This window comes from Nicotiana tomentosiformis, chromosome 11 (genome assembly GCF_000390325.3).
Source record: "Nicotiana tomentosiformis chromosome 11, ASM39032v3, whole genome shotgun sequence".
Lineage (NCBI taxonomy): Eukaryota > Viridiplantae > Streptophyta > Magnoliopsida > Solanales > Solanaceae > Nicotiana > Nicotiana tomentosiformis.
Window position 1 is genome coordinate 9,211,848 of NC_090822.1, and position 72,089 is coordinate 9,283,936.

Genomic DNA, 72,089 nt, shown 5'->3' on the forward strand with positions numbered 1-72,089 from the left:
TATAAAATTTCAAGACATTATCTGTTCTAAGCCGCTTAACCTGTTTTCCTATTTGCTCTTCAATCAAAACTTTCCATTGTTTGAAATTTAAAACATCACTTTTATTTTTAAGCAAATAAACCCAAACTTTCCTTGAATAATTATAAATAAAAGTTAACATATACCTGGCACCACCTTTTGATGGGGTATGTGAAGGACCCCAAAGATCTGAATGAATATAATCCAAAGTACCTTTTGTTCTATGAGTCGATGGAGATTTAAAGCTGACTTTTTTCTGCCTCCCGAATACACAATATTCACAGAACTCCATATTTCCGATACATTGGCCACATAAGAGACCTTATTTGCTGAGGATGGAAAGACCTTTTTCCACTCATATGCCCCAATCGCATATGCCACAATTTGGTAATGTCAGAATTTGATTTATATAATGTTGAAACTGCAGCAGCACCTGTAATAGTAGATCCCAATAGAGTATACAACGTACCGGATCTGCGTGCTTTCAAGATCACAAGAGCACTATGAGAAACTTTCAGAACTCCACCCTCACCTGTGTACTTGCACCCAAGAGATTCTAGAGTGCCCAAAGAGATGAGATTTTTCTTCAAGTCAGGAACATGTCTAACATCGGTGAGAGTTCTCACCACCCCATCGTGCATTTTGATTCGGACTGTACCTTTTCCAATAACTTTGCAGGCAGCATTGTTTCCCATCATGATAACCCCACCTCCAATAGATTCATATGTGGTAAATAAATCCCGATTGGGACACATATGATAAGAATAACCCGAATCTAAAATCCACTCATTGTTAGATTTGAAACTATTATTAGTTACTAAAAAAATAGTTCCCTCAGTCTCATTACCAGCTACACTTGCTTCAGCAGTGTCAGTATTTTTGTGCTCATTTTTCTTTTGTGTATGCTTTTCTTTGTTTTTTAATTTAAAGCATTCAAAAATAATGTGACATTTCTTGTGACAATGTTTGCACATGACATTTCTGTATCTAAATTTTGACCTTGATTTAGGTCTCTCACTACTTGAATCTTTCTTATTTGATCTACCTCTTATGAACAAGCCTTCCCCTTGGTTCCCACTAGTTTCTCCAGTAATATCTCTATCTATTTGTTCTTTTGATTTTAAAATAGATTTGACATCTTTATAAGAGATATTATCCTTTCCATAAAGTATAGTATCTCTTATATGTTTAAATGACTGGGGTAAGGAAACAAGCAATAGCACAGCTTGATCCTCATCTTTGATTTTAGCATTTATGTTACTTAAATTCATAAGAATAGAATCAAAAGTATCAAGATGCATAAGTATAGAGGTACCTTCAGCCATACGAAAAGTGTAGAGTTTTTGCTTTAGGTAAAGACTGTTTTCTACTGTTCTTTTCATATATAGGGTTTTCAGCTTTTTCCATATGCCCTTGGCTGAGCTTTCTGCTGCAACTTCACGTAAAATCTCATTTGAGAGATTTAAAATAATACATGTTTTGCCTATAATGGCAAACTCTTCGTCCGTCATTTTATCCGGTTTTTTCTCATTTCCTTGCAGTGCCAAATCTAAGCCATCCTTAATTAGGTTAGCTTCCATCTTTAATTTTCACATTCTGAAGTTTGCACTTCGGTCAAATTTCTCAACATAAGACTTTGTTCGAGTCATTTTGGCTATTTAAACTAACCCGGTTAGATCTGGATCTGATACTAATTTGTTAGGATTGGGAACCCGGGTTATGCGAAATTTAGTCATACAATGTTATAAAGCTAATAACAAAGACAATGCAAGTTGAAAACAACAACAATTAAAGCATATAAAGAAGACGCCAATTTAACGTGGTTCGGTCAGTGTGACTTACGTCCACAAGCGGAGAAGAGCAATTTCACTATAGTAATAAGAGTACAAAATAGCGTACAAAATTAGAGTAAATACTTTAATTAATCCCAAATACCCCCGATAGAATAACCTCACAAGATCACTCCGAAGAAAAGGGGATCACACAAGTGTTTCCCAACACTCAACTCTCTTACAAAATACTCTCAATTACTAAAAGAGGAGAAGAAATAAGAAATGAACAACTCAAATCTTGTTTTGGAGAGCATCATAAGTATTTATAGGAGAAATTGAACTAAGTCTTGCAAGTTTACAAAGGCAAGTTGCCAACTTGCAAGAGATCTCCACACTTGTTCAAACTTGGTGGCCGAGAAGTCAGTAGTTGCTTTTCATGAGCTTAACCAAGAGAAACGCAACCATGCTTGCTTTTCAAAAATTTGTTTTGAAAGTATGATTTGTCTGTCTGGTCCATGTGTTAGGACAAGTGTGTGCTTGGCAGAATCGGTGGTCTTTGACCAGCCGTAAATATATATTATTTTGTAAAAAGCTGAAATTATTTAATAAGTGATTTTGTGGTGTGGTGTGGTATGATATGGCGTAGCCTCGTGCTATGGTGTTGGGGCGTTAGAAATTATTTCTTCGATGTCTTAATATATTTGATAGATTTGGGGCATTGTGTATGCTGACATGGACTTGTTGGGGTATTTGGTAAATTTTCTGCACTGCCGTTTATGACAAGTTCTTAGTGTATATTGTGATGAGATTTATAGTGTTGTTGTTGAATAATTATTTAGACCTTATAGAGTAATTATATGGTAAAAGAATTTCCGTGCTTATTATTTCTGTGCTCGTTGTGTGTTTGTATTCTCTAACACTTGTTCCAGAGGTATTCAGAGTGGTGGGTCGAGGATCTTATTGGGTTATATTTACGTATAACTCACTCCTTACATGCATGTCTATGAAGATACTATTGGTAAAGATGAAGCTAGTAGCTGACAAGTTCGCTAGAGTTGATTCGGTTATTGAGGTAAGCCACCGCATTGTCTATGGAGGTTGCCAAAAAGGTCTTTATCATTTATTCTAATGTCTTTTGTAATTCTCTTATATGCTTCATGGTCTAGTGGGGGATTTGGGCTAGAGTTTCAATTTGATATTTCAAGATATTAATTGTTCGTAATGGTTATCAGATTATTTGAATACTCATTTAATTAATCAAATATTGCAAGTTAATGGATAAGATATGAAAGTATGGTTTGTCTGGCGGGTGGTGTTAGTTGGGTGTCAGTCACGTCTAGGGGGTAGTTTGGTACGTGACACTAAAACACATAAAATATAACAGATGGAGTATATTTGTAGCACCGCGTAAAATTTCAAAATACTTAAGCGCTATTAAGAAAGTTGATGTGTGCTAATTACATTATTTTGTGTGTAGAAGAGAACTATTAACTTGATGGATATTAATTGGATATGATAATAAGTGTACGAGGTATATTTGAAGTGATATAGGGCACAAGGAGAGCCCTTGGGACAAATCAAGTTGGAAATTATATGATAGACTAAAGTTCCAAATGAGTACGCACAAGACCTAACTTTGGACGAGCATATCTACATATATATAAGGAGTTATGTGATGTAACATCTATCAAATGAAAGATCTGCGAGTCTAGTTTCTAACGCTTCAAACTGTTTGTCATTGGATATTTCTACAAGACATTATGACCAAATTACCAAAGACAAGCAGAGGAGTGAACTGGGGATGTGAAGCATCCGGGGCTGCGTCCGAAAGAACGGCTGGCAGTGAAGTACTGCCATAGCATTCGGGTCCGTGTCCGAGCTTCAAAGAGGAGTGAACTGGGGATGCGAAGAATGGTTCTAATATCATTCTTATATCCAAATACTAGATTTCATCATTATATCCTCAAGAACACAAAAATCACCAAAGTTATCATTTTTCAAGATTGATCTGCTAGAGGTAATTCCAATGCTTCAAACTCGTTTATTATGAGTAGTTAGAAGTATTTGAAGTATTTGTTACAAGTTTTAATGGTTGAAAGATTGGATTATAAAACTCTAGTTCATGGAATGAATAGTACTTGCTAGTACTGTATTAGAGGCGCAAGGTAGTCGTACTTACTAGTACTGTATTAGAGCATGGATTGAAGGGTGGAATGTTAGAAGAGATTTCAATGGTAGAGTGAACATAAAAGAGTAAAATGCTAACTGTAATGATGTCGTAAGGGCGGAAAATAATGGCCCCTAGCAATATATGTTGCAGCTAGTAGCGAAGTGATACTTGGATACGAAAATGAACAAAGAAAGTTCCTATGAGTATAATCAATCTATCATATTATCAGAATAATTAGCATATCGGCATAATGATGAAATAAAAGTCAACGTACGATGAATGATTGAAGTGGTAAAATAGAGAATTCGAATTGTGGGATAAATAGCTCGTAAAAGTAGGTGAGCATGTAAATAGTCCGAGAAAAATTTATCTAGTGGTAGGTAAGAGTTTTAAATTTCATTTACTCCTAAGTGGGGGATCGTCTAAGTAAGCAGATATCACCTTTAAAGTGATGGTTTTAAAAAAAAAGTTATAGTTACTAAAAACAAGACGAATGAGGTATTACCAGTAACCTTTATGATCAAAAGGATACGATCAACATGAAATGCTTGTACGATAATTACATACTCATTACGAGCAATAGTTACGATGTTCTGCATCAGGGATGTTAAAAGTTATGTATGATAGTCAAGGATTTAATGGGCAACTCGAATGTATTCCTACAACTTGGAGACATGTGCGATTTGAATTAAATTCAAGTATTGGCGGAGAACAAGGAAGTACTTTGAATTGTACATGGGATTAAGTGGAATAAGAGGGTATTTTAATGTGTACACACTTAGCACGAAATGTTGTGAGGTGACGAGTACTTATACGTTGCGGTTGAGTCAAAGCATGCGGGTAAAATTTGTTTATTGTGAATAATTGCCTATTTAATTAAGATATCCCTGCTTAAAATATCATTATTTATTAGATCATTTTTCATGAGATTATTGCTAGTTTGATTATTGTTGCATATTTTGGAAGGTGAAGTCCGTATTCTGGTATTGAATTGATTGATAAGTATATATCCCCGCATTTAAATACTCTTCCGAATTTATATTATTATTTTCATGGTAAGGAGGAGTGTAAAAGCACGAAAGGTGATGTCGTGCCGTTTATATTATCCTTGCCGTGGTGAGAAAGAGTGTAAAAGCACGAAAGTTGATGTCGTGCCATTTTCATAAGAGAGTTAAAGCACGAAGGGTGATGCCGTGCCAGAAGAGAGTTAAAGCACGAAGGGTGATGCCATGCCAATCTTATTATTTATTTACAAATTTATGGGAAGAATGAGAGTAAAAGCACGACGAGTGGTGCCGTGTTACGTTCATATTATCAGTTGTTCATTTTATTGTTGATGAATTAATTGGCTGCTACGTGACACTCCACCTGCTGAAATTTCTATATCATCCCCCTTCGCATGTTCCCTCCTAAATTTATAAATTGTTAATTATTGTGTTATTGTTGCTTCATATTTGTATATGTTTGTACATGTTGTTTACGTACGTGTCTTGTCATAACCTCGTCACTACTTAATCAAGGTTAAGCTCGACACTTACGAAGTACATAGGGTCAATTGTACTCATACTACACTGTACACTTCTTGTGTAATTTTTGGGGCGACCAAATAGAACGCCCATACAATTTTTTATCTTTTAACCTGCATGCCTCGTCACAATTGTAGGGAGCTAAGCATTGCCATTTAAATTTTGCACGTAATCTTTCACAACTAGCTGCAGCTTCCACTCTTCCCATCTCTGCATAATTCCAATTGAGATTCATGTCCAATGATACCAAGTTAAGAAGAAATAGATACTTTTGTGTTTGATACAAAAGAAAATAGTAGAAATAACATTAGGTAGCCACTCTAAAGGACTGTTATTTATTATGAATTAGACCGTATATTCTGAGTTTCAATTTTTCTGTTCAATTTTGCTAGACACAAGTATCATAAATTGTCATGAATTTATGATTTTTAATTCAAATTTTCAGAACAAATAAGTACTGACTAATCCATAAATAGTAGTCATAAGAATGGTTGTTTATGTATTTTCCCCTAGGAAATGATACTCCCTTCGGTCCACTTTAATTAATTTTTTGACTGTTTTCACACATATTAAGGAATCCATCTTTTAATATTAGTTGACAATAAAATTGATCATATTACCTTAATTTATTCATTGAAAATACAACAAATACTCCTAGGCTCTTTACTCCAAGATCAACTTTTGAAAAAAGAAATTAATACCTTCTTGATATCAGAAAAAATTAAATATTATGGACCACAAAAAAAAGTCAAAAAATCAATTAAAGTCGACCGGAGAGAATACCAATTAATTGGAGAAATAAAAAATACTCCCTCCGTTTACTTTTACTTGGCAGATATACTAAAAATAGATTTTTATTTTTACTTGTCACTTTACGCATATCAAGAGAAGACAATTTTTTTCTGTTATACCCATATTATTTATTACTCATTTCAAATCATTTTCTCAAATTCCATAAAATATTCATCAATTAATACGGGTATCATGATAAATTATGCATTTCATTTATTATTTTTTAAGGGGCGTGAAAAGTCAAAATGTGCCAAGTAAAAGTGAACGGAGGGAGTAACATTTACTTACCATGTGATGAAATAAGAACGAAGCTGAAAATTACTAGGATAATTGCAAAATTGAAAATGGGAGATTTATTCATTTACTTTTGATGGGGTGGTTTTCATATGTGAAAAAAACTCAACAGCATAATATGTTCATATTTATTGGGAAGAGAATGATGAAAATAACTAATATTCTCAACCGTATCTGTTTTTCTCGACAAATTTTCTAGGGATCGCCCCACAACGATGATTAACTGACTTTAAATGCATATAATTTCTGTCTTTTTGCTTTTGTCTAATTATTAATGAGCATTAACTCACCAAAGAGGTAAATTTTAAATTTGGTCGCCTTGATTCACTTAAATGCCATTTAGTCGATAATTAGCATATGCTGACTGCTCTAAACCACATTCTTGATGGGACGGTTAGATGCCAAATTAAGAAAATATACACATAATCAGCAACATATATTTAAAAAAAGCAAGAAAAAAATACTCCATGTTTGACCAAAAAATATAAATCTTGGTTTAGCTAATTAAATTTATATAAATGAATCTTAGTTAACAATAATATCCCAAAGATGAAGTTCTCAGAAGTGCAATAAATACTACATAGATATATTTTAATAGCAACGACAACACATAACCAATATTTAAGAAGTCAAAGGAAATAATGTAGCATTAAATATTGATAAATAGCAATAAATGACACTTATGTAAATAGAATGAATGAATCACCCAAGAAAGGATGGAATCAGTGAATATTCTTTCTGACAACAATGAGTGATGGACAATTCTTTGAATATCTGAGTTATTATCGGATTCAGTGGAAAAGTGTAGATAAGAATCTTAGTGAAAAAGTTGTGTTTGTATGCTTGCAATAAGATCTAATTCTCTCCTTTAAAGTCAAAGTATATTTTACAAATGAATATCCCATGTCCCCTATCATTGTGTCTCTTTCTATTTATAGGGAACATGTTCCTAAAAACCCTAATAGTACAAGTGTAGAGAATATCCTCTAGAATATTCTCTTTTATGTCCTATCTTGAAACTAGCCGTTATAACTCTGTCAAGGGTGCTCGACCTCGACCTTGATCCTTAATGACTCCTCGGCTTCAGCTCTTGCTGACTCTTCGACCACGGACTTCACCGCTTCCTAGATTACATCGACAAGCGACAGTTGGGAACGTTCCACCAATTCTATTTTGACTTAAATATGCTAAAGATAGATTTTGACCCATACAGTTAGTCCCTGCGCTTATTAAGGTCGACTTTGTGGACTAGTTCGATGAGCGGATCGCGTTGTTGGTGGTCGAGCTAATCAAGCGGACTGCATAGGTCATGGTTGTTGCGACGAGCGGCCCTCTGTGGGCCGCACATTTCAAATGCTTCGAATTTCTCGGGCGATTTGTTGGAGTTATGATGTCCACGAGTTAGGATGACGTCATGATGTCATATGTTATAAGGCGCATATTCTCAATGCGTCGTTTTGTTTCGCGTATGACCTTTGATTAGACCTTCCACTCCGGTTCTGGTGCCAATCATGATGAGTCATTTCCGTTTCGGTGCCATGACCTTTATAAATAAAGGTCTTTGAACACGATTTTGGATTTTAAATCGTCTAACGCTTCAAATTCCCATACCTTTCTCTTGCTCTCTTCTTCTTCGAATTTCTCTTTTTTGTTTCACTGACTTACATTGTTATTCATTCCCTCTCGTTTGTTATTCTCCTTCCTTATGTTGAATCATGTCTAACTTACCTTCTGAGGCTGGAGAGGGGAGTCGCGTTGCTCCCTTGGCAGTGGTGTTCCCTTCCCATGGGGAGAGCGTTCCTACTACCGCTGAGGATGAATCCTTCCCGTCGGTGGAGGAGATAATCCCATGCAAACTGATTCCAGGTCTGCTTTAACCAAGTCACTAGAGACCACACCTGGAGCTTTTCGGTCAGTGATGACAGTGAAGGAATTAGCGGAGCTTAAGGCCAAATTCGGTCTTCCCAATCATCTCGAGTTGATCCCAGCCGAGGGAGATACGGTATAGGTTCACCGCCTGGGTATTGCGCCCTCTACGTCTACCCCTTCCAAGTCGGCTACTCTTTTCCCCTCCTTCCGCTGGTAGAAGAGTTCTATCATCACTACGGCATTTGTCCTACTCAGCTCGCGTAGTACGTCTATAAAGCTATAAAAATGCTCACTAAGTTTGCTAAGCTGGTCAGGGTCGAACTGACACTGCGACACTTAATTCATCTATTCGCTCCTAGCTTTTATAGGGGGAGATGTTGAACCTTTGCGACCGAGGGGCAAATTCTTGGTGGTGAAGATGGACGATAAGGCCAGTCGTCCATTCTAGTTTAACTTCTTTTTTGTCAGAACCGAGGACATCGTGGCTAATGTCGATGGCTTTCCTAAGGCTTGGAACTATACTCGTAAGTACTTTGGTTTCTTCCCCGTGTTCGGTCCTGAATTTTGACTTCTCGCCTTCTTCTTTTGCAGCCAAGACCTCGCCTCCTCTTTTGGACACTCATATTTCTGACTGGGTTGAGCGGCTCCTTCCTCACATCGTAGGGATTCATGAATGTCCAAGCTTTGTTCAATAAATCCGGGCCTGATCTTCCTTCGACTGGTAATTTTCTTTTTACCATCAGCATTTTGATTTCTTTGCTCATTTTACTTCGCTGATTTTCCCTTTCCTGTTTTTCCCTGAGCTTCGGCCATGGGGTCTACAAGGAAGTTGATAGCTCCCGCGCTCTCATTCCGGAAGAGGAAGGCTACTACGCCCTCAGTTTCTGCCCATGTTTCGACAACGACTGATCTTATCTTTCTCCCAACTCCTCTTGTTTTCGCGTGCGACTTTGTTTCTACTTCGGCCGTGGAAATTTTGGCTCCCCCTCTATATTCTCTTATTGACAAGGACGATGAGCCTTTTCCTAGTAATGGAGATATCCAACCTCAAAAGAGGAGGTCCGTGGATGCTGGTGAAGGAGTCACCCAGGGCCGTTGATATGTCGGAAGGGGACTTTTCACTGCGTGAGATGACGACTATTGTAGTAGGGGATGATGTCGAGCCGATATCCGAGGCTTTGAGGTCAGTGGGAGCCGATTTGGATGTGTCTCTTCCCTCTGCAGTGATGGAGACAGGAGAGACGTCTGTTGACGTTCTCGACCCTTTACGGCGAGAGAAGGTGTCGACTTCTCGAACAGTCGTGGATACCTCCTTGCCTGCTAACAAGAGAGGCAAAGGCATCGCTGAGGAGGGCAATGAGTCAGGTTCTGATGTTGATGCGGACGACTTGAGGATGATGGCAGAAGGGCTTACCCAGCTTGAGATAAAGTTAGAGGGGTCTATGAGGACTATTGCAATCCCCATGTATCGTGACTTGTTGAAGAACACCGAGGAGGTAGTCCCTTCCCTCGTCCCTCTCTGCTCTGAGATAGAGGGTAAGACCCATAATGAAATAGACGATGGTGCTTTGTCGAGGAGCATTTCTTCTCTTAGGGTGAGTGTTTGTGCTTCGACCTTCTTTTTTTTTGTTATTCAGGACGTCTTTGGTTCTGAATTCTTTCTTCTCTTTCCTTTTTATGATTGCAAACGGTGATTTCGGAGATCGAGAGCGCCCGAAGGGTGAAAAGGCGTAAAGAGATCTTTGTGAAATCGAAAGATAAGTATTTTGAGTATCGTGGCAAGTATCGAGATCTCCGCAGGCGATTTCACGAAGGCGGCGATATGTAGGCCCTTCGGGACAAGTTGAAAGAGAATGATGATAAGCTGGTGCAAGCCATCGATAAATGTAGCATCCTTGAGGGGATATTGAGGAGTAGGGAAGAGGAGGTTGAGGTCAGCATGGGTGTGGAGGCTCGTGTAGGGATCTTCAAGCTCAAGTGGCCGAGTTGTGGGGGAAATTAGAAGAGTGACGACATTAGTTGGATGCCCTCTATAGTGAGATCGCCGAGAAGCAAAAGGATCTTGATAAGGCGGAGTCCTTTCGTTTGGATGCTCGGAGAAAGACGAAGATGCTTGAGTCGGCGAATAGGACTCTCCGAGCCAAGCGGGAGAATGATCAATCGACGGCGAGAGCCAAGGAAGATCGACTCGAGGAGAGGATCAGAGAGCTAGAGAAAGATAGCTCAGTTCTTCATGATTGAGTGGCCGCTTTGGAGGTCGAGAACGCTCAATTACTTGCACAACCTTCCTGTTCCTGTATTTCAGATTTTGCCAATGTACCTCGCGAATTATATGAATAATAGACTCATGACGAGGCCAAGTTAGATGTATTTCAAGATTTGCATGTGGCGGGGTCCGTTTCTTAAGCTGCCCTTGAAGATGCTCGTGTTAAGGCTCGTGAACTCTGAGTCGCTTGTGGATATGATCCGGCTATGCTTGAGGCAATGAGGGGGACATGGACGAGGGTATAGACCGGCTTGAGGAGAAATCCTAGTATGATACCGCTTATCCTTATCGTGAAGGTGGTGCTGGCGAGCGGGGTCGGGATGGTGAGGGTATCAGTGGTCAGGGAGGTGATGTCGTTGAAAACCGAGCCGGCGAGGGCACTGAAGATCATGATGATGCCGACCAGTAGTTTTCTTTTTGACTTTTTCTGTATTTTTGCTGGCGTATTCACGAGCCTTTGTAAATAGTTTAAGTATAAAATATCAAAGGTGTTCCTTGCATCTTCTTCCGTTCCTGTGGTTTATTTTCTTTACTTATATATTTTTTGCTTCTGTTGTTTGCTCGTTTCGCCTTTTGTCCTTTTTATTGTTATTGTATTTTAGCTGGTCGTGGCCTTGGAGTCGAATATTCATAGGTCGCATGCGTTTCTTCGTTGAGATGTTACCGAGGGTCGATAGGTGTTTGTTCGAGTGAGGTCGAACATAACCTTTCGTCAAATTGCAATCGAGGGTCGGTATGTGTTTGTTCGAGCAAGGTCGAACATAACCTTTCGTTAAATCGAGCTGAGGGCCGGTAGGTGTCTGTTAGAGAGGAGTCAAACATAACCTTTCGTTAAATTAAGGCCAAGGTCTGGTAGGTGTTTGTTCGAGCGGGGTCGAACATAGCCTTTTGTTAAATCTCGGCTGACGGTCGGTAGGTGTTTTTTCAAGCGGGGTCGAATATAACCTTTTTGTTAAATCGCGGCCGAGGGTCGGTAGGTATTTGGTCGAGCAGGGTCAAACATAACCTTTTATTAAATTACGGCCGAGGGCCGGTAGGTGTTTGTTCGAGCCTAGTCGAGCGTAACCTTAATATGAAAAAGTTGTCCGACAAACGTAAGTTTCTTATTACTTTGACATTGTTGCTTTGGTTACATACTTGGAGAAAGTTACAGATTTTGGGTGTTGGCTGGTGTTCCAGTCCCAGTCTACCTAGCCCCTTCATTATTTGTCTTGGAGAGTATTGAGGAGTCAAGCAATAAAAAATTAACAACGGTCCCTCCCTCACGTAAAGTGTTCCCTTCGTTGCCTCGTTAAAAACCTCCTTGAGAAAACCCAAATGGGACAAAACTCAAGTGAGGGAAAAAGAGTACAACTTGGTGGAGATATTTTCTCTCAGAAGTTGAAGTATTTGAGGTGGATGATGTTCCAATTGGTTGGTAGTTGCTTTACTTCCATTGTCTCTAGTTAGAATGAACCCTTGTTTGCTTTGGCTATGATTTTGTATGGTCCATCCTAGTTTGTTCCCAGCTTGCCTTTTCGGGGGTCTTTGCTCGCTTGAGTTTTGGCTTTCAGCACGTAGTCCCCGACTTTAAGCGGTTGAACCTTTGATTTATTGTTGTAATAGCGTTCTTCTTGTTGTTTTTGGGCGACCATCTTGATGTACGCCATATCTCTTGGTGTGTCAGTTTCGTCGAGTTCCTGCCTTCTGCTCTCATCGTTAATCATACCGCTTTCGTGGGAGTACCTTAGGCAGGGTTTGATGACCTCGATCGATATTACTGCTTCAGTCCCATAGACCAAAGAGTAGGGCATCTCTTATGTGCTCGTCTTCGGGGTTGTTTGGTAGGCCTATAGTACTTATGGTAGTATTTCCGGCCACAGTCCCTTGTCGTCCTCGAGCTCTTTCTTCTTGATGTTTAGTATGGACTTGTTGGAAGACTCTACTTGCCTGTTACCCATTGGGTTATATGGGGTCGAGAGTATCCTCTTGATATGTCATTTTTCGAAGAATTCGACGGTTTTCTTTCCCGTGAACTGGGTCCGTTGTCACAGTTGATCTCCTTGGGTAGGCTGAATCTGCAGATGATGTTTCTCCATATAAAGGTGATTACCTCATGTTCCCGTATTTGGGCGAATGCTCCTGCTTCCACCCATTTAGAAAAGATAGTCAATTAAAATCAAAAGAAACCGTACATTACCTCGCCCTACTGGGAGGGGGGCCACGATGTCCATTTCCCATTTGATAAACGGCTAAGGGGAGGTGACTGAGTGGAGGTGTTCGCCTAGTTGGTGAATCATTGGGGTGTACTTTTGGAACTATTCGCATTTCCCCACGAAGTCTGCGACGTCCTTTTTTATGGTGGGCTAATAGTATCCCGCTAGTATGAGGCATCTAACCAGTGTTTGATTGCCAGAGTGAGCACCGTAATGGACTTCATGGACTTCTTCGAGGATGCACTGGGTTTGGTTCGGGCCTAAACATTTCTCCAGAGGACCACCGTAAGTCCTCTTGTACATGTCGCTATGAAGGAGACTTTAGCTGGCCGCTTGCATTCTTAATTTCTTGACTTCTTTCTTGTCGCCTGTGAGTGTACCGTCCTGAAAATAGGCAATAATACGATTGCGCCAATCCCAAGTTAAGCTAATAGTTCGTACCTCGATTTGATCTAGTGATGAGTTGAAGAGATGGACTACGCTTTTATCCCCGATCGTGATGCTTTTGGTACCTGCAGCCAGTTTGGCGAGGCCGTCTGCTTCGACATTCTGTGCCCGTGGGATCTGGTAGGGCTGGCATTCGTCAAACTCAGGTAATAGCTTGCAAATTTTGGTATGGTATTTTTGCAACATTTGTTCCTTGATTTGGAAAGTCTCTATGACTTGGTTAACTATAAGCTGGGAATCATAATGGAGTTTCAACTGTTTCGCCCCATACTTGAGTGTTAGTCTCAACCCTACAATTACGGCTTCATACTCGGCCTCATTATTAGTCATATCTGGGCACCTTATGAATTGGAGAATTACTTTGCCTATAGGGACCTCCAGTACGAGTCCCAGTCCGGACCCTGCCATATTGAATGTGCCATCGGTGTACAGGACCCAGAGGTCTTTGTTTGGAGGGAAGCTTGGACGGCCTCCCTTTTGACTTCAAGCATTATTTTTGCACTGAAATCAGCGACAAAATTGGCGAGCACCTACGACTTTATCGTCATTTGTATCTAGTATGTGATATTGTGCTTGCTTAGCTCGATGGCCCACTTGGCCAGCCTCCCTGATAGCTCTGGTTTATGCAAAATTCTCCTCAGGGGAAAGGTTGTGACGACCGAGATGGGGTGGCACTAGAAATAGGGTCTAAGATTTCAAGCTATGACTAAGCCAAAGCCAATTTGTCGAGGTGCGGGTACCTCATCTCGGCATCGACAAGTGTTTTGCTAATGTAATAGATGGGAGATTGCGTATCTTTGTTTTCGCGGATCAAGACTGCTCTTACTGCTACTTAGGAGACGGCTAGATAGACGAGGAGTTGTTCCCCAGGTTCGGGTTTTGAAAGCAGTGGTGGTGATGATAGGTATGCCTTTAGTTCTCGCAGAGCCTGGACGCACTCAGGAGTCCATTTGAGGCTGTTGTCCTTTTTGAGTATGCCAAAGAATTTGTGACATCTATCAGACGGCCGCAAGATGAATATTGATAGGGCGGCGATTTATCCAGTCAACCTTTGGACTTGCTTCTTGGTAGTCAAGAGCTCTTGTATCCCTTATATAGCTTTGATTTGGTTAGGGTTGACCTCAATCCCTCATTATGACACCAAAAAATCCAAGAACTTTCCCGAGGCTACGCCAAACGCGCATTTCTCCGGGTTTAGCTTCATTCTGTATCGTCTTAGTATTTTGAAAGTCGTTTCAAATGATCGATATGATCCTCTGCCTTTTCGGACTTGACCAACATGTCTTCTATATATACCTTTATGGTCTTGCCGAGATGGTCTTTGAAAATGTTTTGTCACCAATCTTTGATATGCAGTCGCCGCGTTCTTCAGCCCAAACAACATGACCCTATAGCAATACGTTACTTGGTGGGTGATGAATGTGGTCTTCTTCCTCCATAAGAATTTGGTTATAGCCTGAGTAAGTGTCTAAGAAACTCAATAGTCCATTACCGGCTATTGCGTCGATGAGTTGGTCGATGTCTGGTAATGGAAACGAATCCTTCGGATATGCTTTGTTCAAGTCTGTGAAATCTAGGCTCATCCACCATTTTTCTTTTTTCTTTTTGACCATCACTACGTTGGCGATCCACTTAGGGTACTTTGACTCCCTGATGGAGACGTTCTCTAACAACTTTTCTACCTTCTCGTGGACCACATCATTGATGGCGGAGTTGAATTTACACCTGAACTGTCTTACTGGAAGGTAGAACGGGTCGACGTTTAATTTGTGTGTGGTTCTTTCCCTTGGTATGCCTGGCATATCTGCATGGCTGACGGCAAACAAATTTGCATTAGTTATTAAGAATTGACTGAATTTACCTAGCTCCCAGAGTTTGCAGCCGATATAGGCCTTTTTTCTGTGGTCATTGAGGTCCAGTTCAACGGGGTCGTGGTCTTCTATGGTTGAGTCTACAACCTCGACTGTTTCGGGATCCATGATGACATTCCTGGTCTCTTCTTGCGTCGACCTAGGCCCTGTTGATTGCTATGCCTCTTTTTCCTTATTTTTTCTGTTGGGTTTCCGTGCTGTCTAAGGCAATGCGGTAGCATTCCCGGGACGTGCGTTATTCTTCGCGTATGCTGAATATATCTCATGGTGTTGGTAATTTAATTGCTTGGTATAGCCTGGAGGGTATGACTCTCATGGGATGTATCCATGGTTGTCCCACTATAGTGTTGTACGCGGTGGCCTGGTCCATGATGTGAAATGTCGTCTCCAAAGTCACGCAGTCAGCCAAAACAGGGAGTGTAATTTCCCCGGATGTCCGTTTAGCTGCATTATTAAAACCAGTTAGCCTGATGCAACGCGACACTATCTTATCCTTTAGTCTCATTTGGGTGAGGACTCGGGGATGGATAATGCATGCTCCACTTCCATCGTCCACCATGATGCATTTTACATCGGTATCTAAAATGCGTAAAGTAATAACGAGGGCGTCATTATGAGGAGAAGTCAAACTGTCGGCATCTGAATCATCGAAGATGATACTTTCTTCAAATTCGTCATGCCATTCGCGGGTGATAGACCACTTGAGCTTGTGAGTTGTGGTGAACTTCACGCCGTTGATGGAGGCATCGTCGTTGCCGCTGATGATCATTTTGATAGTATGAGGTTGTGATGGCGGTTTCGTCGGGCCTTGGTATTCACGTCCTCTTACGAAGTTGGTTCTCCCCTTATCGCCTAATATCTCTTTGAGGTGTCCCTGCCGCAACATGTTTACGACTTCTTGTCTGAGGGTAATGCAATCTTCTGTTTTGTTCTCACGTTCCTGGTGGAACTCACAGAGGGTGTCAGATTTTTTGGTGTTCGGGTATGATCTCACTTCACATTTGTTCTGATTTTCTCAAGAGCGTAAACTATTTCTGTAGGTGACACACAAAATTTATGAGCAGATAATAAAGGGGCCATCCTTTTTCGTTCCGGTGAATCCCAGTCCTTGGCCCGGATGGACCTTCTTCATAGTTGTGGGAGGCACATCGGCCGCCCTGACGTATGGTTGGTGTCATTCCCTGTTGGGTCGCGGAACCGGGTGATCCCTTCTGGATTCGGTTTGTACCGAGGTTAGCCAAGTGGTTGGAGAATATTTCATCAATCAGCTCAATAGTTTTCTAGTCTCTCTTGAACCGTCTCTACTCAACCCGTTCTAGAAAGTTGTGATCGTCATCCCTTTAGATACATTCGGCAGAGTCATCCTTACTCCGTTGAACCGGGCGAGGAATTCCCTTAGTCCCTCACCCAAGGACTGCTTGATAGCGAATATGTCATTTACTCTTGCTTCGGCCTTCTTGCTCCGGCATGGGCGGTTATGAACCTATCCGCCATTTCCTCTAAAGTTTCTATAGAGCGGGTTGGTAGCTCCGAATACCATGTTAATGCCCATCCCGTAAGGGTTTCACCAAACTTCTTCAGCAAACTAGAGGACACTTGTTCCTTGGTGAGGTCGATGCCTTTCGTGGAGGTGACGTAATGAGTCACATGATCCTCAGGGTCGGTCATTCCGTTGTATATCCTAAGGTAGGGCGGCATTTTGAAAGTCTTTGGTATGGGATGTGGGGCCGCGTTATCGCTGTACGGATGCTCCATGAACTTGCCAGCGTCCCTTTTTGGCATCACCTTAAGAGCGCCCGGTATCTTGTCGACTCATTCTTGGTGTTCTTTCATCTGGTCTCGGAGTGCTTTTTTTTCATTCTCCATTTCTTCCATCCTCTTTAGAACTACATCGAGGCGTTGTCACCTGCATTTTTAGTAATATTGTGAGTTATACTTGACGTCAGAGGGCTTGTACTGCTCGTATATTTGTTGTATCATGCAGGCTCCCGCAGTTTCTGTAGTCATACCTGGAGCGGGTTTGTTGAGGACACTCACTAGCATGTCGGTCAGCCAAGCTTTGAGGAGTTTTTTCACAGCTGGGGGTGTCCCTTCTTCTGCGGACATGGAGGCCCCTTTTCTTCTGGTTTTGTTATGCTGCAGTGGATGGAGGTGACCTCTCGTGCCTAGGGGACGCGTTGGGCGTCACTTTCTCGCCTACTGTTTTGCATCTCTCGTTGATAACATTCATGAGGTTGTGTAATGACCTGGCCGGTTGTTTTGAGAGTAATAGCCCCGATCCCATATTAATTGCTTCCCCCGTATCGTTTTCTGCTTATGAGACTTGTCATGAGGTTTTATTTTTGATTTCGGAGTATTTTGGGACACTTAGTCCCTAAACGGAAGCTTAAGCATTAGGATTTTGACTGTAGTCGGAACAATGTGAAGAAGACTCCGTGATGGAGTTCCGTCGGTTTCGTTAGCTCTGTTGGGTGATTTTGGACTTAGGAGCATATCCAGACTATGAATTTGAGGCATGTAGCTCATATAGGCTTGAAATGGCGAAAGTCGAATATTTGGAGATTTTGACCGGTAGTTGACTTTTTGATATCGGGGTCGGATTCTGATTCCGGAAGTTGGAGTAGGTTTGTAATGTTGAATATGACTTGTATGCAAAATTTTAGGTCAATCGGACGTGGTTTGATAGGTTTCGGCATTTGTTGTAGAAATTTGAAGTTTCAAGTTTATTAAGTTTGAATTGGAGGGTGATTCATGTTTTTGTTATCGTTTGATGTGTTTTGAGGGCTCGACAAAGTTCGTATGGTGTTTTAGGATTGGTAGGTATATTTGGTTGAGGTCCAGGGGGGCCTCGGGTTGATTTCAGGTGGTTAACAGATCATTTTTGGACTTATGCAAATTGCTAAAGTTGCTGGTTTCTGGTATTTTCGCACCTGCGGACTCGCACATGCGAGAGGAGGATCGCAGATTCGGGCTGGAGAAGTTTTGCTGGATCGCAGGTGCGACATGAAGGCCACAGGAGTGGAGTCGCTTCTGCGGAAGCTTGAACGCAGAAGCGGAGAGGCCTGGCAGGTTTGGGATCGCAGGAGCGAAAGGGTCTCCGCAGAAGCGAGATCGGAGGTGCGATCCCTGGTCCGCAGAAGCAGAAACCCTGGCCATGAGTGGAATCCGCACCTGCAGTGGTTTTGCCGCAGGTGCGAAATTTCTGGACAGAACACTTAAATGCAAGGGTTCGCGATTTTTGCTCATTTTTGACATTTTAAGCTCGAGTTTGGCAATTTCTTAAGAGCATTTTCGAGGGATTTCTTGAGGTAAGTCCCTTGTGCTTATTTTTGATCAATAATCTTGCTTCCCCATTTATGTTTTCACCTAGTTAGTGTGTTTTTAAGGTGAAATTTGGGAATTTGAGGCTAGGGATTTGAAGAGTTTGATTTTGAGTTTTGAGTGGTCATTCGAGGTAGGATTTTGATAAATTTGGTATGGTCGGACTCGTGAGTGAATGGGCTTTCGGATTGTGTGATTTTTTTTCCGAATTCTGAGACATGGTCCCGGGTCTACCTTTTAGGATGGATTTTGGAATTTTTGTTAAAGTCTTGATTTCATTAATTAGATTAGTCTATTATAGTTGTATTTATGATATGTAATAGTTTTTGGATAGATTTGAGTCATTCGGAGTCGGATATTCATGAAAAAGGCATTGTTACCGATTGAATGAGCTTGGTTCGTGGTAAGTGACTTGCCTAACCTTGTGGGGAGGGAGGGAAAATCCCATTAGGATTTGGTATTATCGTGATATGTGAGCGCCGTATACGTGAGGTGACGAGTACGTACACAGGATATTTGTTGAAAAACCCGATTTATTTTACTGAGTAGCAACCTGTTTTTACTTTAATTTGAGTTATACCGTTTAAATGAGTATTAGTCCATTTTCATTCTTAATTGAGTTATTCTAACATGCATAGTTATCCTGTTTAGTCTAACATCACATGTCTACGTCCTTTAACTGCTTAATTGAACTCTGTGAAGCATGCCTAGTTGATTTCCTACTTTTCCTTGTTCTTTATCAGTCTTAACTATAGAATGCTTGCTGTTAACTATGGTATTTATCGGTTGAGTTGTCTGTTTGCTTTTGAGATTGCGAAGCGGTTCCTAGGGATATCTCCTTGCATATTTACTTTTGAGACTACGAGGTGATTCCTCGGGAGTTCTCCCTGCACATTTACTTTTGAGACTACGAGGCGGTTCCTCGGGAGTTCTCCCTGTATATTTACTTTTGAGACTACGAAGCGGAACCTCGGGAGTTCTCCTTGCATATTTACTTTTGAGACTACGAGGCGGTACCTCGGCAGTTCTCCCTATATATTTACTTTTACTACTACAAGGCGGTACCTCGGGAGTTCTCCCTGTATATTTATTTTGGGACTACGAGATGGTATTTGTTATCCCGTGATGTTTATCCTTGTGTGTTGCATTGTTATATCGCTGTGTTTTCTTTTTGTTAAATTCCAGTCTCTTATTATACTGTTATATTTTCCTGCTTTATTTAATATATACCAGTGGGCCTAACCTGACCTCTTCACTTATGCTTACTGGGTACCGTTGTGGTATACTCATACTACTCTGCTGCACATGTTTTTGTGTGCAGATCCAGGTGCTTCTTATCAGCCCCACAACTAGCTGAGAGTGTTTGTTGTTCTACAGAGACTTCAAGGTACATCTGCCACGTTCGCAGATCTCGAAGTCCCCCTCTATTCTCTCCAATGTTATTTACCTTCCATACTTATTTTGGTAGACTCTAGTTATAGAGATACTAGTTTCCTTCTGTAGCTTGTGACTTGTGATGTTTCAGGTTTTGGAAAAAGTTGTGTACGTCTAGAGTTTTGGTTATTGTACATGCCGAACGACATTGTTATTGGTTATTCAGTATCTATTATAGTTAGTTGATAAGTTTTGTTTTCGTTTTATTATTTTCCGCAATTTGTTAGGCTTACCTAGTCGTAGAGACTAGGTGCCGTCACGACGTTATACGGAGGGAGTTTGGGTCGTGACAAGTTGGTATCAGAGCTCTAGGTTCATAGGTGTCGTGAGTCACAATCCGATTTATTAGAGTCTCGCGGAACGGTACGGAGACGTCTGTACTTATCTTCGGGAGGCTATGGAACTGTTAGGAAAAATTATACTTATTTGATTCCTTGTCGTGCGAAAAATTAAATTTTGTATTCTATTTTCTCACAGATGGTGAGGACGCGTACAGGCGGATCTGATGACCAGGCACCTGCGCCCCCTACTAGAGCCGCGAGAAGTCGGGGTCGAGGTAGAGGCCGAGGACGTCCACACGGTGAAGCCAGAGCACCCGCACAAGCTGCTACAGAGGATCCTCTAGTAGCTCCAGCTGGAGGGCAGGCACCTGAGGTGCCTATTGCTGCACCAGCTCTCTAGGAGACTCTAGCCCAATTTTTGAGCATGTTCAGCTCCTTAGCTCAGGCCGGATTGATTCCATTGCTCCTGCCACATCTCAGGCCGAGGGAGGAGCACGAACTCCTATCGCCGGTACTCCAGAGAAGTGGGCTCAGGTCGACAAGGACCCAGAGTTCATCCCTATATAGCCGGTAGCTCCAGTTCAGCACGAGACTAGAACAACCGTTTCTGAGGTGGAGCAGTTCAGACTTGAGAGGTACAAGAAGTACCACCCATCTACCTTTAGCGGATTGGCTACAGATGATGCTCAGGGTTTTCTGGATGAGTGTCATCGTATTCTCCGTACTATGGGCGTAGCGTAGACGAGTGGGGTTTCTTTTACCACCTTCCAGCTTAGAGGAGAAGCCTATCAGTGGTGGCGTGCTTATGAGTTGAGTAGTCCAGATTAGGCAGCTTTACTTACATGGACTCAGTTCTCGGACATGTTTTTGAGAGAGTATGTCCCTCAGAGCCCCAGGGACACATGGTGCACGGAGTTTGAGCAACTGCGCTAGGGTGCTATGACTGTGTCAGAGTATGCAATTCATTTCAGTGATTTGGCCTGACATGCACCGGCCTTGGTTGCCACAGTTCGAGAGAGGGTTCGTCGGTTTATTGAGGGACTCTACCCCAGTATCCGTATTAGTATGGCCAGAGAGTTGGAGATGGATATTTCTTATTAGTAGGTTGTGAGTATTTCCAGGAGATTGGAGGGCATGCTTGCCCGGGATAGAGAGGAGAGGGAGGCCAAGAGGTCTCGAGAGTCTGGCACTTACAGCGGTACTCGTGCCCCAGCTGCAGTTCGACATGGTAGGGGTTATGTGAGTCGCCCCGTTCATTCAGTTCTTCCAGCTGCCAGTGGTGTTCCAGCCCCTACTAGGCCCTAGGAGCCTTATTATGCACCGCCAGTATCTAGTGTGCCTCTTGCCCGGGGTTTTTTTAGCGGCCAGTCTAACAGACCTGGCCCAAGCTAGTCCCAGAAGCCATGCTCTCCGAGAGATTGTTTGAGTGTGGTGACACCCGCCATATGGTGAGGGATTTCCCCAGACTTAGGAGGGAAGCACCTCCGCAGACTTCTCAGCCACTACTTGTTCCACCGGGTCCTCAGGCTATGATTCCAGCATCAGCTACCACCCCACCTACTCAGCCAGCTCAATGTGGAGGTCGGGGAGGTCGCCCTAGTGAGGGAGGCCAGGCCAAATATTATGCTCTTCCGACTCGTACAGAGGCAGTTGCTTCTAACTCTGTCATTACAAGTATTGTTCCGGTCTGTCAGAGAGATGCGTCAGTATTATTTGACCCAGGATCTACATATTCCTATGTATCCTCTTATTTTGCCCTGTATTTTGGCGTATCTTGGGATTCTTTGAGTTCCCCTGTTTATGTGTCTACTCTTGTGGGAGAATCTCTTGTTGTGGACCGCGTGTATCGGTCGTGTTTGATTGCTCTTAGTGGTTTTCAGACTAGAGCCGATTTATTATTACTCAGCATGGTAGACTTTGATGTTATCTTGGGCATGGATTGGTTGTTGCCACATTATGTTATTCTTAATTATCACGCCAAGACCGTGATGTTGGTTATGCCAAGTTTACCGCGATTTGAGCAGAGAGGTACCTTAGAATATACTCCCTGCAGAGTTATTTCATTTCTTAAAGCTCAACGAATGGTTGAGAAGGGGTGTGACGCGTACCTAGCTTATGTGAGAGATGTCAGTATTGATACCCCCACAATTGAGTCAGTTCCAGTAGTGAGGGACTTTCCAGATGTGTTTCCAACTGATCTTCTAGGCATGCCGCCCGACAAAGATATTGATTTTGGCATTGATTTTTTGCCAAGAACTCAGCCCATCTCTTTTCCTCCGTATCGTATGGCTCCTCCTGAGTTGAAGAAATTGAAGGAGCAATTACAGGAGTTGCTTGATAAGGGCTTCATTCAGCCCAGTGTGTCACCTTGGGGTGCTCCTATCTTATTTGTGAAGAAGAAGGATGGTTTTATGCATATGTGCATTGATTATCGCCAGCTGAACAAAATTACAGTGCAGAATAGGTATCCATTTCCTCGTATTGATGACTTATTTGACCAGTTACAGGGTGCTAAAGTATTTTCCAAGATTGACTTACGTTCCAGCTATCATCAGTTGAAGATTCGGGAGTCAGATATCCCAATGACTACTTTCAGGACTTGGTATTGTCACTACGAGTTCCTTATGATGTCATTTGGGCTGACTAATGCCCCATCAGCTTTTATGCACTTGATGCACAGTGTGTTCGGGCCCTATCTTGACTCATTAGTTATTGTGTTTATTGATGACATTCTGGTGTACTCTCGGACTCGGGAGGATCATGAGCAGCACCTGATGACTGTGCTTCAGACCCTAAGAGAAAAGAGGTTATATGTAAAATTTTAAAAGTGTGAGTTTTGGCTAGACCTAGTGGCATTCTTGGGTCATGTAGTATCGAGTGATGGGGTCTAGGTGGATCCGAAGAAGGTGGAAGCAGTGCAGAGTTGGCTTAGACCGTCATCAGCTATAGAGATCCGAAGCTTTCTTTTTTTGGCGGGGTATTATCGTCATTTTATAGAGGGATTCTCATCTATTGCAACACCTATGACCAGGAGACCCAGAAGGGTGCTCCGTTCAGGTGGACAGAGGAGTTTGAGGAGAGATTTCAGAAGCTCAAAACAGCTTTGACTACAGTCCCAGTATTGATATTGCCTACAGGTTCGGGGTCTTATACTGTATATTGTGATGCATCGCGAATTGGTCTTGGTGCGGTGTTGATGCAGGACGGTAGGGTGATTGCCTACGCGTCTAGACAACTGAAGGTGCATGAAAAGAACTATCTTGTCCATGACCTTGAGTTAGCAGCTATTGTTCATGCCTTGAAGATATGGCGGCACTATTTGTACGGTATTCCTTATGAGATCTACACCGATCACCGGAGTTTGTAGCATCTGTTCAAGCAGAATGATCTTAATTTGCCTCAGAGGAGGTGGTTAGAGTTGCTTAAGGATTATGATATCACCATTTTGTACCACCCTGAGAAGACCAATGTGGTTGCCGATGCTTTGAGTCGCCGAGTATGGAGTTTGGGGAACATAGAATATCTACCAGCAGTAGAGAGGCCCATGGAGTTGGATGTTCAGGCCTTAGTCAGTCAGTTTGTGAGATTGGATATTTTCTAAGCCGAGTCGAGTATTGGCTTGTGTGGTCTCTCGGTCTTCTCTTTATGATCGTATCAGGGAGTGTCAGTATAATGACCCTTATCTGCTTGTCCTTAAGGACACGATTTAGTATGGTGATGATAAGGAGGTCACTATTGGGCATGATGGTCCATTGAGGATGCAGGGCAGACTATGTGTGCCTTATGTGGATGGTTTGCGTGAGTTGATTCTCCAGGAGGCTCACAGTCCGCGGTTCTCTATTCACTCGGGTGTCGCGAAGATGTATCAGAACTTGAGGCAGCATTACTGGTGGAGCAGGATGAAGAAGGACATAGTGGAGTTTGTGGTTTGGTATCTAAATTGGCAGCAGGTTAAGTATGAGCATCAATGGCCACATGGATTGCTTTAAAAGATAGAGATTCCGGAGTGGAAATGGGAGCGGATCACTATGGATTTCGTTGTTGGACTCCCACGGACTCAGTGGAAGTTTGGTGCAGTTTGGGTGATTATGGATAGGCTGACCAAGATAGCTCATTTCATTCCTGTGATGACTACCTATTCTTCCGAGCAGTTGGCTCGAATTTATATCCGCCAGATTGTCAGGCTTCATGGTGTACCGGAATCTATCATCTCTGACCGGGGTACGCAGTTTACATCACGATTCTGGAGGGTTGTAAAGAAGGAGTTGGGTACTTGGGTTGAGCTGAGCATATCATTTCACCCTCATACGGACGGACAGTCCGAGCTCACTATTCAGATACTGGAGGATATGCTCCATGCGTGTGTGACAGAATTTGGAGGTTCTTGGGATTAGTTCTTTCCACTTGTGGAGTTTGCCTACAACAATAGTTATCAGTCGAGCATCCAGATGGCATCATATGAGGCTCTGTATGGTAGGCGGTATCGGCCTCCAGTGGGTTGGTTCGAGCCGGGTGAGGCTAGATTATTGGGTACAAACTTGGTTCAGGATGCCCTGGATAAGGTGAAGGTGATTCAGGATCGACTTCGCACAACCCAGTCCAGACTGAAGAGTTATGAGGATCGGTAGGTTCATGATATTGCATTCATGGTTGGAGAGCGTGTCTTGCTTCGGGTTTCGCCTATGAAGGGCGTTATGAGGTTCGGGAAGAAGGGCAAGCTAAGCCTAAGGTTCATTGGTCCATTTGAGGTGTTGCGGCGAGTTGGAGAGGTTGCTTAAAAGCTTGCCTTACCTCCTAGTCTAGCAGGAGTTCATCCGGTGTTCCATTTTTATATGCTCCGTAAGTATCACGGTGATCTGTCTCATGTGTTGGATTTCAGCTCAGTCCAGTTGGACAAGGATCTATCTTATGTTAAGGAGCCAGTGGCTATTTTGGACAGGCAGGTTCGAAAGCTACGGTCAAAGAACATTGCTTCCGTAATGGTTCAGTGGAGGGGTTAGCCGGTCGAGGAGGCAACTTGGGAGACCGAGTAGTATATGCGCAACCGTTATCCTCATCTTTTCACCACTTCAGGTATGTCTTTATGCTCGTTCGAGGATGAACGATTATTTTAAGAGGGGGAGGATGTAACGACCCGGCCGATCGTTTTGTGAGTAATACCCCTGATCCCATATTAACTGCTTCCTCCATATCTTTTTATGCTTATGTGACTTGTCGGGAGGTTTTATTTTTTGGTTTCGGAGTGTTTTGGGACACTTAGTCCCTAAACGGAAGCTTAAGCCTTAGAATTTTGATCGCAGTCAGAACAATATGAAGACGACTCCGGGATAGAGTTTTGTCGGTTCCGTTAGATCCGTTGGGTGATTTTGGACTTAGGAACGTGTCCGGACTATGAATTTGAGGTCTGTAGCTGATTTAGGCTTGAAATGGCAAAAGTCGCATTTTTGGAGATTTTGACCGGTAGTGGACTTTTTAATATCGGCGTCGAATTCTGTTTTCGAAAGTTGGACTTGGTTTGCAATGTTAAATATGGCTTGTGTGCAAAATTTGAGGTCAATCAGACGTGGTTAGATAGGTTTCGGTATCGATTGTAGAAATTTGAAGTTTCAAATTAAGTTTGGATTGGAAGGTGATTCATGTTTTTTTTGTTGTTTGATGTGTTTTGAGGGCTCAACTAAGTTTGTATGGTGTTTTAGGACTGGTAGGTATATTTGGTTGAGGTCTCAGAGGGCCTCGGGTTAATTTCGGGTTGTTAACGGATCATTTTTGGACTTATGCAAATTGTTGAAGTTGCTCGTTTCTAGTGTTTTTGCACCTGCGGTGGGGTGACCGCAGGTACGGACTTGCACGTGCGAGAGGAGGATCGCAGATGCGGGCTGGAGGAGTTTGGCCTGGGTCGCAAGTGCGACATGAAGGCCCCAGGAGCAGAGTCGCTTCTGCGGAAGCTTGAACGCAGAAGCAGAGAGGCCTGGGAGGTTTGGGATCGCAGGAGCGGAAGGGTCTCCGCAGAAGCAAGATCGCAGGTGCAATCCCTGGTCTGCAAAAGCGAAAACCCTGGCCATGAGTGGATTCCACACTTGCGATAGTTTTGCCGTAGGTGCGGCGTCGCAGGTGTGACTAGAGGTCCACAGGTGCGAAAGTTTTGGACAGAACACTTAAATGCAAGGGTTAGCGATTTTTGCTCATTTTTGACATTTTGAGCTCGGGTTTGGCGATTTCTTGAGAGCATTTTTGAGGTATTTCTTGAGTTAAGTCCCTTGTGCTTATTTTTGATCAATAATCTTGCCTCCCCATTTATGTTTCCATCTAGTTAGTGTGTATTTAAGGTGGAATTTGGGAGTTTGAGGCTAGGGATTTGAAGAGTTTGATTTTGGGTTTTGAGTGGTCATTCGAGGTCGGATTTTGATAAATTTGGTATGGTCGTACTCGTGAGTGAATGTGCTTTCAGATTTTGTGATTTTTTTCGGATTTCGAGATATGGGCCTGGGTCTACGTTTTAGGACAGATTTCAAAATATTTGTTAAAGTCTTGATTTCATTAATTAGATTAGTCTATTATAGTTGTATTTATGATATGTAATTGTTTTTGGCTAAATTTGGGCCATTCAGAGTTGGATATTTGTGGAAAAGGCATTGTTACCCATTGATTGAGCTTGGTTCGAGGTAAGTGGTTTGCCTAACCTTTTGGGGGGGAGAGGGAAAATTCCCTTAGGATTTGGTACTGCCGTGATATGTGAGCATCGTGTACGTGAGGTGACGAGTACGTACACCAGCTATTTGTTGAAAAACTCGATTTATTTTACTGAGTAGCAACCTGTTTTTCCTTTAATTTGAGTTATACCGTTTAAATGAGTATTAGTCTGTTTTCATTCTTAATTGAGCTATTCCAACATGCGTAGTTATCCTGTTTAGTCTAATATCGCATGTCTACGTGCTTTAACTGCTTTATTGAACTCTGTGAAGCATGCCTAGTTGATTTTCTGCTTTTCCTTGTTCTTTATCAGTCTAAACTGCAGAATTCTTGTTGTTAACTATGGTATTTATCGGTTGAGCTGTGTGTTTACTTTTGAGACTACAAGGCGGTTCCTCCGGAGTTCTCCCTGCATATTTACTTTTGAGACTACGAGGCGGTTCCTCGGGAGTTCTCCCTGCACATTTACTTTTGAGACTACTAGGCGGTTCCTCGGGAGTTCTCCCTGTATATGTACTTTTGAGACTACAAGGCAGTACATTGGGAGTTCTCCTTGCAAATTTACTTTTGAGACTACGAGGCATTACCTCGGGAGTTCTCCCTACATATTTACTTTTGATATTACGAGGCAGTACCTCGGGAGTTCTCCCTGCATATTTATTTTGGGACTACGAGACGGTATCTAGGGAGATCCCTTGTTGTTTATCTCTGTATGTTGCATTGTTATATCGCTGTGTTTTCTTTTTGTTAAAATCTAGTCTCTTATTATACTGTTATATTTTCTTTCTTTAATTATTATATACCAGTGGGACTGACCTGACCTCGTCACTACTCTACCGAGGTTAGGCTTGGCACTTATTGGGTACCGTTGTGGTGTACTCATGCTACTCTTTTGCACATGTTTTTATGTGAAGATCTTGGTGCTTCTTATCATCCCCTCTACTAGATAAGAGTGCTTGCTGTTATACGGAGACTTCAAGGTACATCTGCCGCGTCCGCAGATCTCGGAGTCCCCCTCTATTCTCTCTTATGTTATTTACCTTCCGTACTTTTTTTGTTAGACTCTGGTGTATAGAGATACTAGTTTTCTTTTGTAGCTTGTGACTTATGATGTTCCGAGTTTTGGGAAAAGCTGTGTACGTCTAGTGTTTTGGTTATTGTACATGCCGAACGACATTGTTATTGGTTATTCAGTATCTATTGTAGTTAGTTGATAAGTTTTGTTTTCGTTTTGTTATTTTTCGCAATTTGTTAGGCTTACCTAGTCGTAGAGACTAGGTGCAGTCACGACGTTATATAGAGGGAGTTTGGGTCGTGACATGTTGCTAGAGAAATCACTTGTTATTTTTGTCCTTTCTCTTTGGTTACCTGCTATGTAGGTTTTTTTGCATAGAAAGAAAGGAGATCTCGGGTTTTGTGATGTCAGTGACTTGCGTTAGCTGTAGATCTAGAGGAAACTAAAAATTTAACTAAGAAATCCCCATAGAGGGCGCCAAATTGTTTGATAAAAAAATATAGATCTTGGTTCAACTAGTTAAATTTATATAAATGAGGGTTAATCTTAGTTAAAAATAATATCTCAAAAATGAAGTTCTCATAAGTGCAATAAATACTACGTAGATATATTTTAATAGCAGTGGCAACACACAACCAATATTTAAGAGGTCAAAGAAAATAATGTAGCATTAAATATTGATGAATAGCAATAAATGACACTAAAGTAAATAGAATGAATGAGTCACCCAAGAAAGGATGGAATTAGTGAATGTTCTTTGTGACAATGATGAGTGATCAACAATCCTCTAATCTCTGAGTTATTTTTGGATCTAGTGGAAAAGTGTAAACAAGAATCTTAGTGAAAATGTTGTGTGCTTGCAATAAGATCCGATTCTTTCCTTTAAAGTACAGCTGTCAAACGGGTCGGGCTGGCCCGGTTTCGGACCGGCCTAGACTGGTTTTAGCCCGGCCCGGCCCGGTAGTAAGGGGCTAGGTTAGGACGGAGACCAGAATGTGCCGGGTAGTTTTTTGGTACCGGTTAACCGGACTAGAACAACCCGTTATGGTCAAGTCACATGGGAACCAGGTTAACAGGACCGACCCATACCGGTAAAATGACTATTTTTTTGTTTAATTTTATAAAGTTGACGATTGTTATACAAAAAGAAAAATTTAAATAAACCCGACCCGGACCCTTTTGCCCGGAACCGTTCCGGTTCAATATTTGATCGGATGGGACCGGACTCATTAAGCCCAATTTGGAAAAACCGGTAACCGACCTGGATTGGTGACCGGCCGGTCCCTTTTTTACTCAACCCGGCCCACCCCTTTGTCACCTATACTTTAAAGTCAAAAATATATTTTACAAATGAATATCCCATGTCCCCTTTCATTGTGTCTCTTTCTATTTATAGGGAGCATGTTCCTAAAATTCCTAACGGTAAAAGTATAGAGAATACCCACTAGAATATTCTCTTTTATGTCTTATCTTGAAACTAGTCGTTATAACTCTGTCAAAGGTGCTCGACCTCAACCTTGATCCTTGATGACTCCTCGGCTTCAGTTTTTGCTGACTCTTCGACCGCGGACTTCACCGCTTCCTAGATTACTTCGACAAGCGACAGCTGGGAACATTCCACCAATTCTATTTTGACTTAAGTATTCTAATTATAGATTTTGATCCATGCACTCCACTACGAAAAAAAAATTGCCAACGAATTTTATCGACGACTCAAATCCATTAGCATATTAGCAACGGATTCTAATAATTTGTAACTGATTTTTCCAGAATTTAATAACGGATTTCCATCCAAAATTCTCATATTAGAGGCATAGCAAATATTCCAAGATACGTAACCAAGCAAATAAATTCTAAAAGAACAACAATGGCTCGTTTGGTACGAGGAATAAGGGAAAATTAATCTCGGGATTAAATTTTTGATGAGTTTATCTCATATTTAGTTTTTGATAAAATCGTGGTATTACTAATTTCAGGATTAGTTATTCCGAGATAGTAGCTCCCTATGGGGGATGGGATAACTAATCCCTGGATAATTAGAACTATGGAGCATTTCCGTAGGAAAGCTCAAGATATTTATGGACTTAGTATGAAGACTCTTTTGGAAAGCCTTGGAATGTTCTAGTCATATAAAAAATTCTAGAGGGTGTACTTATTTGTAAATATGGAAGGACATGTGAAATAATTATTATTTACATACTAGCCCCTAGGTGATTAATATAAATAGGGGGCATTCATTTGTAATTCACCAAGAAAAACAATCAAGTTCTCTTTAATACAACAGCTTACTTTGGAAATTCTCATGTGTTCTAACATTCCCTTAGCGATCTTTAGTTTAGTAAGGCTGACTTGGCATAGCAAGAACGTGAGCAAGTTGTGCAAAATCATGAGTGATTTGTCAAGTGTCGCACGTGTACTTAGTCAAATACTAAGGACGTGACATAATGGTCTAAAAGAAAGTAAAACTGCCCGAAAAGAAATAAACAGCTAGGATAAAGCTGAAGGGGACTTCAGGGCTGCGAACGCCAAGCAAATGTACCTCAAGTCTCCGTCAGATGTCTGATTCGAGAAATCTACTGACCGCCGCTGGGACTGACTCCAAAGTCTACACAAGAAGTGTAGAGTGTAGTATGAGTATAACCGACCCCATGTACTCTGTAAGTATCGAGCCTAACCTCGACGAAGTAGTGGCGAGGCTAAGGCAGGTCACTTACAATAACCTGCATGCAGTATAATAATAATGACAGGAAAGGAAATATAAGAAAATAAAGCAGTTAACTCATGACAATAAATTCAATCCTCGAAAACCAGTAAAACCAGAAATACCAATCCTCAGAATCTCGCATGGAAATACTGAAGCCAACACAACACAACAAAGAATACCCAACATATAAACAGTTACGGCGCGCAACCCGATCCCACCATACAAACACGATCCTCCCTTATTCCTCCATGTAAATATCAATAATAACAAGTAAAAATATATTGCGACGCGTAATCCTATCCCACAATGTAATCAGAATCAATATCATAATCCTCCCTTATTCCACCATATCAATCCTTCCTTATTCCACTTGTTGCAGCGTGCAACCCGATCCCACCATATCAATATCAATCCTCCCTTATTCTACATATTTCGGCGTGCAACCCGATCCATAAACATAAATCAATAAATGAAATCAATTCAACAACTCGAATCACAAGAATCTCTATGATTAACGAATATGAAAGCAGAACCATAAGGGAAATCTCGTACCAAATCAAGAATTGCTAAAATTAATACTAAGCAGCAAGGCGAGTCAAATAAATGACAACTAAAGGGTACAAGTATGTCAATTAAGGAAAGTAACAATCAAATCATGGAAGCATGGGAGAAACTAAAATTTTAATACGAGAATAATAATTGACAAGTAGCAAATTAAGGCATAGGAAGCAATTAAATCATGTAACAGTTAAGACATTGAATAAAATAATTAATAAAATATGGAAAATCATGAAAACAAGTATTTTGACGGCGTATATACACTCGTCACCTCGCATATACGCCGCTACACATGAATTTCACATAGCACATAGCTCAAGGGTTCCTAATTCCCGCAAATCAAGGTTAGATCCAACACTTACCTCCAAGCAAATCAAAGCTCTACCGAGGCCTTTCCTCTAAAATCCGCCTCCAAACCGATCGAATCTAACCAAAATCGACTCAATAACATAATGCCAGGGAAATCAATTACAATACATAAAGTTAAGATCTTCACACTTTTCCCAAAGAGTCAACAAAAGTCAACCCCGGGCTCGCTTGGTCAAAACCCGAGATTCGAACCAAAACCTATTTACCCATTCACCTCCGTGCCCGATTATATAATTAGTTTTAAAATCCGCCCCCAATTTGAGGTCTAAATCCCAAATTTGCAAAAACCCTCCAATTCTTCCCAAATCCCTAATTTTCTACCATGAAAGAACAAAGATTAAGGCTAGAAATTAATGGGTGATGATGGAAATGGAAGACAATAAGTTAGAGTACACTAACTTATGAAAGGGTGATGAAATTTCTCCTCCATATCGTAACTAGGACGAGCTCTAATGGAAAGATGGTGAAAAATGGGTGAAATCCCGTGTTTGAAATGTTTTAAGGTCTGGGCGCGAGGCCTTCTTCGCATTCTCAAAGGGCCTGTCGTGTTCGCGCTGCATAGAATCCCCAATGGCCTACGCGTTCGCGAGATGTGCTCCACGTTCGCGATGGCTCTTCGCATAGCACACAAGCCCAACTCCCCCAAAGCCCACAATGCTTCGCGTTCGCGGAGGAATAGACGCGTTCGCGAAGGGCAAGCCCCCCCTCCACTTCACGTTCACGTCCAGTACTTTGTGTTCGTGATGAGCAAAATCCACTCCAGTCCCAAACTACTCTTCGCGATCGCGAAGAAGCATGCACTAGAAACCAGCAGAAGCTAAACCAACATTTTTTTCCTAAGTTTGAAAACATCCGCAACCTTTTCGAAACTCACCCGAGTCCTCGAGGATCCAAACCAAATATGTACACAAGTATAAAAACATCATACGAACTCGCTCACTCGATCAAAATACTAAAATAACACCTAGAACTACGAACCAGACACCAAAACGAATGCAATTTTCAATGGAACTTCAGAACATGCAATTTCTCAACCGGACGTCCGAATCACGTCAAATCAACTCTGTTTTGTACCAAAATTTACAGACAAGTCATAAATACTGTAATGAACTTATACCAAGCTCTAGAACCAAAATCCGAACCCGGTAGCAATAAAGTCAAACTACAGTCAAACTTATGAATTCTTTAAACCTTTAAACTTCTAGTTTTCAACAAATTATGATAAATCAAGTTAGAGAATTCTGAATTCGATTTCGAGCATATGTCCGAGTCCCAAATCAAGATACAGACTCACCGGGACAGTCAAAATATTGATCTGGGTCCGTTTACACAAAATATTGACCATAGTCAACTCAAATAAGTTTTAAGGCACGATTTTATATTTTTATCAATTTTCTCATAAAAACCTTCCGAAAAAATGACACGGACTGTGCACGTAAATCGAGAAAGACTAAACGGAGCTATTTGAGGTCTTGGAACACAAAAATAAATGGCAAAACTATAAATAACCTATCAGGTCATCACAAACATAGCAAAAGCCTATTTTGTTATATAATAATAATAATAATTATGCAAAGGACTATACAATCAACAGTATAGTGTAGAAAATTATACACTCGTAATTTAACAAATTATGGCGATTTGTATATATTTCAGATGACTAGTTCTATTTATTATGAATGTCAACACAATTTTGAATACACCACAACACAAAAATCTATGAGAGGTACAACACAATAGTGTTGATCTTGGACTCGTCGTCTTTCACTTTGCCGTGCCTGAAGTAGTTCTCCAAGTGCCAAAGGAAATTTTCCACTTCTTGTGCATCACGAACACCTTTGAACATCGGCGGTTTGGGAGCTTCGATCTTGGCCTCCCTCGTCATAATAACATTACGGTCAGCCTCGGTTACGCCAACATTGACATGTTCCTTGAGTAATTATATCCTTGCCTTCATAGCATCGATAGTACTCAAGGCCTCCATGAGTCTACATTCCAAGGCGGAGATGGTTTGCCTTAGCTCCATCTCAGTATGTGTACGTCCCTTCAAGTCATTTTGGATACTCTCAATCTCCTCAAGAGTGTGTCCCTCAAGAACTCTAAGGGTGCCTTCCACCTTTCCTAACCATTAGCCAAAGAGCTTGATGGCATCCATCCCCGCATTCACCTTTATCATCCACTCTTTACCGAGCGAGACGTCCTCCGGCAGGACCTCCACTTCACCCTCGCTCGCTTTAGTGGCAGATGGTTCTTGGTATGCAAGCCCCCCATTTGTCACAATCTCGGGTGACACTTCCTGGCTTTTGTTGGTGGCATTCCTCTTTTTGTTACGACATTTCTTGCCAGCAGCATCCTGGATGCCGTTGGCTTGGGTGTTGGCAACGTTAATTTCTCCGTCATTCGCCATTCCCTTAGTTGTAACCTTTTCTCTGATACCACATTGTCACGTCCTTAGTGTTTGACTAAGTACACGTGCGGTACTTTATAACTCGATCATGATTTTGCACAACTTGCTCACGTTCTTGCTATGCTAAGTGAGCCTTACTACACTAAAGATCGCTAAGGGAATGTTATAACATAGGAGAATTGCCAAAGGAAGCTTTTTGTATTAGAGAAAATTTGATTATTTTTCTTGGTGAATTACAAATGAATCCCCCTATTTATACTAATCACCTAGGGGCTAGTATGTAAATAATAATTATTCCACAAGTTCTTCCATATTTACAAATAAGTATACCCTTTAGAATTTTCTACATGACTTGAACATTCCAAGGCTTTCCAAAAGAGTCTTCCTACCAAATTCATAAATATCTAGAACTTTCCTACGGAAATTCTCCATAGTTTTAGAATATTCCACCAAGATCTAGTCCCTAATGTAACCCTTCCATACGGCAAAAATATATGCCAAGGGAACCAACGTGGCATGAAGATGTGGCGGGTCATGACAATTATCTGCATTGTTCTAGTCGCTCGTGTACTTGTGATGCCAGTTCTGGGTTGTATTTAGATATTTCGGTTGTTATGACTTTTCGCACTTTATTTCAGTTCTATTACGGTTATTTCAGTTTAATTGGCACCGGTTAATTTGTTTTGTTACAAATGGCTTAAAACTATTCTAACGTAGGTTTGCCAATCAAGTGAACTGTTAGGCGCCATCACGGTCCCGAGGGTGGGAATTCCTATCACGACCCAAAATTTCCCACTGACGGGACCGTGATGGCGCCTAACATTTCACTTGCTAGGACAGCCAACGTTAGAGAATCATTAAACCAATTCCTTATTTTCATTCAGTAAATAACAATAATTAACTAAGATAAAATATAATAAGTGCGAAAAATCACAAAACTATATCGATTACTACCACCCGGATCTGGAGTCACAATTCACTAGCATTCTAGAATTTGCTACAAGTAATAGTCAGAAAGAAATACAACTGTCTGAATGAAAGAAATAGTAGAACAGAAAAGATAGACGGGGACTTCAAGGTCTATGAACGCCGACAGATCTACCTTGAGTCTCCGGACAGCGGACCAATAGCAAAATCTCGATCAACCCGAGTCGGTATCAAAATCTGCATAGAACGTGCATAGTACAGTATCAGTACAACCGACCCCATGTAATGGTAAGTGTCGAGTCTAACCTCGATGAAGTAGTGATGAGGCTAAGGCAAGGCACCTACAAATCAACCTGTACAATTTAACAGTGTATATGGAAATAACAGAAATGGAGAACTAAATAGGAAATGTCAGGAGAGGAACATACTGAGGGGAATGCAAGATAAAGAACTACAATAGAATGATCATCGAAGAAGTCAATATACCATGAATCAACAGGAATAGTGAATACAATAAGGAAAAATGCACGGCATCACCCTTCGTGATTTTACTCTCAATCTCACCATAAAATTAATAGAAACGGCACGGCATCACCCTTCGTGCATTAACTCTCATATCATGGAACGACATCACCCTTCGTGCATTAACACTCACAATATGGCACGGCATCACCCTTCGTGCATTAACGCTCACAATATAGCACGTCATCACCCTTCGTGCATTAACACTCTCCCTTCCCATAATGCAATGTATAAATAACAACAGGGAGATAGAATAACAAGTACAAACCTTACTTCAACATTTGGTTCCATAATATCGATCTCAACTTTGAAATAAAAACTCAATTATCACCAGAAAATCTGTAAACATGATAAGAATAATAAATTGAACAACACTAGTATAACACGTAGAAATTTGGCATAGGAATGAGACAATATAAGAAAAACAGAGAAGCATGAAAAACAGGTAAATTGGTAGCGCATAAGTACTCGTCACCTCACATATACGCCGCTCACATGAATTTCACTGAGCAAGTAATCTAAGGTTCCTAATTCCTTCAAGCCAGGGTTAGACACAACACTTACCTTGCTCTGAAGGCCACTTAATTCTTAATCACAACTTTTTCTTTGGAATTCACCTCCAAACCACTCGTATCTATTCAAAAATAACTCAATAATATCAAATATTTCTAAAGGAATCAACTATATTGCATAAATTAAATTTTCCAAAATTTCCTCCAAAAAGTCGAAAAAATCGACCCCGGGCTCGCTTGGTCAAAACCTGAGGTTCGGACCAAAATTCATTTACCCATTCATCCCCGAACCCGAATATATAATTGGTTTTTGAAATCCGACCTCAAATTGAGGTCTAAATTCCCAAATTCCCGAAGTCCCTAGTTTCTACCCTAACCCCTAATTCTACCATGAAAACTCTAGATTTTAGGTTGAAAATTCAAGAAATGTAATTGGTAATTGAAAGAAAATAGTTTAGAATCACTTACCAACAATTTGGGGAAGAAATGACTTTTGAAAAATCGCCTCTCACCGTTTGGTTTTTGAGAAAAATGAGTTTTTGGCTAAAATTCCGTTTTTGGGTTCTGTTAAATGCCGGGCGACAGTGTTCATCGTGTTCGCAAGAGCACTGTCGGGTTCGCGAAGTGTATGGGCTGCCAAGCCTTCGCGTTCGTGAGGGAGTGCTTGCATTCGCATAGGCTACCCTTCCCTGGTCTTTGCGTTTGCGAGTCATTGTTCGCGTTCGCGATGAAGAAAACGTTGTCTGCCCCTCCCCAGTGCCTAACACAACACGTTCGCGATGGACTTGTCGCGTTCGCGAAGGGTAACGCCCCCATCGCTTCGCTTTCGCGAAGAAGGAATCCTCATCTGCCCAGTTTACTCTTCGCGTTCGCGAGAGTACCTTTGCGAACACGAAGAAGGACATGCCAGAATACCTGCTGCAGCAAAATACCAGATTTCCAAAGTCCAAAACATCGTGTGACCTATCCGCAACTCACCCGAGCCCTCGGGGCTCCAAACCAAACATGCACACAAATCTAAAAATATCATACGAACTTGCTCGCGCGATCAAATCGCCAAAATAACACCTAGAACTACGGATTTAGCACCAAATCAAATGAAATTCTCAAGAATACTTTAAAATTTCTATTTTCTCAACCGAAGGTTCGAATCACGTCAAATCAACTCCGTTTCTCTCCAAATTTCTCAGACACGTCTTAAATATCATAATGAACTTGTACCGGGCTCCGGAACCAAAATACGGACCCGGTACTAGCAATGCCAAACATCAATCAATTCTTAAAAACAATTATTTTCAAACTTTTAATTTTTATCAAAAATTCATAACTTGAGCTAGGGACCTCCGAATTCGATTCCGGGCATACGCCTAGGTCCCATAATTCGATATGGATCCACCGGGACCGTCAAAATACGGATCCGGGCCTGTTTACCAAAAATGTTGACCGAAATCAACTAAAATCAACTTTTAAGGCAAAAATTCTTATTTTCATTAGTTTTCAACCTAAAAGCTTTTCGGAAACCTGTCCGGACTGCGCACGCAAATCGAGGAGGGTAAATATGAGATTTTTAAGGCTTAAGATCGCAGATTCGAGTTCTAAAACATAAGATGACCTTTTGGGTCATCACAATCTCCACCTCTAAAACAACCGTTCGTCCTCGAACGAACATAGAAAAGTACTTGGGCTGGTGAAAAGGTGGGGATATCTACTCCGCATATCGGACTCGGACTCCCAAGCAGCTTCCTTGATAGGCTGACCTCTCCACTGCACTCGAACTGAAGGATAACTCTTTGATCTTAACTGGCAAACTTGCCGGGCTAGAATTGCCACCGGTTCCTCCTCGTAAGTCAAATCCTTGTCCAACTGGATAGAGCTGAAATCTAACACGTGGGACGGGTCACCATGATATTTTCGGAGCATAGACACATGGAATACCGGATGAACTGAGGATAACCCTAGAGGTAACGCAAGTCTATAAGCTACCTCCCCCACTCTCTCGAGGATCTCAAATGGCCTGATATACCTAGGTCTCAACTTGCCCTTCTTCCCAACTCTCATAACACCCTTCATGGGCGATACCCGAAGCAATATTCTTTCTCCAACCATGAATGCAATATCACAAACTTTACGATCGGCATAGATTTTTGCCTAGACTGAGCTGTGCAAAGTCGATCCTGAACAATCTTGACCTTATCCTAGGCATCTTGTACCAAATCGGTACCCAATAATCGAGCCTCTCCCAGTTCAAACCAGCAAACTGGCAAACGATATCGCCTTCCGTATAATGCCTCATATGGAGCCATTCGAATGCTCGACTGGTAGCTGTTATTAAAGGCAAACTCCACTAACGGCAAGAACTGATCCCAAGAACCTCCAAAGTCAATAACACATGCGCGGAGCATATACTCCAAGATTTGAATAGTACGCTCGGACTGCCCGTCTGTCTGAGGATGGAATGTTGTGCTGAACTCAACCCGCGTACCCAACTCACGTTGTGCTATCCTCTAAAAGTGTGAGGTAAACTGCGTACCTCGATCTGAAATAATAGACACGGGCACCCCGTGAAGGTGGAAAATCTCACGAATGTAAATTTCAGCTAACCTTTCTGAAGAATAGGTAGCGCCACTGGAATGAAATGTGCTGACTTGGTCAACCTGTCCACAATGACCCCAAGCTGCATCAAATTTTCTCTGAGTCCGTGGGAGTCCAACAACAAAATCCATAGTGATACGCTCCCATTTCCATTCAGGAATTTCTAACTTCTGAAGCAACCTACCAGGTCTTTGATGCTCGTACTTAACTTGCTGACAATTCAGACACCGAGCTACATATGCAACTATATCCTTTTTCATTCTCCTCCACCAATAATGCTGCCGCAAATCTTAATACACTTTGGCGATACCTGTATGAATAGAATACCTAGAATTTTGTGCCTCTTCAAGAATTAATTCACGAAGCCCATCCACATTAGGCACACAAATACGACCCTGCATTCGCTGATGTCTATCTTCCCCCACAATAACCTGTTTGGCATCACCGTGCCGTACCATATCCTTAAGGACAAGTAAACGAGTATCATCATGCTGCCTCTCTCTGATGCGCTCATATAAAAAAGACCGAGCGATTGTGCAAGCTAGAACTCGACTGGGTTTTGAAACATCTAACCTCACAAATTTGTTAGCTAAAGTCTGAACATATGCAGCTAATGGCCTCTCACCAACCGGAATATACGCAAGACACCACATACTCACAGCCTTTCTACTCAAAGCATCGGCCACCACATTGGCCTTTCCGGGGTGATACAAAATGGTGATATCATAGTCTTTCAACAACTCCAACCATCTTCTCTGCCTCAAATTAAGATCTTTTTGTTTGAACAGGTACTGAAGGCACGATGATCAGTAAATACCTCACACGAGATACCGTAGAGGTAATGCCTCCAAATCTTCAGCGCATGAACAATGGCTGCCAGTTCTAAGTCATGAACATGATAATTCTTCTCGTGAACTTTCAATTGCCGTGACGCATATGCAATTACCTTGCCATCTTGCATTAATACTGCACCAAGCCCAATGTGAGAGGCGTCACAATATACCGTATACGATCCTGAACCTGTGGGTAATATCAACACTAACGTTGTAGTCAAAGCAGTCTTGAGCTTCTGAAAGCTCAACTCACACTCGCCTGACCATCTAAATGGCACACCCTTCTGGGTCAATCTGGTCTTAATAGTTGTTCATAATCAATTACAGACTCGTCAATTAACTTCATGTTAACAAAAATCTCTTTTCAAGCCTTCACAATACTAATAACGAGATGCGAGGCATGAAGACCTCATAATTATTTTCCCGAATTAACGAGTCACATTTAATGCCACCTGGGCGGGCACCTACCTCGTAGGTTACAACTCAATATTACAACACGAATTTGGCAAGTATGCATAGAGAATTTCATACAAATATTTTTAAATAAGCCTAGCTGGCATGACTCCCTATTAGTACTATCGTACAAATTTAATTTCACAAGGGAGAATTTAAACACAAGAATTTTTATCCCAAGGATCTCGTCCTTATATAACTTCCACCGCAGCTCATAGCCCGGTTTAAACATATCAATTTATTTTAAAATACAAGGACCTCGGCCTCAGTTATGAATCACAAGTAATATGCACATCTTGCCAATCGAAACTTTCCATTTTCTCCTTTTAAATAACTTTCGTTAAACAAAATCACAACACATAATGAACCCTACATCGGTAGGGCATATAATTCATAATTTATAATTAATTATCCGTAAATTACATCAAAACTTACCGAAATGAGTAACAGAAAGCCACATTTAACCTCACAGCTCTTATTAGTGACCAACATGGAATGATAGGCGTAGGTATCTCCATAGAATCTCCCAACAGGAGTAAACACATAAGTAGATTATAGAATTACGAAGCTTTCTCATAAGTGGAGCACAATAGGAGGACTCGTCTTGATACTCAGAACCGAATCAAGTTAAGGAAATTATTCTTTTTTTTTTTTAAATCGAGGTCGTACCTATAACGACACCATATGATGTAACGACCTCCACCGTACCATAAAACAAATATAACAACAGTTGGGTCTCCACCTCTAGGATGCCTTCTAACCGCCTGTCCTCCACCCTTAACTGGTCGTGTGGGTGATATAGTAAATGCAATGGGGCACGTAGCCTGAGTGATTTGATGAAATATACCTCTCCCATGTTTGGGACAATTTTCTCATGATGTGCCTAGTATCACCGCATTCATAACATCCCATTTGCGGGTTTGGCTGCTCATACTGAGTCTGTGCCAGATGATTAGAATAACTAATGTAGGACACTTACGTTAGTGGTGCATTAAAAGAACTTACTGGAGCACCTTGATTAATCCAATGTGCGAACTGGACTGGCCGACTACCCGAGCCCCCGCCCTAATGATTTATACTCGTAGAGTAGAATCCACTGAATCTCCCAGAACCTCGAGACATCTTGGTCTCCTTAGTTTCCTTTTTTCCTCACCCCGAACAAGTATTTAATATCTTGGCAATTTCTACCACTAGTGGAAATGAAGTATCAACCTGTAGCTCTCGAGTCATATAAAATTTTATGATCATAATTAAGTCCTTTAATGAGTCTGTGGACTCGCTCTCTGGCTGTAGGAAGCAAAGTAGGAATATGACGGGCTAACTTATAGAACCTGATTGCATATTATGACACAGTCATGGTGACCTAACGCAATCGTTCAAACCCTATGCGCCATGCATTATGGAGAGTCCGGGAAACAAACTCTTTCAAAAGCATTTCTGAGAATCGAGCCAAGTGGGCGGTGTTGTATTGACTGGTTTGTCCTCTTCATAGACTTGCCACAGACACCTATGGAGAAATATCTCTCCCAAGGCCAATTTATTCTTTTGTTATGCTGACTCAACACTATCGAGCTGACCAATTTCTTAACATACTCTTCGATTCTTCTTTGGGGTAACCCTCACCCCCATTTATACACAATTATCACACAAGTAAAGCTCCATACAAGCAAATCTTGGCACGAACCACATAGTTCAAAATCTCGTCAACCACTGTACTTCCTCCGAAGCACTCTGAAATCCGCAACCATGACGTCCATGCTGAGTAGACATTCTATAGATTTAAAGTTTCTCTAACTCCTTTGGTACTGAAGTATAGGATTATTAAGTAGGCGGACATACCGTAAGTCTCAACCTTATCCTCTACAAAATCTCAGGCCTTAAACACATGTAATTTGTTTTTTGGGAGAACCTTTTAGTACCACATATATACATTTCAGGCCAAAACTGATATGACACATGACTCGCAATCCATTCATTGATAGTGGACTCCCCCACTCGGGGAGAAGTAACAGTTCACCACGTCCGATGGTCCACAATATTAACCTTCACAACTTATATAAATCAACCAGATGCCAAAGTACATTGCACCCCCCACATTATTCACTGGGTGATCTCTTTATACGTCATCTTCAGTCGGAATCACACGTTGACGCATTGCTTGAGCATCTCTGGCTCCCTCGTAGTTCATCTGCGGCATCACGAACCGTCGACGCACAACTGATACCAAGTGCGCAATGTCATACACGAGTGGATACAAAGGAATACGAGATATAGGTTTCATGCAAAAATCAATGTCGCACGATAAGGAATGAAATGAGTGATATTGTTCCTAAACTTCATAACCTCTGAGAGATAAGTACAGACGTCTCCGTACCGATCCTTCAGACTCTACTAAGTTTGCTCGTGACTCGTGAGACCTATGTAACCTAGTGCTCTGATACCAATTGTCACGACCCAAAATTTCTCACCGACGGGACCGTGATGGCGCCTAACATTTCACTTGCCATGCAAGCCAACGTTATAGAATCATTAAACCAAATCCTTATTTTCATTCAGTAAATAACAATAATTATCTAAGATGAAATATAATAAGTGAGGAATATCATAAAATTGTATCAATTACTATCACCCGGATCTGGAGTCACAATTCACGAGCATTCTAGAATTTGCTAAAAGTAATAGTCAGAAAGAAATACAATTGTCTGAGTGAAAGAAACAGTAGAATAGAAAATATAGACGGGGACTTCAAGGTCTGTGAACGCCGACAGATCTACCTTGAGTCTCCGGACAGCGGACCAATAGCAAAATCTCGATCAACCCGAGCCGGTATCAAAATCTGTACAGAACGTGTAGAGTGCAATATCAGTACAACCAACCCCATGTGATAGTAAGTGTCGAGTCCAACCTCAACGAAGTAGTGACGAGGCTAAGGCAAGGAAGCTACAAATCAACCTGTACAATTTAACAGTGTATATGCAAATAACAGAAATGAAGAACTAAACAGGAAATGTCGGGAGGGGAACATACTGAGGGGAATGCAAGATAAAGAACTACAACAAAATAATCACTGAAGCAGTCAATATACCATGAATCAACAGGAATAGTGAATACAGTAAGGAAAAATGCACGGCATCACCCTTCGTGCTTTTACTCTCAATCTCACCATAAAATTAATAGAAACGACACGACATCACCCTCCGTGCATTAACTCTCATATCATGGCACGGCAGCACCCTTCGTGCATTAACACTCACAATATGACATGACATCACCCTTCGTGCATTAACACTCACAATATGGCACGGCATCACCCTTCATGCATTAACACTCACAATATGGCATGACATCACCCTTCGTGCATTAACACTCTCCTTCCCATAATGCAATGCATAAATAACAACAGAGAGATAGAATAATAAGTACAAACCTTACTTCAACATTTGGTTCCATAATATCGATCTCAACTTTGAAATAAAAACTCAATTATCACCAGAAAATCCGTAAACATGATAAGAATGATAAATTGAACAACACTAGTATAACATGTAGCAATTTGGCATAGGAATGAGACAATATAAGAAAAATAGAGAAACATGGGAAACAGGTAAATTGGTGGCGCATAAGTACTCGTCACCTCACATATACGCCGCTAACATGAATTTCACTGAGCAAGTAATCTAAGATTCCTAATTCCCTCAAGTCAGGGTTAGACACAACACTTACCTCGCTCCGAAGGCCACTTAATTCTCAATCACAACTTTTCCTTTGGAATTCACCTCCAAACCACTCGTATCTATTCAAAAATGACTCAATAATATCAAATATTGCTAAAGGAATCAACTATATTGCATAAATTAAATTTCTCAAATTTTCTTCCAAAAAGTCGAAAAAATTAACCCCTGGCCCGCTTGGTCAAAACCTGAGGTTCAGACCAAAATTCATTTACCCATTCATCCCCGAGCCCGAATATATAATTGGTTTTTGAAATCCGACCTCAAATTGAGGTCTAAATTCCCAAATTCCCGAAGTTCCTAGTTTCTACCCTAACCCCTAATTCTACCATGAAAACTCTAGATTTTAGGTTGAAAATTCAAGAAATATAATTGGTAATTGAAAGAAAATGGTTTAGAATCACTTACCAATAATTTGGGGAAGAAATGACTTTTGAAAAATCACCTCTCACCGTTTGGTTTTTGAGAAAAATGAGTTTTTGGCTAAAATCCCGTTTTTGGGTTCTGTTAAATGCTGGGTGACAACGTTCATCACGTTCGCAAGAGCACTGTCGGATTCGCGAAGTGTATGGGCTGCCAAGCCTTCGCGTTCGCGAGGCAGTGCTTGCATTCGCGTTCATGTAGGCTACCCTTCCCTGGTCTTCGCATTCGTGAGTCATTGTTCGCGTTCGCGATAAAGAAAAATTTGTGTGCCCCTCCCGAGTGCCTAACACTACGCGTTCGCGATGGGCTTGTCGCGTTCGCGAAGGGTAACGCCCCCATCGCTTCGTGTTCGCGACCTAGACTTCGCGTTCGCGAAGAAGGAATCCTCAGCTGCCCAGTTTACTCTTCGCGTTCGCGAGAGTACCTTCGCGAACGCGAAGAAGGACATGCCAGAACACCTGCTGCAGCAAAATACCAGATTTCCAAAGTCCAAAACATCATGTGACCTATCCGAAACTCACCCGAGCCCTCGGGGCTCTAAACCAAACATGCACACAAATCTAAAAATATCATACGAACTTGTTCGCGTGATCAAATCGCCAAAATAACACCTAGAACTACGGATTTAGTATCAAATCAAATGAAATTCTCAAGAATACTTTAAAATTTCTATTTTCTCAACCGAAGGTCCGAATCATGTCAAATCAACTCCGTTTCTCACCAAATTTCTCAGATAGGTCTTAAATATCATAATGAACCTGTACCAGGCTCCGGAACCAAAATACGGACCCAGTACTAGCAATGCCAAACACCAATCAATTCTTAAAAATAATTAATTTTCAGACTTTTAATTTCATCAAAAATTCATAACTTGAGCTAGGGACCTCCGAATTCGATTCCGGACATACGCCTAGGTCCCATAATTCGATACGGACCCACCGGGACCGTCAAAATATGAATCCGGACCCGTTTACCAATAATGTTGACCGATATCAACTAAAATCAACTTTTAAGGCAAAAATTCTTATTTTCATTAGTTTTCAACATAAAAACTTTTCGAAAATCTGCCCGGATTACGCACGCAAATCGAGGAGGGTAAATATGAGATTTTAAGGCTTAAGAGTGTAGATTCGAGTTCTAAAACATAAGATGATCTTTTGGGTGATCATAATTCCAGGTCGTGACATGTTTCTATCCTAATAATTGGGTATGATGCATAATGTTTGTGTTTAACCAAGCATATAGAGAGAAAAAATAAATTTGTTAATTTTCCCCCATTTTCTCATTGATGGGATATGTTTCAACATTTTTATCTCTTGCCATAATTGTAGTTTTATCTGTTTTACCATTTATTCTAGTTTTCTATTGATAACTTGTGCTGGGTTAAAGCTAAACTAGCCCAAATATACTCTTAACATCGTGTGATATTATCCGCTTTAGGTCAAACCCGCATGATTTTTTCCAAAAGGCCTCACTCTATTTAGAAATCTCTACACCTTATATGTAGGCTCCCAATCTTTTCAGCTACCAATGTCGGACTTTGTTCGCACACCCAAAAATCTCTCCCTTGAAATAAGTTTCACATAACTGATCATCGTTTATGGGGCAAGTTAGAGATTAACTATGTGCCACCCATATGATCCGAGTATTTACGGTCACCGAAGCCCAAAAGTTGTGTATGCGTCTTCAAAGCTACGGGTAAAGGTCGTAGACCCCATAGACGGGAAAATGCACTAAGTCGGGCCCCACGCCACACTCTGCCATCTCCATACTCGTCTCGCCAACTCATTGGCTCTGATACCAGTTGTTGGGCTAAAACTAGTCCAAATACATTTTTAACATGGTGTGATATTATCCGCTTTGGACCAAGCCCGCATGATTTTTTCTAAAAAGGCCTCACACGATTAAGAGATCCCTACACCTTATATGTAAGTCCTAATGTTTTCAACTACCAATGTCAGACTTTGTTCACACACCCAATAACTTGATCATTCAATTTAGCGTCACTAATATTTCTTTTTTCTTCACATTGATATGATATGTTTCAATGTTTTTTCTCCTATAAAACGTCCTAACTTCCTCAAATCTGATAATCGAATCAAATTTTCTTTTTGACATCAAAAATGGGTTAAACAAATAAAATAATATTAGTGAAAAAAATTAGAATTAGTCCGATTTATAACTGCTAATTAAAAATTAGCCACAATTTCAAAAGTAATCAATATTTAGCCAGTTTTCTTGTAAAAATAAAATTTAACAAAAATACTCTTAAAAATACGAAAAACTTCTAGCATAATATGCTGGAGTTCGAATTTTTTACATATGAGATTCTAACATAATGTGATGGAGTTCCAACATAATATGCTAGAAGTAATGCAGGAGCTCCATTATCCAACATATTATGCTGGAACTTTCCATGTTCCAGCTAGGGTAATGCTGTCCAGATTTTATCTTCGCATATATAATCGCTATTTTTAATGAACTTTGCAAATCATGGCTATTTTTTAATTACCAGTCCGAAAAATAGTTAGCTCATACTATTTTGTCATAATATCAAGTAAAAAATTCCGCAAGAGTTAGCTGAGTTGGTCGAGTGAGTGGTTTCCTACATGGAAGACTTGGAATCGATTCCCCTCACCAACAACCAACTCAGTCAGAGCTCGTCGCACCGGGCTTACCTAGTGCAGTTTGTATCTCATGTGTGGTTTGCGAGCTATTGCACGATGTGCAGGTTACCCAATACACACCTAAAAGATAGCGACTGTGAATTTCCTAAAAAATATTTCAAAAAAAGTAAAAAGTTAGAAATTGGTCTAGCAAAGAACACGACATGCTTAACGAGAAATCCTAAATGGAAAAAAAGAACTCAATATGACACCAAAGAAAACTATATAACTATTTGGGAATTTTTCTCTTTGCATTCTCACAAGGTGTTCTATATCCATTTGGTGCTCGACTAATCAGGACTCGTCGAGGCAATCTCACTTTAGGATAAAACGTTCCTCCTAAAGGTGATTTCATTTCATGAATCAAACTCGAGATTTCTGATTAATGATAGAGTGGTACTTTACCACTTTATCGAAAAATTTACTATCACATTAAAAAAAAAATTGTAAAATTTTAAAACATTCTAATGAAAATAATCGTTACGAGGCTGGTGATCTTATTTTTTTAAGAGGGAAAGTAGTCCACATGAAAGGATGTTAACATTGTAAAGCTAAATCGTGATCACCATATATAGTAAGTTTGGACAAGCATACTAATAGCTTGTTTGGCCAAGTTACAGAAATTAACTTATTTTGAGAAGTGTCTTTTTCAAAAGTGTTTTTGAAAAAAGTACTTTTTGAGAAAAACAGTTTGTGTTTGACTAATTACTCTGAAAAGTATTTTTGAGCAATAATTTGTGTTTGACCAAGCTTTTCAGAAAATGCTTTTAAGTATCAAATTACGAATAAGGACATGAACAGATTTACTTAATAGTTAATATTATAATTAAATTAATAATCTTAAAAAATTATTATTACAGACAATAATTAAATCTTTTCATTTTATTTAAGTAAAATATGAAAATAAAATCTAAAAGTACTTAATTCTTTTAATATAAGTTAAATATATTAAAAATCATTCAACAAATATAAAGGCATTTACCCCTAAAGTCACTATATATTAGAAAGTTATCCTATAAATAATAAGAAATATTATACATTAATATCCTAAGTATTAGGTTTAACGGTTATTTTGGTATATACTATATTTTGTTAAGGGTATTTTTGGTAAGAAGAAAAGTCAAAACTGCTTTTGCTTCTGCTCTTGGGAAGAAGCTACTTTTTTCTGCTGCGCAAAAACTACTTCTGCTTCTTCCCTAAAGCACTTTTTCCCCCAAAAAGCTTGGCCAACCACCTCAAGTTAGGAAAAAAAATATTTTTGAGAAAAAAATACTTTTGGCCTCTTGAGAAACTTGACCAAACATGCTATTAACCTCGAAAAAAAATTCATAGCGGTAGAAGCCGACTTTATTAGGGAATGTTTTATCCTTCAAAGATATTTCTGTGTGAGTCCAAATTTAATTAGACCCTATTTCAGACACCGAATACCGAAGTGAAAATCAAAAAAAGAATTAAGACACTAACGGAGTGTTAAAATATTGATTTGAAGAGTCTTTCAACGGAAATATTAAATTTTCCTCACAAATCTTAGATTTCCATAACTAAATAAAAGTCTAACTTAGTTCTAATAGCCCACATGGCCAAGCTGCAAAAATTAGCTTATTTTGATAAGTGTTTTTTTTTAAAAGTATTTTTAGTGAGAAACAGTTTGTGTTTGGCTAATTAATTTGAAAAACACTTATGAACAACAATTAGTATATGACCAAACTTTTAAAAACTACTTCTAAATGTATTTTTGCCAAAATTATTTTTCAAAAAAGTGCTTTTGGAGAAAAACTAATTTTTTTTGCTTGTCCTCAAAAATATTTTTTTTGTCTTTCAAAAGTTTGGCCAAACACTTCAACTTTGAGAAAAAAAATACTTTTTTTATTGGAAAAATTTGGCCAAACAGGCTATTAGTTCCCCACTCAACTTCCAATTTTTTTTTTTTCAATTTCGACTTTTCTTTCACATTCAATTTCAACAAAATATTCCAAACACCTGCTAAAATCCTGGAATGAAATAGGAATTGAGGTTAGAAAAGGTAGTTAGAGTAATTAGTTTTACAAGTAATTGTAAATTCTATTATAAATCAATCTTAATCTATATATTTCTTGTATATAACGTATAAATAACTAAATAAATAAATATATATAATATATATATTTTCAATTATTATTTTAAAAGCGGTCATAAAAAGTAAGCCCGGGATTGCGACTTGGAAGTCATCTTGGAGTGTTGTACTCCGGGAGAAAAATAAATAAACAAAAAAAGGAAAAGAATGTACTTTTTAAATTAAAAGAAAAAACCGCCACTGTTTTCACACTTTTGACGTCGCACGTGCGAGAGTTGAAAATGGTCACTGTTTTCTTCTGGGTTTCAGACACGTCTTTGATTGATTCTGCTGCTGACTCCAGACTGTACATTGTTCAGGGAAAAAAACACTACATTTCTCACACACTTCAAAGTTTACAACTTTGAGAAGAAAAACAAAAGAAAAAGAGCAATCTTTCACTTTCTTATTCTGTTCTTGAATTTGTATTTGATGATTTAATTCATGACCATGTAGATAAAGGGTGTTTGAATATACAATAAAGTTTTGATTTTTATAAGAAAAATGAGTGTTTCTATAAGTGTAATGACCTTTAATCTTCTTGAAGATCAGCCAGAAGACAGTCCAAATTCATGGGAAAAGAGGAAAGATTTGTGCATAAGTGTTATTACTAGTTATTCTCCTATGATTCTCTGTACCCAACAAGGTTTGAATACTGTGTTTTTTTGTCTCTATTTTGAAGTGGATCTTGATTGGTTTTGTGCTTTTTGCTCAAATGTGTGATTTGGGGTTGTTTTGATTTTGTGATTTGATTTATGGGGTTTGTGTTTTTTTTTGCAATTTTTCGCCTTTTGGTGTAGATATAAGGAAATATTATGAAAAATGGATGGTCTTTTGTTTAATCAATGTTTGATTTATTAATATTTTGCTTGTGTTTGTATTTAGGTGTGAAGTCACAGTTGGACTATCTTCAGCAGTGCTTGCAAGGTAACTTTTCTGATAATTTTTTTCATTTTCATTATCTGTTCACTTTTTAGGGAAAGAATTGGTTATTTTGCTTTTATGAGGAATTGTTTCAAATTGTCTACATGATTGTGCTCCTTAGAATCAAATAACTATGAGTCTGGGGTAATGTTGCAGCTAATGTAGCTAGCTCAAATTTGAAGATGTTTGTAATCAACTTTTCTGGTTTTTCTTTGTTTGTGCAATATTCACAAAATGGTTGCCTGAAACGGATGTCAGTTTGACGAGGTGTCGTTGCCAGGACGGAGCTAGCCTTTGGGTTACGGGTTCGGCTGAAGCCAGTAGCTTTGGTCCAAACCCTGTATTTGTCTTAAGAAATATAACCCAATAATTTAAGAAAGACTAGAGTCTCGAACCCGTAAGCTTCAAATCCTGACTCTTCCTTTGGTCGTTGCTTCGAGCTTATGTCATGTAAAGAATGTGCATCCGTATATGGACCAGACTTTAGTTGTTATTGTTCAAAGATGATACGAAGACTAAGAGATTGAGCATTTCTTAATCAAGGAAGAGCTTGTGGATAATTAGAAGTTTTGGCCTTAAACAATAAGTAGCTCGGATAAGCAAGCACAGTTGGCAAGTCATAAATATCATCCTATTCTCGTTTTCTTCACTACAAGTACATACGTTAAATGAGGATGTAGTATTCAATGAGGTGGTGTGTTTAGAAAGCTGCTCATACTGTTTCAGGATAGGATATTGCTTCACTTTTCTTTGATCTTCTTCTGATGATTGTTCGTCTCATTTTTTAAAAATGGTGGTTAGGTAAAAGTAACATCTGATGAACTGCAGAGTGGTATACACGCATCCTATATCTTGGTAAACTAGTTTTTCAGATCATCATTCCGCTTCCATTAAACTTAGGCCTTACAGCAATATATCACCTCAACTTCGGTTCGCAAAATTTTACTGTCTTGCATCTTCGCCTATTGACAACTTTAAGAATGATTGTTTAAAAAGAAAACTTGGGGTACTACGCTTAATGTTTATTATGGAATGGTTGGTTGGAGAGAAATAGATGGATTTTTTTGGGGAAGACGTGATGTTGAATAGATTCAGGCCGCTGTTTATTCTAGCATTATGTTGATGGAGCTAGGATAAGTATATCTCCTCACATTTTGATCTGTGAACCTGCGCGGATGAGCTAAGACTATTTTCTGTCGTGCTGACTTCTTATGAAGATAGCACGGTCACTGCCCTTTTCGTTTATCTCCTGATTTTGTTTGGCATCTCCACTTTGACATTAATGGAACTAATACTATCACATATCCATAAAAATGAATATTTTATTTATAGAAAAGTGCCCCTTTCTTCTCTGAGTAAATACAGCTCAAACCTCCTTTAGATCCTCCTTGTAATATTTTCTCATTGCTATACCAACTCTTTGAACTGCCTTTTTGTTTTCTCAAACTTCTTTCACAATTTTGAATACTGCTTCTGGTTGTACGTCAGTGGAAAGGAAAGGGGAGTCTTCTCCAAAAAAATAAAAATAAAATTTGAAACAAATATAAGCAGAGATAGTTATGAGGTTAATGAAGGATAGGAATATTTATTTCTGGAATCTGGATGCGAGGCCATTAAATGTATATATCACTTGGAAGATGTTGAGCTGGCAGTATGGTTTTTTATCTGAAGGTTCCAAAGAAATGAGTTCAGCCTCTGAGCTGCAGTCGAGGTGTGTTAGTTGATATTTATCCAAAAAACTCCAGTTTTTGAGACTTGAAAAATCTAAGGCTTTCAACTTAGTTATATGTTGGTTTTAGGCAGCACTGCATTTGCAAATTCTGGACAGGAGAGAGTAGGAGGCAAAGACACGATGGTGTATTGAATAATAGGCATTAGGATCGTACATATCCTATTTCTCGAGCTGTAGGCACTACATGTCCTTGACTTAAAAGAATGAGGAGGAATGTAGGGAGAGAAAAGGAATTGAAACAGGGTGGTCCTACATGCTATTGTGCAAACTGAGATAAAAACAAGAAAGATAATAGGAAAGAAAGAGTTAAAGCTACAAAATTTGTTCCTAAATGATGTTTGTGTTCATGTTGTTTATGTGGAATAGATGAAGGATTTTCTTCAAGCACTATCATCATTGCCTCCTAAAGTGATGTTCCTGTATGATAATTGATAGATATGAGCTATAGTGACTAGAGTAGCTTTATGAATCTTTCAAGTACCTTCTGCCCCCAAGGCTTTTGTTCAACGGCAAAGGGTAGTATAGCAGGGGATGTGTGATAGACGAACATCACGAGTTTGAAATTTGGCTGTTGCAAGTCTAGTAGTTAGGTGGAGAAAAGTAGACGGGTGGGGGCCAATTATCCCGAGTTTTGAAGTTGAAACAACAGATTTCTTGGTCATCGAAAAACGACTCTTGAGTATGTTCGTCCTTCTTTTATGATTACTGAATATCATGTGTAATCTTACCTAGCTTACTTTATTCATAAAAAATAGGATGCTGCATTTTACAATACATTGTTCACATTCAATATAAGGGAGTTATTCATGTGTCTTACGTATTAGAAAGGTGTATTTAATACTTGTTTTTATTTTATTGATTAAGTATTAAAGAGCTGCATTTGTATTTTTCGTTTTCCCTTTGGAGTGCTAATGTTCGTGCTGTAGAAGCCTAGAAGGAGTCAATGTTTGGTCTCTTATTTTCGAATCTGTCTTATTTTGTGACTAGGTTACGAACAGTTTGGAATTTCACGGAAAGGAGCTGAAGACACTTCTGATCAACACTGTACCATTTTTTATGACAAGGACAAGGTTTTCCCCTCTAAAGAATCATTCTTCCTTCTGTAATCTTTGTAAGGGTCAAGCGAACCGTTTCATACATTTTATCTTAGTTCATCTGGTTTTGATTGAAGGTCGAGCTTTTAGAAGGGGGAACGTTTTGGTTGTCTGAATCACCTTCGGTGCCCGGAAGCATGTCTTGGGGTTCTACAGTACCGTGCACTGCAACGTGGGCAATATCCTTTTAATCTTTTTAATTTAGCTGTCTTTTCACCTTCATCTTTGTTCTTTTACTGCACGGAATATTGAATGTTTTGTTCCCTTGACAAATAGTGTACACATTCCAGCTTAAAGGAGTTGAGCCACCAGGTTTTTCATTTCAGATTGTTAATACAACAATGGATGAATTCAGTCCCCGTGCTCGAAGGCGAGGTGCTTTGCTCACCTGGCAGCATATTGCATCCTTACCGCCTAGCTTACCCGTCGTGTACTGTGGAGGATTTAACACCCAAAAGGAATCCACTACGGGCCGTTTTCTTCTTGGGAGATCTAGGTAATAATGCTGTTGCCGTTTAATATCTACTGTATCACTTCTGTTATATCATTGTTACAGTACCTTGGTTGCTGATATTCTGTTATTCATGACCTTGAGCTTGCAATGACTACTAAACTGGTTGCTTTTCCAATTAGACGGTGTGTTTCTGCCTAAAATTTTAAATACCCTAACATGGGATATATTGGAAAAGTTTTAATTTGACAACGACTGACTAACGAACTGGTAGGATTTTTTGCAAGGCCACGTTAATCTATTGAACATAATATGCAAATGCTTAATGTTGTCTCTTCCAATTAAGTAATTGGGATTATATTAATTGAAGTATCAAATGTGAAATGTAGTGTGAAATTGATTGCTCTTCAGAAAATAGTTAAATTTAGGAAAGAGTCTAGGACATTATTAATTACTGTATGTGTAATATTAGAAGTTAGAACAATAACCCCAGTGGACACATTGGTCCAGAAATTTGTCAATATTCAGTTATTGTTCTGGAACCTATGTAGTTTTAAGGTATCATATTGTGTCGTGTGAAGCTTCACTTTTTCATTTTTATGACCATGGATTATTACTTTATCAGAAGAACGAAGTAAATAAACTAGCAGGGCAAGCTATAGTGTGAAATGACATCACGATTTTACTTGCTTGGTTCTATATATGAGCTAAAATGCTTGGACTAAAACACAATATAGAAAATTAAGGAGAAATATATGGATTGATATGTTCTATTTGTCAGAGAGCATGGAGTTGTCGGTGATATGAGAGACGCTTGGCCCAATGCTCGTGTGAGGAAAAATGTATCCCTTATACGAACGTATCATGGATTCAAAGGTTTTGTTATCCTCCAATTCCACTGCTATATTAATTTCTGATACGTGAGAGACCTATGAAAATCGCCATTTGATTCTATCAGGTACGAAGCAGGGACCTCTTGAGTTCCTCAAGTTAGTATTCCGAGCACTTTGTCTGTGCTGGGATCGTCAAACTCAGGATCTACATGTGGACTGGATCCTTTTCCGAGGCAGATCTCTAATTCCGGTCTCGTTTGTGGTGGTGAACGACAACATCGATGGCTTTTATCCTTCGTCCCATTATCCTGTATTCACTGAGTTCATGCTTCCTCGGTCAGTGAGGCTGATCGAAGCATCCCCTGAAAACGGAAGCTAAACTATTCCTTACGGAAGTTTTCTCCATTTCACTTTTGTGCATTGTTATTTATTGATTGATTTTTTCGTTTAGTTGCTGGTTTATCTTTGTTTATATAAGGATCTAAGGGATGCCAAATTGGAAGATATGGCTACGAAAGTATTCACCAGTCTTTCATTCCCTTACTGTATCAAAGTTGTTTAAAGCTCTGACCGTTCAATTCTCTGAGATAAATTGAATGGTTTATTTGAAGGGGAGCCTTGGAGCAACGATAAAGTTGTCTCGGTGTGACTTATAGGTTACGGGTTCAAGCCATGGAAGCAGTCGCTAATGCTTGCATTAGGGTAGGCTGTCTACATCACACCCCTTGGGAGTAGCCCTTCCTCATGCCCCACGTGAACGCTGGATGCATTGTGCATCAATCTGTCCAAACTTGAAGCCCCAAAGTTGAATAATATATTTGTAATCTTTCTTTTAAGTTGATGGATGTAACATGGGTGGTTTTCTTGGTTTTTGAATTCCTTTTGGAACATGTTAACTGAATTTCTAGTTGTTCAGTGAACTGATGTAACTTGTTTCATGCAGTAAAATATAGATTCTATGACTTAATTAAGACAGATGTTTTTACCGTATCAGTGTTGTTTAACATAACAAAAATAGCATACCCAAGAGTATTCACATAAGTGGGGTATGGAGAAGGTAGTATGTAGGTGGATCTTACTCCTACCTTGTGAATGTCGAAAAGTTATTTCCGGTAGACCCTTAACTCAAGAAAAGCATAATCTTAGTAGTAATGACAAAGAACTACGGAAAAAGAAGCAGTAAGAACAGTTAGAAAAATAATAGAACCAAAGCAAATGAAAATACATGTAGTAATAATGTTTTCTAACATATGATACCAATTAATGTATATCGTAGAAATCTATATGTGGTTATCTTATAAGTAAGTTTGTATACGGGTAGAAACGGGGTTAGAGTTTTCCCCGATGAAGGAACAAAGGGAAGCACGATTCGACGTGATTATAATCGAGGCCCAAGAACTCCGTGAAAGATGAATGATGTATCTGAGATCGAGCATGATGAAATAACGGATCCAGACCAAGTATAGCTTTTGGACCTCGGGAAACACGGAGAGCATTTATGCATGACGAGTAGGGGGTCGCAATGTTCGGCCTCAACCGGATATTACGGCGCGAATCCCGTCCAATATCAATTGCGGATCGACATTTACCGGGGAAAGAAGATTTTTACCTTATTTAGACTTGTACTAGGACTAAAATTCCCCTACTATATAAAGGGGAATATTTCTTTCATTTGAACACATTGTGGCACGCAAATCAAAGCAATAAAAGTTTATTTTTGTCTTCTAGCTATTGTTCAAAGTATTCTTTATTTGTCCTCTTCTTTACTCGTGACCGAGCTTGTACTGAAGGTCGGATCGAGGATGAATCTCACTATTCAACTTAATATCAGGCTTGATCATCACATCGCGATTGATTTGATAATTTATTTTATCTTTAATCTATTTACTTGTGTTCTTAATTATTCGTATCGAATTAAATCACATATCCTTTAAACCACACACGAATTTAATTATTACTCATTTTTGGAGGTAAACAGTTTGGCGCCCACCGTTGGGCTAAGGATAATAGTGGTGATTTGATACAAATCTGCATAATACACCATATTTTACGCTTGTTCTTTGAAATTTTGATTCTAGGGTAGCTTAAGGATGTCAAACTCTCAGTCTGCTCACTTGAACGTTGACGCTGAGTCAGGCCATCATGATGAGAATAATAACGTGATGCCTAGCAATGATGTGCCTCATGTCGATCCCAAAGGTTTCCCAGCCGCCGATCCAGTCGATGCTCGAAAGTGGCCATCAACATCAATTTACCAACTAATCTCGAAAACAGCGTTTGCGGGGGACTCCGGCCAGCGGCTCGAGAAGCGCCCGAAGGTGAAGGTGATGGGGTGAGCCTGCGATTGATTTTTGAAATGTTACAGGCTCAACAAACAGCGATAGCACAACTGCAAAAGCAAAGCCACGCCCCTAACAGGGTCGAGCCCGAACAGTCCCGGGAAAATACTCGAAGGGATGAACATGTTGCCATGGAACCGGGTGAAGTCAGGCCCGGGGAAACTTCCGAGGTGATGAACATGCTCGAAGCATTACGGGTGGAGTCAGGCGAGAAAAAGATCAAGGCCAACGACAAGAAGGTGGAAACGTATAACTCCAGGGTCAATCAAATCCCGGGAGCACCTCCGATGTTGAAGGGACCGGACTTCAAAAAGTTTATTCAGAAGTCTTTCCCCCTGAGCGCGGCACCAAAGCCGATCCCGAAGAGGTTTCGTATGCCCGACATTCCCAAGTATAATGGGACCACAAATCCAAATGAGCATGTAGCATCCTACACATGCGCGATCAAAGGGAATGACTTGGAAAACGATGAAATCGAGTCGGTGTTGCTGAAAATATTTGGGGAAACCTTGTCCAAGGGGCGATGATATGGTATCACAACTTGCCTCCGAATTCTATCGACTCGTTTTCTATGCTTGCAGATGCTTTCGTAAAGGCCCATGCCGGGGCCATCAAGGTCGAGACCAGGAAGTCAGACCTTTTCAAGGTCAAACAGAGGGATAACGAGATGCTCAGGGAGTTCGTGTCGAGGTTCCAGATGGAACGGATGGATCTGCCACTAGTTGTGGATGATTGGGACGTTCAGACATTTACTCAAGGGCTCAACCCCCGAAGTTTCGTGGCCTCTCAACATCTAAAGCAAAACTTGGTGGAGTACCCAGCAGTCACCTGGGCCAACGTCCACAACAGATATCAGTCGAAGATAAGGGTCGAAGACGACAAACTTGGGGCCTCTTCTGGATTTGTTTACCCAATCAGAACTGTAACGACCCGACCGGTCGTTTTGAGTATTACAACCATGTTCCCCCCATTTACTGCTCAATTTATGCTTTACAGTTGTTATGTGACTTGCCGGGGTGATTGGTTCGGGTCCTGTGAGGTTTTGGAATGAATTGGAATACTTAGTTTAAATGTTTAAAGCTTAAGTTAAAATAGCGACCGGATGCCGACTTAAGTGTAAACGACCCCGGAATAGAGTTTTGATGATTCCAATAGCTCCGTATAATGATTTTGGACTTAGGAGCGTGTCCGAAAATTATTTGAAAGCCCGTAGCTAAATTAGGCTTGGAATGGCGAAAAATAAAAATTTAAATTTGGAAATTTGACCGGGGAGTTGACTTTTTGTTATCGGAGTCGGAATCCAATTTTGAAAATTTTCATAGATCCGTTATGCCATTTATGACTTGTGTGCAAAATTTTAGGTCAATCGGAATTGAATTGATAGGTTTCGGCATCGAATGTAGAAGCTGGAATTCGTTAGTTTTGTTAAGTTTGAATTGGGGTGTGATTTGTGATTTTAGCGTTGTTTGATGTGACTTGAGTCTTCGACTAAGTTCGTATGATGTTTTAGAACTTGATGGTATATTTGATTGAGGTCCCGGGGGCCTCGGGTGAGTTTCGGATGGTTAACAGATCAAATTCGGACTTAGAACAAAATTGGAAACCTGTTGCCATCTGATGTAATCGCACCTGCGGAAATTGGCTCGCACGTGCGACACCATAGGTGCGCAAGGGGCATCGCAGAAGCGACCAAGGCTGGGGAGGACGAAGGTCGCAGGTGCGAAGAGTTTTCCGCACCTGCGTGGTCGCAAGTGCGGTGAGGGGTTCGCAGAAGCGCACCCGCAGGTGCGGGATTTTGAACGCAGGTGCAGAGTTGGGGGAAATAAGTGGCTTCCGCAAAAGCGGAAAAATGCACCGCAGAAGAAGTTCCGCAGGTGCGGATAGAGGGTCGCATGTGCGAGAAGCCTGGACAGAATGCTAATAACAGAGGAGTCCGGGATTTTTGTCATTTTTGACATTTCCAACACGGATTGAGGCGATTTTTGAGCGAGAATTCACGGAAAAACTTGAGGTAAGTCACTTGTGATCATTTCTACTCCATAATATTGAATTATCATCGAATATTCCGACTAGAATACGTGTTTTAGAGGTGTAAATCAGAAATTTGGACCTAGGGATTTGGAAATAAGATTTAATGATTTTGAGGTTTGGTTGATGTCGAAATTTGGTAAAATTTGCATGGTTAGACTCATGGTTGAACGAGTATTCATATATTGTAACTTTTGCTGGATTTCGAGATGTGGGCCCCACAGGCGTATTTTCAAATGGAATCAATTCCTATAATTTGTATTGACAAAATTGAATTATTTGTGACTAGATTTGAGGCGTTTGGAGACCGATTCGCGAGGCAAAGGCATAGCAGAATAAAGAATTTCTTGGTGTGAGGTAAGTAACAGTTCTAAATTTGGTCTTGAGGGTATGAAACCCCGGATTATGTGTTATGTCATCGGTTTTGAGGTGACACACATGCTAGGTGACGGGCGTGTGGGCGAGCACCGTAGGAATTATGACGTGGTCAAATTTCATGGAACTGTGTAGTTGAGTATTATGTTGTTATCTTTACATTCTCTATGTAGTAGAGAAATTGAACCACAAATCATGTTTAGATTATGTGTTGGCACTGTAGGGACCCACATAGGTCGTGTACATGTTGAACTATCTGCTAAATTGTTGTTTTGTACTCAGTCACAGTTTACTTGTTTATTTTATCTCCGTCTCTATTGTTCATTATTGATGCATCATATCATCATTGTTTGGGCTGATTTTCATGATTATTGAGAGCCCGAGAGACTGGAGAGATTTATGACTGAGTGAGGTCGAGGGTCTGATTGTGAGATATTATACTATAGCACGTGAGTTGTCCATGCGGATCCATATATTATACTATAACACGTGAGTTGTCCGTGCGAATCCATATATTATACTATAGCACGTGAGTTGTCCATGCAGCACGTGAGTTGTCCGTGCAGCACGTGACTTGTCCGTGCGGATCCAGATATTGATACTATAGCACGTGAGTTGTTCGTGCACCATGCGAGTTGTCCGTGCAGATTATAGCGCTTGGGCTGAAGGATCCCCTCCGGAGTCTGTACACACCCCCAGTGAGCGCAAGTACCTACTGAGTGCGAGTGCTGAGTGCTGAGTGCTGAGTGAATGGAATGGCTGAGTGACTGTGGTCCTGAGATGATGCATTTTATTTCATTATTGTTGCACTTCAACTCTCTTATACCACTATTTTGAAAATTTCTGAGAGATATTATCTTACGTTTCAGTTGAACTTGACATGAAATTACTGTTTTGGTATTAAATGTTGAACTTGAAAGCATGCCTACCTTGTTATGTTGGAAATTACTGTAATTGGACTCAGCTGTGAAGCTCGTTACTACTTTCAGTTCTTTATTTATTATTGTTACTTGATGAGTTGGTTGTACTCATACTACACCCTGCACTTCGGGTGCAGATCCAGGTGTTCCCGGACACAGTGAGTGTTGATTTCTTCGCACAGTTGATTATCCAGAGATTCTGAGGTAGCTGCCAGTGTTTCGCATACCTTGTCTCTCCTTCCTTATCTTCTTAATTACTATATTTGGTCTCAGACTATTATAGACCATATTTTCCAGACTTGTGATGTATAGATGCTCATGTCCTCTATGACACCCCGATAGTTGGGAATTCCGCATTATGTTTTGGATTTTCTATCCTGGTTATAAGAACTTTTACTATTAAAACTACTTTAAATTCATTTTTGTTAAAAGTGTTAGAAATATTTGGGAGAAATTGTCTTGCCTAGTACCATGTTAGGCGCCATCACGACAGGTTAGGATTTTGGATCATGAGAAGAATTGATGACAAATCTAAGAGAACCATTGATCATGAGCTGAGGCCGGTCCGAGATCGATATCAACCGTACAGTACGGATCGGAGGCGAAGTAGATCCGGGCGCCACCCGAAAAGGAACGAGAAGAGGAACGATCGAGCACCGAGCGGCCGGGGCATGATGAGCAAAAGCAGGTTTGACATGCCGCTTGGGAATAGGGAGGCACCAAGATTATCAGAGTATAATTTCAACGTGGACGTTGCAAGCATAGTGTCAGCCATAGGGCATATCAAAGAGACCAAGTGGCCCTGACCGTTGTAGTCTGACCCTACCCAGAGAGATCCTAATTTGATGTGTAAGTACCACGACACTCACGGTCACAGGACCGAAGATTGCCGACAGTTAAGGGAAGAAGTTGATCGGTTGTCCAACAATGGGCACCTTCGAGAATTCCTAAGTAAGCGAGCCAAAAACTACTTCAGAAACAGGGACACCAACAAACAGGTCGAACAAGAGGAGCCTCAGCACGTAATCAACATGATCATTGGGGGAGTCGATGTACACCAAGGGCTGATGATCAAACGCACTAAAGTGTCTATCGCGAGATAAAAATGCAGCCGGGATTACGTCCAAGAGGGTGCTATCTCGTTCAACGACGAATATGCCGAGGGCATCATCGAGGGTCGTAGAGCAACTGAGGTTATAGGATCAAATCGTACCGGTGGTCCGGGTATTGAATGGATTTAACATGGCATGCGAGACCACGAAAGGTGAGATAACTTTACGGGTAAACACTGTCGGGACCACCCAAGAAACAAAGCTCTACGTGATTGAAGGGTATATGAGGTACAACGCTTTGTTTGGAAGGCCATGCGTCTACAACATGAGGGCGGTACCTTCAACCTTACACCAAGAGCTAAAATTTCCCACTCCAGGAGGAGTCAAAACGGTCTATAGAGAACAACCGGTCTCAAGGGAAACGTTCGCAGCCGATAAAGTGATCCCAGTGCCCGCGGTCTCAACATCAAAAATCGCGGAGCCGACAAAAAAAGAAGAAACTAAATATCAATCAATGATGTTGGCCTCAGCCAATCCGGAAAAACAAAAAGAGCACGGAGCGGACGATGGGGACGATTACAGTGTCCCGAGATCATTCATAGCACCCGATGACACCGATTCCACCAAATCGATGATCGAAGAGTTGGAGAAAGTTATATTGATCGAGCACCTACCAGATCGAAAGGTATACCTGGGCACGGGGTTAACCCTGGAGCTCAGGAAAATTTTATTGATTTTCTTAAAGCTAATGCCGATTGTTTTTCCTGGTCCCATCTAGACATGACAGGGATCCCACCGGAGGTAACCATTCACAAGTTAATCTTGGATCCAAAGTTTCATCCGGTTAAGAAGAAGAGAAGGCCACAGTCCGAGATCAAACACACATTTATCAAGGACGAGGTATCCAAATTTCTGAAAATAGAAAATAAACTGAGGATATGTGTATATTATAACGATCTAAACAAGGCGAGTCCAAGGATTCTTTCCCTTTGCCTAACATCGATCGAATGATCGACGCGATGGCCGGACATGAGATACTCAGTTTTCTCAATGCCTACTCCGGGTACAACTAAATTCGGATGGACCCGGACGATCAAGAAAAGACTTCTTTCATAACCAAATTCGGTACCTACTGCTATAACATAATGTTGTTCGGATTAAAGAATGTCGGTGCCACATACCAACGCCTAGTCAATTGGATGTTCGAAGAATAAATAGGAAAATCAATGGAAGTTTATATTGATGATTTGTTGGTTAAGTCCCTAGGAGCAGAGGACCATTTGAAAAATTTGCAGGAAACCTTCGACATATTGAGAAAGTACAACATGAAACTAAACTCGGAGAAGTGTGCATTTGGGGTCAGCTCAGGCAAGTTTCTCGGATTCATGGTATCCAATTGGCGAATATAGATCAACCCCGACAAAATAAAGGCCATAGAGGATATCACCGTAGTCGACAACAATCAAGGTAGTACAAAGACTGACCGAGCGGATAGCAGCGTTGGGCCGGTTTATCTCGAGATCATCGGATAAGAGTCATTGGTTCTTCTCACTATTGAAAAAGAATAAGAATTTCTCTTGGACTCCGGAATGCCAGCAAGCTTCGGAGGAACTCAATTGATACCTATCGCCCCCCCTGCTACACACTCCGAAGGCAGACGAGCATTTGTACCTCTACTTAGCAGTTTTCGAGGTGGCGGTAAGTGGTGTCCTAGTCCGGGAGGAAGAAGGTACATAATTTCCTATTTATTATGTTAGTAGAACCCTAGGCTATGCCGAAATAAGGTATCCTCACTTAGAAAAATTAGCGCTCGCCTTACTAAGTGTTTCTAAGAAATTAAAACCGTACTTTCAATGCCACCCTATATGTGTCGTTACCTCTTACCCGCTGAGGAATGTCATGCATAATCCCGAGCTCTCGGGACGGCTGGCCAAATGGGTCATAGAGATTAGTAGGTACGATATTGAGTACAAACCCCGGAATGCCATAAAATCGCAGATTTTGGCAAACTTTGTGGCCGATTTTATGTCGGCCTTGATGCCCGAGGTCGAAAGGGAATTGTTGCTCGCTTCGGGGACTAGCTTGGGGATCTGGACCCTATTCACGAATGGTGCCTCCAATGCAAAAGGGTCTGGGCTCGATATCGTATTAAAACCACCTGCGGGTAACATAATTAGACAGTCCATTAGAACTGTAAAATTGACTAACAATGAAGCCGAGTATGAAACTATGATTGGAGGTCTAGAACTAGATAAGTGATGAGCTTAAAATTAAATATTTATGCCCGCCTTGTGTCTTTGATTTGGTTGATTCGATAGAGATTTGGGTCTACTATGTTTCCTTTCAGTCCATGTGGTGCAGAGGGGATCAATGGACGAATAGTGCACTAAGTGGGAAGAAAACAAGTTGAGCAAGAAGAAATTTGCGTGCGCGGCCACGTATGAGCAATCCCAAACGCACACCTGAGCGTGCAAGTGCCACAGAAGTCCGCTAGAGGTGAGTGTCCATGAGCGTGGTCACATTCCCAAGTGCGCGGTCGCGCACATCCGTTTCTGGGAATTCTAGGCAGGCCTATTTTTGTAAATTTGGAGGCATCCTTTTGACCTATATGAAGCCTAGCTCATCCCAAAACTAGGTATCTGGGATTTTGAAGCAACGTTTGGAGAGAAGAAGTCAAGGAAACAACATAGACTCTAAATGCTTCATCCGAATCATTCAATACGAAAGTTTGTTTGAATTTGTGGGTTGTAATGTTTTCTTGTTCTCTTAATACTCTTGTGATGAACAACTTCTCCACTATGGAGTAATCTTTCTTAGGGTTATTGCCGGATATTGTGACTTGACTATTGTTTTGGGTTTGCTTTCTGTTAGTTGCTTGAATTCGTTGAATGATTTTCTATTTGAATTGCATTGTTAATTTTGGTTTTACTTTAATCGAACGAGAAGTGTTGCTGCAATTCGCATTGTGTTATCTTGTTTGGGTTGATTTCACGACTCTCATAGGTAATCGAAAGAGCTTGTAGAGTTATCAATTGACCCAATTTAGAAGAATAGTCGAGAGACGTTCTTCGTAAGATCATTCATTCAACGTATTCTTGCATATGTTCACAACACGTATCATTAGGATGTTTAGCGAACTCAAATTAATTTGGAAGAAGAATTTGTATCCTTAAGATAGCCTAATCATCTGTTGAAGTCGAAAGAGTCAATAGAAGTTAAGAGTGAACTTAGCACATAGTTATCCAGAATAATAGTTGATCATATATTTTGTCAAAGCCCTTATTTCTCACATTAATATTCAATCGTTGCTACTTAGTCACCCAATTTGCATTATTCATTCACAATTGATAATCTTAGTTTTTCCTCTTAGTTAGTTAATAACTCAAAATCAAAGGTTTATTTTCCTGAATAGTGGTAACCTGAAGATTTATTTGACCATTATTTAAACCAATCCTTGTAGAGAAGATTTAATAACTATACTATCTTTGACTAGTGAGCCTAAGTTTTATACACCGATTTTGCGCTCATCACTAAGAGCCTCGAGGCCGAAGTGATCGAAGCCATATGTGACTCTCTCCTTGTTGTAAATCAAGTCAACGAAACGTTCGAAGTAAAAAAGTAACCGATGCGGAGGTACTTAGACAAATTGTAGGTGACCCTACACCAATTCAAGGAATGGACTCTGCAACACGTACCTCGCGATCAAAATAGTGAGGCCGATGCACTGGCCAACTTGGGGTCGTTTGTCGACTCCGATGAATTTGATTCGGGGTAGTGGTACAGTTGATGAACTCGGTTGTAGAAGAAGGACACACCGAGGTAAACTCGATAAGTTTGACTTGGCATTGGAGGAACAAATACATAGACTACCTGAAGACAGGAAAATTGTCATCGGATCCCAAGGAATCGAAAGCCCTGCGCACCAAAGCTGTCAGGTTCATCTTGGTCGAGGGGAAATTGTTTAGAAGATCCTTCTTCGGCCCACTAGATAGGTGCTTGGGTCTGGGAGAGACTGAATAAGCCATGGGAGAGTTCCATGAGGGCACTTGTGGGAACCAATCGGGGGCAGAATCCTTGGTTCGGCAGTTAATCAGAGCTGGTTATTACTAGAATGAAATGGAGAAAGATGCGAAAGACTTCGTACGGAAATGCAACGAGTGTCAAGGACACGCCCCAATGATTCATCAACCTAGAGAGATGCTTCACCTGGTCCGAGATGGACATCATTGGTTCCCTGCCATGGGTGCCCGGTAAAGACCAATACATACTACGCATGCCCGATTATTTTTCCAAATGGGTCGAGGCTCAGGCATTTGAGAAGGTCCGGGTGAAAGAGGTCATCGACTTCATATAGGATCACATAATATGTCGATTTGGGATACCGTCCAAGATCGTTTGCGACAATAGAAAACAATTTGTCGGCAACAAGGTAAGTAAGTTTTCGAAGACCACAAAATCAAAACGATATTATCAACACCTTACCACGCTAGTGGGAACGGCAAGCGGAATCGACGAACAAAATTATACTCCAAAACTTAAAAAATAAATTGACCGATTCGAAAGGAAAGTGGAAGGAAATCTTGCCCGAGGTCTTGTGGGCATACCGAACGACTTCGAAGTCGAGTACTGGAGCAATCCCGTTCTCTCTAGTATACGAAGAGGAAGCCTTTATACCGGTCAAGGTAGGGGAACCGAGCCCCATGTTACAGTATGCTACCAAAATATCAAACGGCGAGGCCATGACCACGAGCCTGGAATTATTAGACGAAAGGCATGAAGCCGTCCTGGTCCGGTTGGCCGCCCAGAAGCAGCGAGTAGGGAGGTAATACAACCAAAGAGCTAACCTTAGACATTTTCAAGTTGGGGACTTGGTGTTGAGAAATGTAACGTTGCACATCAGGAACCCAAATGACGGGAAACTGGGCCCGAATTGGGAAGGACCGTATAAAGTTGCCGGAATAACCAAGAAAGGCTCATATAAACTTGAGTCGGGAAACGATGTACAACTATCGAACAACTGGAACATGACTCACTTAAATCAGTACTACTGCTAAGGTGCGAGATCAATTCCTTTTTTAATTTTGTTATATTATGGACTAACTTATGCACGTCCTCGACCGAGGGCAAATGTGATTATTAGGTCTGAAAGCATGCGTTGTACTCTTTTTCCCTTGAACCGGTTTTTTTCCGAAGTGGGTTTTACGGCAAGGTTTTTAATGAGGCAACAATAAAACGTGCTACCTTAGTTTCGAAGGCCGGCCTAAAATCGGAGTTGCTGATCATCTGCACCGAACCAACAATATTCGAGCCCTCACAAGTTCAGCCCCAAATACTGAGTGCCATTACCCCTAGGCTAGGATCTTTAGATGGTGCAATCGCTTAATATTAAAAGCTAAGGCTTGGTAGTTAGGATTCGTTGTAAGGGTCAAACGATCAAACGAACTGTACCCATGTAGCCTATTCTAGCCACGGCACAAGGCTTAAGCCCCTCAGATTATGTAATCTACATACAAAACAATGAAAGAATCTTTGATTTCTTTATACTTTATCACTACGCATTTCTCTCCATCGATGCATCATAACGGATCCTAAATCCTAAAGCCCACAGGCTACCCCGACTCGGGTATTGTCGTCTGATAAACAAAATGGATGGCCCGGGCTATCGAATCCCGGAGACACCGAGCCTATTAGGCAGGGTCCGAACATGAAAGGCTACGGCCAACCTAAAACGCTCGGAGACGTCCGAAGCCCGTACTCATAAAGTAAGGCCCTTACGTGTGATTAAAACCTACGGCAAAGGGCCAAATATACCCTTACTTTCGAAAATGGTCTAAGAATATCCCTCGTTATAATATTGGGTTATCTATACCCCTACAGTCATACTTTGGGTTTAAATATACCCCTCATTTAAACGGAGGGACACGTGTCATCGTCATGTTGGCCAATTCTAAATATCTTCTAATTAATTAAAAAGACCCATTACCCATACCCGAAAAGCAATTGTTTTTTTGTAAAAACTGAATATTTTTTACTAAAAACTGAAAAAATGAAAATATGCTTTAAAAAAAACTGAAAACTATTTTCTAAAACAATGTTTTTGTAAAAACTGAAAAACAATTTTCTAAATCAATGTTTTTGTAAAAACTAGAAAAAACTGAATGTTTTTTTTCACTAAAAACTGAAAAATCGAAAATATTTTTTTCCAGTTTTTAGAAAAATATTACTTTAAAAAAGCTGAAAAATAATTTCTAAAGCAATTGTTGTTGTAAAAACTAAAAACAAAAAACTGAAAAGCAATTTTCTAAAGCAATGTTTTTTGTAAAAACTGAAAAAATAATATTATTTTTTTTTCAGTTTTTAGTTTAAAAAATTCAGTTTTTTCCAATTTTTAATTGCTTTAGAAAATTGCTTTTCAGTTTTTCTTTTCCATTTTTTACAAAAATATTATTTTAGAAAATATTCTTCAGTTTTTTTTAAAGCATTTATTTTGTAAAAACTAGAAAAAAAATATTTTCGTTTTTTTCAGTTTTTAGTATAAAATATTTTAGTTTTTTCCAGTTTTTACATAAAAAATTGCTTTAGAAAATTATTTTTCGGGTATGGGTAATGTGTCTTTTTAATTAATTAGGAGATATTTAGAATTAGCCAACATGACGATGACATGTGTCCCTCCGTTTAAATGAGGGGTATATTCGAACCTAAAGTTTGACTGTAGAGGTATAGATAACCCAATAGTATAACGAAGGGTATTCTTAGACCATTTTTGAAAGTACAAGGGTATATTTGGACCTTCGCTGTAAAACCTATTTAAGGGCTACCCTCGCCAAAACACTGTCGCATATGACTAAAACACTCAAGTGTTTTAAAGGCCTTCGATTTTTATCGAAATTTTGAAGCCACGAACAATCCGAAGTTACTATCTAAACTGGGCCTTATTCGGGCTTCCAGAGAACGGATTGTCCAGATTACGTCTAATTCTATGCTAAGGCATTAAGGACGTTCCACAAATAAAAAATTACAAATAGATGTTGAAAAGTAAAAGACACGGTGTTGCCAAAGGAAATTTTTTATACATAAATTTCAAAAAGTACATACAAAGGCACGATAAAAGGGCCTCAAAATAAACAAAAAAGAAAATGTACAAAAAGGAAACAAAAAAAAAGAGCTAAGGCATCTCCGCCTAATCTTCACCGGATCTCAACTCGGTACTAGAACCTTCGGGAACTTCGGGCTCATAAAGTTCTTTTGCCTCGGCCTCAAGCCTCTTGGACTCTTCAATCTCGGCCGACAGATCAAATCCTAGAGCGTGAATTTCCTCGAGGGTCTCCCTCCGAGACAACCACTTTACATAATCGACCTTTATTATTAAACGGGCCTCGGCTATTTCCACATAAGTTTTATACTGTGCCAACATTTTTTCAACCTCGGAGGAATTAATCGAGGTTTCCTCCAATTTGGACTTTAGCGCAGTATATTCCCGGCCAAGGCCGTCCCGTTCCGAGACAGTTGAATCTAGTTGTGCCCGGAGTTCGTCATTTAGTCGTGACCACTTGTCGGCCTTGTCCTTTGCCACCCGGAGCTGGTCCTTGACTGATGCTAACTCCTCTTTTGTAGCCAAATTTTCCGATGCCAGTAGGTCCATTCTACTCCTCAGCGCCTCGGCCGTAGTTTTGACCTCGTTCATCTTGGCCCGGAACTGGTCAATAAAGTCTATCTTCTCTTGGACCTGCGAGGTTGCGTCATTAGTCACTACGCATAATCTCTCGCTTTTAACCTAAAAAATCCTTACCTTCTCGACCAGCTCGGCATGCTCCCGTTTCACGGACAAGGCCTCCTTCTGTGCTTTTTCCAGCTCGGCTCAGAGAATTGGGAGATCCTTGAGAGCCTCATCTTTTTGTTCACTGAGAACCCTATACATGTCATTCTGCCAGAATTGCTGCTTAAACTCGAACTCGAACTCAAGCTGGCTGACTTCCATTCGAGACCAAAGAAAGCTTTCATGGTGGAGCACCGAAGCCTGAAAAACAAAATGATAAGATCGTAAGAGTGTGCTGAAGCTAAGCAAAATTAGCAAAAGGGCTCAAGGAATAGGAAACTTACACGATTCGGTGCCTATTGTGCCTCGTTGAAGAGGCTCGATGTACCTACTTCGTTCATCTTCATCTGGTCTTCTTTGGTCACCAGGCAGCGAAGATAGCTGGCCACACCCACCGGAGCTGTGATGACCCAAAAGGTCATCTTATGTTTTAGAACTCGAATCTGCGCTCTTAAGCCTTACAAATCTCATTTTTATCCTTCTCGATTTGCGTGCGCAGTTCGGGCATGTGTTTCGGAAACTTTTTATGTTGAAAATTAATGAAAATAAGAATTTTTACCTGAAAAGTTAATTTTAGTTGACTTCGGTCAATATGTTTGGTAAACTGGTCCGTATCGAATTATGGGACCTGGGCATATGCCCGGAATCGAATTCGAAGGTCCCTAGCTTGAGTTATGAATTTTTGATGAAAATTAAAAGTCTGAAAATTAATTATTTTTAAGAATTGATTGATGTTTGGCATTGTGAGTACCGGGTTCGTATTTTGGTTCCGGAGCCCGGTACAGGTTCATTATGATATGTAAGACTTGTCTGTTCTAGGTGTTATTTTGGCGATTTACAAAATTCGTACGTCCAGTTGAAAAGATAGAAATTTTAAAGTGTTCTTGAGAGTTTCATTTGATTTGGTGCTAAATTCGTAGTTCTAGGTGTTATTTTGGCGATTAAATCGCGCGATCAGGTCCGTATGATGTTTTTAGACTTGTATGCATGTTTGGGTTGGAGTCTCGAGGGCTCGGGTGAGTTTCGGATAGGCTACGGGATGTTTCGGACTTAGAATTTCTGATGTTTTGTTGTTGCTGGTGCACAGGTATTTTGTGCTTCGCGATCGCAAAGCAACTCTCGCGATCGTGAAGTGTAAACTAGGCTGGGAGGTAATTTCTTCTACGCGAACGCGAAGGACTGGTCGCGAACGCGAAGGACTGGGGGTGGTACCCTTCGCGAACACGATAGGATAAGGGATCTGGGGGAGGGGGTCATGTTCTTCTACGCGAACACGTCTACTGGGTCGCAAACGCGAAGGCTTGGGGGGAGCTGCCTTACGCGAACGCGAAGGCCTTAAGTCGCTGTGCATCGCGATCACGACAGGCCTCTCGCAAACGCGATGAAGGCATGTCCAGTGTTTTAAAACAGACCTCAAAACGAGATTTGTCAAAATTTCATATTTTCTTCCATAGAACTCGACCTAGGGCGATTTTTGAAGAAGGATTTCGACACCCAATCATAGGTTTGCACTTTCTAACTTGTTTTCTTCAATTTCCATCATCATTTATTGAATTCCTAATTTTTAATCTTGTTCTTTTAGGGTAGAAATTAGGGATTTTGGTGGAATTGGGAATTTTATAAATTTGGTGATTTAGACCTCGATTTGAGGTCGAATTCCGGAACTAATTACATACTCGGGCTCGGGGGTGAATGGGTAAATAGATTTTGGTCTGAACCTCGAGTTTTGACCAAGAGGGCCCGGGGTCGATTTTTTCGACTTTTTGGAAGAAAATTTGGGAAATTTAATTTTATGCAATATAATTTATTTCTTTAGAAATATGTGATATTATTGAGTCATTTTTGAATAGATACGAGTGGTTTGGAGGTGAATTCCAAAGAAAAAGCTGTGATTGAGAATTAAGTGGCCTTCGGAGCGAGGTAAGTGTTGTGTCTAACCCTGACTTGAGAGAATTAAAAACCTTAGATTATTTGCTAAGTGAAATTCATGTGAGCGGCGTATATGTGAGGTGACGAGTACTTATGCGCCGCCAATCTACCTATTTTTCCATGTTTCTTCCGTTTTCTTATATTGTCTCATCCTATGCCTAATTACTATATGTTTATACTAGTGTTGTTAAATTGTTCGTCATTATCATGTTTACGGATTTTCTGTTGGTAATCGAGTATTTATTTAAAAGTTGAGATTTATATTATGGAACTAAATGTTGAAGTAAGGTTTGTACTTGTTATTCTATTTCCATGTTATTATTTATGCATTGCGTTATGGTAAGGGAGAGTGTTAATGCACGAAGGGTGATGTCGTGCCATGATATGAGAGTTAATGCACGAAGGGTGATGTCGTGCCATATTGTGAGTGTAAAAGTACGAAGAGTGATTCCGTGCCATATTGTGAGTGTAAAAGCACTAAGGGTGATGACGTGCCATGATATGAGAGTTAATGCATGAAGGGTGATGTCATGCTGTTTCTATAAATTTTATGGTGAGATTGAGAGTAAAAGCACGAAGGGTGATGCCGTGCATTATTTTTCCTTGCTGTATTCACTATTCATGTTGATTCATGGTATATTGACTACTCCGGTGATCATTCTATTGTAGTTCTTTATCTTGTATTCCCCTCAGTATGTTCCCCTCCCGACATTTCCTATTTAGTTCTTCATTTATGTTATTTGCATATACAATGTTAAATTATACAGGTTGATTTGTAGGTGCCTTGCCTTAGCCTCGTCACTACTTCATCGAGGTTAGGCTCGACACTTACCAGTACATGGAGTCAGTTTTACTAATACTGCACTCTGCACTTTCTGTGCAGATTTTGATACCGGCTCGGGTTGATCAAGATTTTGCTATTGGTCCGTTGTCCGGAGACTCAAGGTAGATCTGTCGGCGTTCACAGACCTTAAAGTCCTTGTCTATCTTTTATGTTCTATTATTTCTTTCATTCAGACAGTTGTATTTCTTTCAGACTATTACTTGTACTAAATTCTAGAATGCTCGTGAATTGTGACTCCAGATCCGGGTGGTAGTAATTAATACAGTTTTATGATATTTCGCACTTATTATATTTCATCTTAGCTAATTATTGTTATTTACTGAATGAAAATAAGGATTTGGTTTAATGATTCTCTAACGTTGGCTTGCCTAGCAAGTAAAATGTTAGGCGCCATCACGGTCCCGACGGTGGGAAATTTCGGGTCGTGACAGGAGCGGACAGCACCCGGGTGTCCGCCGGGATAGTAAGCACGATCGTTCTTTTATGGTCGAGGTCCACACTCAGAGCAGGGAACTACCTCACCAGCTTCAGGCTCGAGCTCGGCTCTCATGCTCCCGACGACACAACCTTTTTTGGGATTTCTGGTGACCAAGCTCAGAATAATCCTCCAACGCGCCCATGTCAACGCCGTCGAAAAACATGTTGAGGGCCTCGTCTACTCCCCGTGCCATCTCATTTGATTTCTCTTTGTTGGCCTGAGTCTCGTCGAACATAGACTCTGTGTGAGACGGCGACTCCGCGATGTCAATCACACCAGTTATTTCCTTCGTAGCGGGGATAGTTTCTTAAGAGGCAGTAGCCTCTGATTTTCCTTCTGGCTCCCGAGCTAAAGAAGGATCGGCCTCTCGGCCACCTTCCTCAGTTTCTACATGTTCCTCTCTGTCAATGGTCGACCCATGAGCAACGAACTCTAGTTTATCGTCTTGAGGGTAATCCCTGAGCCAAAAGAGGGAGTCGGGGTCTGGTAACCTGGCTTGGGTACTCTTCTTGTTGCTTTCCTAG

At 40.7% G+C, this 72,089-nt stretch overlaps 2 protein-coding genes across 2 annotated transcripts; one reads left to right on the forward strand and one right to left on the reverse strand.

Annotated features, from left to right (window-relative positions):
* Nucleotides 1–15,482: 15,482 nt before the first annotated feature.
* LOC104100088 (uncharacterized) lies at nucleotides 15,483–15,989 on the reverse strand. Its single transcript, XM_009607257.2, has one exon. It carries the CDS (start codon nucleotides 15,987–15,989, stop codon nucleotides 15,483–15,485), a length of 507 nt encoding a protein of 168 aa, XP_009605552.2.
* A 33,042-nt stretch (nucleotides 15,990–49,031) lies between these two features.
* Nucleotides 49,032–54,774, forward strand: LOC104100087 (uncharacterized). Its single transcript, XM_009607256.4, has 7 exons — nucleotides 49,032–49,396; nucleotides 49,636–49,677; nucleotides 52,394–52,476; nucleotides 52,578–52,679; nucleotides 52,782–52,996; nucleotides 53,733–53,827; nucleotides 53,910–54,774. The coding sequence occupies exons 1-7, from the start codon at nucleotides 49,255–49,257 to the stop codon at nucleotides 54,161–54,163; spliced, it is 933 nt and encodes a 310-aa protein (XP_009605551.1). The 5' UTR covers nucleotides 49,032–49,254; the 3' UTR covers nucleotides 54,164–54,774.
* The last annotated feature ends 17,315 nt before the right edge of the window (nucleotides 54,775–72,089 follow it).

Bases quoted from the DNA above. Each gene is read 5' to 3' on its own strand.
- LOC104100087 (XM_009607256.4), top strand. From the start codon at position 49,255: ATGAGTGTTTCTATAAGTGTAATGACCTTTAATCTTCTTGAAGATCAG. The intron at 49,397-49,635 runs GTTTGAATACTG...GTTTGTATTTAG, and splicing joins GATTCTCTGTACCCAACAAG to GTGTGAAGTCACAGTTGGAC. The intron at 52,680-52,781 runs ATATCCTTTTAA...CAAATAGTGTAC, and splicing joins CGTGCACTGCAACGTGGGCA to ACATTCCAGCTTAAAGGAGT.
- LOC104100088 (XM_009607257.2), bottom strand. From the start codon at position 15,989: ATGATCATCAGCGGCAACGACGATGCCTCCATCAACGGCGTGAAGTTC.